We start from the raw sequence: 72,089 nt of genomic DNA on the forward strand, positions 1-72,089 counted from the left end.
TCAGAAATCAGAACGATGCTACAGCCATATCACAATGAACAGAAACAAAGCGTGACAAGTGAAGATCGGGCTGCAGGTGAAGATCATTCTGTCACTAGGGATGATCAAGCTGTTAGTATTAGTGATGATCATGAATCGCAGAAGACTGCTCTAGTAATTGGTGGAGTGGGTGTAGGCTTACTTTTGCTTTATTCTCGTTAGCAGAACACCTGCAATTAAAACTATTAGAGTCCAGAGATGTTCAGCCATGAAACCAACAACTTTACCTGCAAAAGATAACAGCCAGCTAACAATTGAACCAATGATTCCTGGAAGTGCATCCAAAGCTTTTGCTGCTAGTTTCTTTAATAGTTCTGCAATGTGTTTGAGTTGTTTCTTTACCCATCCCGGATCAGATGGAGGTGAAGGTGGAGGTGGAGGTGGAGGTGTGACAGTGCCACCTGTGAGTGTTAACACTAATGTGCTTATTGCAAATCCTAACGCAGTTAGTATACTAGCTATTGTGATTCCCTGCTCTCTGAAAAGCGTTCTAATTCTTTCAGCAAGAGTTGTGTCTTCGTAAAGGATTCTTTGAATTGTATTTTTTATTCTGCTGACCTGTGTTCTCAGTTGTTCTCTATTGTTACTTAGAACTTCTAACCTTATGGCTTTCTCCTCCTGCAAATCTTTTAAACGCTTAGAAATTCTGTTTTTTACTTCTTGTTCTAGGTTCAAATCATCAGCATCAGCAAGTTTTTGTTTCTCTTTGTTTATATCTTCATCCAGCTGACCTAGTTTTGACAGATTATTTGCTATTTCACCTCTGATGGTTTGTAGTGATTGATTAAGGGCTTCTATTTCTCTCATAGGTAATAGTTCATGTGGAGTCTTCAGTGAAGTTTCCTCAGAAAAAGAAGTCTCTATCTCTTGTATAAGTTGATCAGCCTCATCTGCAAGTTTATTAAGATCTTGCAATGGAACAGATTCTATTTGAGTAGCAGTTGGTAGTCCTAGTTCTGCTTGTTGAAGTAAGGAAACAACATGGGAAGATGATGACCGTGTGCTAGGCACAATATCTAATTGCCTAAGTCGATTAGCAGTAAGTTTTTGTTTTAGTGAAACTTTTGATAGAAACTTAGCAGGATTAGATTTATATGTAAGTTGGACTTTTTCTCCTTTATCGCTAGTTGTATATAAATGATTTGCTTCCATTTTGAACTGGTTTGGATCTAAAACATCAGGTTCTTCTCCTAAACTTTTGTAGAAATCTCTAACTTTACCTTCCAGAAGTTCATGTCGTGCCACCTCATAATGCAGTGAATGATGGTAGGGAACCAAAGGGATTGCTTCGCTCATGTCGTCCGCTGGCTCAAATAAATCTTCAAATCCACCTTCTGCCATTTGTAACTTATTTTTTATTTTGAAAATAAAAAAAGATGGCACAATCGTTCGGTTCTGTTCTTGATCCTTACAGAAGGCTGAAAGAACCTCTCGGGGTAAAAGGAATAAGGCAAACAGTTATAGTTACAAATAATCCTTCTACTATTGATCAGAATGAAATACTTACTGTTAGGTTTCCTAATCTAGGTAAGAACGATGTTATTGTACCAGGCACTGTAAGACTATCATTCAAATTAGAATTAGAATCTGGCTCAGATGAAAATAGGACTTTGGCTTATAATGTAGGAAGAGCAATTGTGAGGAAGATTACTGTCAAACTGGAAGGGCGGGAAGTGATGTCATTGAATAATGCAGATGTTTTTTTAGTTTACGCAGATAATTGGTTGACTGACAATGAAAAGAAAAACAGAGTGTTTCAAGGGATTCAGTCAGACAATGGGATAAAAGTTAGAATAGGAGCAGGAGATAAAGCTGACAACAAAAAAGATAACGCTGTCAATGTTGCTTTTGGAAACAAATTTTGTATTCCACTTGACTTTGAACTCATAAATTCACATCCTCCCTTCTATCAAGGAGCATTGCGTGACAGGCTGTCATACGACCTGACTTTCAATAGTTATGATCGTGTTATGCTTTCAGAAGACCCGGAAGCAAAGTATAAGGTGTCTGGAATTTCTTTAGAGTTTGATGTTGTAAACCATCCCGAACTGGCTAGACTTATAGAAAATCAGTACAGTTCTAAGCTGCCTATCTATTATGAAAGAGTGTTGAATCACAGTACACTTTCAAAAAGCCAGGCTGATCCAATCTGGAACATTAACTTGAATACACCAGCTAGGTCAATGAAGGGAATACTTATGTTGTTTGAGGAACCAAAAGATTCATATGAAAGGCAAATAGAAAAGTTTTACAATCCACTAATCAATAGAGTATATTGCACAATTGAAGGGCAGCCAAACCAAATATTTGCATCTGGCATGCTGCCATACCAACACTATGATGAAGCAAGAAAGTACTTTACTGGAGGAAGATTGAAAGACCCAACATCTGATCTTGTGGCTAAAGATCTACATTTACACGGTGTTGGCGTAGAAGATTTCTTAACAAATAAATATGCGTTATGGCTGGATCTCAGAACAACTGACGACAACAAACTGCATGGAAGTGGAAGGCGAATTGAAAACGGATCAGAAGGAATCACAATACAAATTGAAAAGGAAGTAGGGAGTAGTAGTAAATCAGTTAAGATCTACGTGTTTGTTGTGTCAGATGCGCAGTTAAACATCTCTGAAAGCAGATTACAGGATATTGTTTATTGAACGTGTTAAAATGAAGTATCTAGATTTTCTTCCAAAAGATCCACACTGTTCTTTGATTTGTGGGGCAACAGGTTGCGGCAAAACAAGATATGTTTTGGATTTATTACAGACCGTTTACATAAATCACTTTGAACACATAGTCATATTCTGTCCAACCATAAAGCATAACAGAACATACAAGGAGAGAAAATTCATATGGTCTGATCAAAATATATTTATTGTAAATCCTTCTGATCGTCTAAATGTTTGCTTGGAGCATTATTTCGATCTTTTTCAGAACACGCCAACACTGTTTATTATTGATGACTGTGCAGCAGAACGTGACATTGTTAGAAAGAAAAGTGCACTAGCAAAGCTTGCATTCAGTGGACGACATGCATTAATATCAGTTTGGATATTAACACAAAAATACAATGCAGTTCTGAAAGACTTTAGAGAGCAACTCAAAACAATAACATTGTTCTATTCAAAGGACCGTGACAGTTTTGAAGAGTGTCTTCGAGAAAATGATGTCATTGAAAACAAACAGGAGAGAGAAAGAATAAAGAATAATCTGAAATCTTCTAAGCACTCGAAACTGGTTTTAAAAACTGATCAACCAGTTCAGTATGTATGTTTGTAGAAATCCTTGCTAAGTTCTTGTCAAGTTCTTACTCAAGTTCTTGTCAAGTTCTTACTCAAGTTTTTGTCAAGTTCTTACTAAGTTCTTACTAAGTTCTTACTCAAGTTCCTACCTAAGTTCTTGTCAAGTTCTTGTCAAGTTCTTACTCAAGTTCTTGTCAAGTTCTTGTCAAGTTCTTGTCAAGTTCTTACTCAAGTTCTTACTCAAGTTCTTACTCAAGTTCTTGTTAAGTTCCTACCTAAGTTCTTGTTAAGTTCCTACCTAAGTTCTTGTTAAGTTCCTACCTAAGTTCTTGTTAAGTTCCTACCTAAGTTCTTACTCAAGTTTAATTACTAGATTTTAATTTTATTCTGCATCAAAATAAAATGAACTGTGATGAATTGCTGATGCAGACTGCTACAGATATTGAAATCTGTGACAGTAGGACTATACCTAATAAAAAAGAAAGATTGTATTCACTTGCTGTTTGTGGAAAAACAAAACACTACCTTGGGCAGCAGTTAACTGTGGAAGAAGTACAACATCTTTCCTCAGAAGATATAGAAAAGTATCATGGACGGTATGAATCAGTGCTTGGTTCTAAGATGGTTAGAAGTATTGGACAGACTGTTATAGGTTTGTACACAAAGATTTTTGGACATTTTACACCTCTCGACTCGGAGGAAGACTTAACACATGATCTAACTCATGACCCTGTTGTTTCCAAGTCCCTCGAATCTCTTGCCTGTGGCCTGTATTATCGATTTGGTGCTTTATTAGTACCATTTGTTGCTGGATTAATTACTTTCAAACACATTAATTTTCAGAATAAAAAAGATGACAGATCAGTTGAAGCAGACAGTGGAGCAGACGAAAATACCAGAAGTGAACACAGTGACAAAGAAACCTGGTAGAGTAGAAGCAGGAAAAAAACTAGCCGAATGGAACAGACAAAAAAAGTTAAATCAAAAGGCAAAGCAGAACATTATGTCTGAGGTTGAGCAGACACCAAACATTCCTGAAGTGACTAAGGTCACACAAACTGATCAAGAATTAAAATCTTCATTTCTATCATACAGAAAAGTAGCTGTAGCAGCTGTTGTTGGAGGAGGTGGATACTTGCTTTACAAACTTTGGCAAGGCAAATATAAAGTGTCAGAAAAACCAAAATCAGAAACACCAAAACCAACAAACAAAGCAGTACAAACAATAACAAAGCCCACAGTAGTACCTGCAGTGGATTCATTTCATATGGAATAATTTTAATATTTTAATTTTGATAACATAAAAATGAGTTCTGAAAAGACAATAGTTAATCTAGTTTATCACGCTGCAGTGATTGGAGGCTTGAGTGTAGGTTACACAATGCTGGGTAAAAGTCTCCTCAGAATGAAACCAGCCGACTTGGGAAAGTTAGACTTCGAAGACGGTGCTAAACTAATTGGTGTTGTGACAGCTTCCTTTGCAACAAAAGACTTTTTGGTGAAGCAAGGAATTATTCCAGAAAATATAAACATGTAAGACAATAAAATGGCTAGTTTGGTTATGATGGTGGGAGGTGCGATTGTAAATGCGCTTGCATTTTCTGGCAGCAACTATTTGTTTTCTAAACTGCAAAATGGTGAAGAGAGGGAAAGGCACAACAAAGCCATGGAACAACTGGCGAAAGCACAGGATGAATACGAGAAGAAACGAATTGCGCAGTTAGACTTTATGAATGATAAACTCAGGCAGCAAGGACATGCAAACAAAACCTTTGCCAATGTTGATGCAGCCATTCAAGAATACTATCTCGTAACTGGAAAGAAAATGAAGACAAGTGCTCCTCCAAAACTGGGTGACTTTTATCAGCCTTCAGAAGAGCAGAAGGTGGGCGAGATTGTTTTCATTGTTATTGGTATGGCTGTTGTTTACTTTATTGCGCGTGCTGTCAAATCTTAATATTCTGTCATTTAAAAAACCATGAGTGATGCTTTGTTATCTAAAACATATTATTCCCCAAAAGGATACTGGAAAGGAAGAACTGCTATTGACAAGCTCAGTGACGCAGCAGGTGTTTCTCAAGATATAGCAAAGAAATGGTTGTCAAAGCAGGCAGTTTGGCAGATCTATTTACCTGCACCAAGAAACATTACACGACCACACTTTGTTAACATTAAACCGAATGACACTCATCAAATAGACCTGCTGTATTTACCGCATGACACAGTCAGAAGGAAGAAGTATAAGTATGCACTGACTGTAGTTGATGTTGCAACAAGATACAAAGATGCTGAACCGTTGACAGAGAAAAGTGCTATAGCTACAGCTGTTGCCCTGCAAGAAATTTACAGACGTGGACCACTAAAGTATCCCAGAATGATTCAGTGCGATGATGGTAAGGAGTTTAAAGGAGCTGTCAACCAGCTTCTGTTAAAACATCATGTTACAGTGAAGAGAGGTATTCCAGGAAACCACAGGTCACAGGCTATTGTTGAGAGCTTTAACAAACAGTTGGCAGAAAAACTGTTTTCATATCAGTACCATCAGGAATTTTTGGACACAGAAAGTAAATTGCGTAACACTGAATGGGTCAAAAGATTACCATCAGTACTTAGAGCAATGAATCTGGAGGTATTTAAAGCTACAGGGTTAAGACCAGTTGATGCAATCAAACAGAAAACAATACCTGTTGCTCCAAAGTCAACAACACCAGTGGCATTACTACCTTTCAATCAGAAAGTCAGATATTTATATGCACCCGGTGAAGCTGAGGGTGACAGCAGGAAGCGTGCAACGGATCCAATCTGGAGTATTGACATTCATGAAATCAAGAGAGTAGTAGAGACAAATCCACCTATATATTACTTGAGAGAACCAGCACCGCAAAGAGCCTTTGTAAAAGAGGAATTACAATTAGTTCCACGTGGTACAAATGTTAAATGATTTTTTTATTTCAGATTTTATAGTGTTAACAAAAATGGAAGCTCTGAGAAAGAATTCTAAGCAACTTCATTTTTTTGATTTATATTTTTATTTTGAGTTATAAAATCAAACTCACAGCGATGGAAGACTCTGTATTAGAATCTTTATCGACAGTATTTGACACCGTTGAATTACAAGTAACGGATCCTCAAAATGTGCAGTCCAGTGTGCAAGACGCCATTGAACAAATTCCAAACAATTTGTTGATTGAACCTCCAGTAAAAGTGCAGATAGTCAGTTTAATAAAATACAAAACAGTCAGTGATGAGGTGCTAGAAGTTCATGTTTCAACCAGACAACTAGCACTTAATTCTATGGCAGAATTGAATGGAAACTGGGCAGATGAAATGATGAAACGGTTTGAGCAAGCTGCAGAGGATGCAAAGATGAAAGGATCCGGATGGTCAGAAGGTGAAATTCTAAAAATAGAATTGAAGCTAAGTAAATTTGCCCCCATCAGAGGTAGAAGTTACATACCTTTACCTCCTGCTCTTGTCAAAAAACGTGCTGTGCTGAACATAAAGAATGATGATGACAAATGTTTTATGTGGTGTGTTCTGGCAAGACTGTACAGTGTAAAGAAAAATGCAGAAAGAGTGTCTAACTATCATGCATACAGAAATAAACTAAACTTTACTGGTATTGAATTTCCTGTCAGCATTACAAGCATTGACAAATTTGAACAGCAAAACAAACCCATCACCGTAAATGTTTACACGTGGGATGAAGAAGATGAACTGAAACCAGTCAGAATATCAAAGAACTCACCAACGATTGGTGATTGTGATACTAACCATGTTGACATGTTACTAATGACTGATGGTGTAACATATCATTACACTTTGATTCGTACAATGAGTAGACTGATGGCGAGCACAAGCAATCACAATAGTAAACAAGACTTTTGTAGGCGATGTCTCTTGCGTATTCCATCAATTCATGCAGCACTTATACACAAGCAACATTGTAAGAGCGTTGATGATGCGGTTGTGAAGTTAACAACACCACCGCCAGACAGCAAAGTGTATTTTAAGAATGTATGCAAACTACAGAAAAGTCCTTATGTTGTTTATGCTGACTTTGAATCTATCATTGTGCCATATGAAGGACCTTTACCAAAAGACCTACCTAAAACAGTAACTCTAAGTAATCATCAAGTCTGTTCATATGCATTTATTGTTGTTAGTTCAGATGGTAAACATTCTAAACCGCAATTGTACAGAGGACCTAATGCAGCAAAGAACTTCTTACAGCAAATGAACCAAGTGCGAAATGACTGCTCCAAACAACTGAATCTTTCAGACATTGTTATGAAACCTGAAGACCAAGAACAGTTTAACTCTACCACACAGTGTTGGATATGCGAACAAAGTCTAACACCAAACCCAGACAATCCAATAGTAAGAGATCATGATCATGTAAGTGGGCAGTTCCGAGGAGCAGCACACAGCAAATGTAATCTACAATTAAAGTTTGATCCTAAGACTTGGAAGCTTCCAATCTTCTTCCATAACTTGCGCGGTTATGATTCACATCTGATCATGCAGGCAGTAACTGATGAATACAAAGCAAGATGCATTGCGCAGTCTTCAGAAAAGTACATGGCCTTTACTCTGAATAGTTTACACTTCTACGATTCTGCTCAACATCTGATGGGAACACTTGAGTCTTTATCTTCATCACTAACTGCTTTCCCAATCACATGTAAGTACTTTGACAGTGACTTAGTTAGAAAGGGAGTCTATCCATATGAATACATGGATTCGTGGGAGAGGTTTGATGAAGATGAGTTACCACCAAAGGATGCTTACTTCTCACGGCTGAAGGGTAAAGGTATAAGTGACGAAGACTATGAACACGCTAAGACTGCATGGAATAAATTAGGATGTAATACAATGGGTGATTATCATGATCAATATTTGTTGGCTGATGTTTGTTTACTTGCAGATATATTTGAGAATTACAGAAGAACATGTATGAAGCACTACAATCTAGATCCTTCACATTACATATCTGCACCAGGCATGAGCTGGGATGCATTTCTTAGATTTACAGGAGTAAAGATTGACTTGCTATCAGATCTTCCTACACTTCAGATGATTGAAAATGGACTACGTGGAGGAATCAGTATGGCTTCACACAATTACTGCAAAGCCAACAACAAATACTTGGACGACTTTGATCCTATGAAACCTTCTAATTACATCATGTATCTAGATGCAAACAATTTGTATGGTTGGGCAATGTGTCAGACGCTTCCACTTCGGAACTTTAAGATCTATTCAGGGCCATTTTCACAATGTGTTGTGATGACAATATTAAAAGCAGGCCCAGACAGTCGAAAGGGATGGATACTAGAAGTTGACTTAGACTATCCACTATCACTTCATGATCTACATAATGATTATCCTTTAGCGGCTGAGAGGTTAAAAGTAAACCCAAGAGAACCTCCAAAGCTGGTGCCCAATCTGTTTCACAAAAAGAAGTATGTGTGTCACTACAGACTGTTACAGTTTTACATTAGACATGGATTAATTTTGAAGGCTGTTCATCGTATAATTTTATTTGATCAAGAACAGTTTATGAAACCTTACATCATGAAAAACACAGAACTGAGAACCAAAGCCGCTGATGCATCAGAGAAAGACTTTTTTAAACTGATGAACAACAGTTGCTTTGGTAAGACAATGGAAAACCCACACAAGAGAAAGGATGTTAGACTTGTTACAAGAGAAAATGAGGCCATCAAGCTGACATCCAAACCACAGTATCAAGACTTTAAATACTTTCATGAACAGCTGTATGGTATCTTAATGAAAAAACTTGTAGTCAAGCTTGACAAACCAGTATTCATAGGCTTTACTGTGCTAGAGTTGTCAAAACTGTTGATGCTTGAGTTTTTGTATGATTATTTGAAACCAAGATATCCCAAATCGAGAGTACTTTACACAGACACAGATTCATTCTTACTTGACATTCCAGCGAATGACATTTACAAAGATCTAGAAGCTGAAAGTCCTGCAGTAAAAGGAAAAGATTCTTTTTATGACACTTGCGACTACCCTAAAGAATCACCATTGCACTCAAATGTTAACAAGAAGGTTATTGGAAAGATGAAAGATGAAATGAATGGGAAGATAATTAAGGAGTATGTTGGATTGCGTGCAAAGATGTACAGTGTTGCAAGTGAGAAAGGGGTGGTTAAAAAAGCAAAGGGTGTAAGCAAACAGGTTGTAAAGTCGAGCATATCGCATGATAACTACAAGGAAGCACTGTTTCAGAAGCGAGTGTTTCACCATGACAACCCTAAGATCAGTTCCGCGCTTCATCAGATCAACACAACTATTGTAAACAAGAAATCTTTAGATGCTAATGACACAAAGCGCGTTTATTCATCACCAGAATATTCTTATGCAATTGGCCACTGGAGAATAAACGCAAATAGTATGAGTGTGTAATAAGAATTTTTGTCAATCGGGAAAACCCGCTATGACAGCTTTGTTTTGACTGCAGTGGGGTAGAGGACGTCGTTGCTTGTGAAAGGGAAGTGTTTGTGAAAGGGGAGAAGGCTTTGTTGAGTTTCAAAGCAGCCACCAAGTACACTTATCAAAAGCTTGAATAAAATAAACAAGTCAATTGAATAAGTTAACACTCGGCGGCCGCCCGAAGGCAGCCTTTGAAGCGAAGCGAAGCGAAGCGAAGCGAAGCGAAGCAGGGTGTTGACCTATTTTGGCGCAACTGCCAGTTGCGTGACCTGATTGCAGTGTTAGCTCTAACTCTTTTTTCCTACTCTTGTGATTGCTGTTGATGTATATTTGGAACCATTGACGTCACTTTCTCAGCCCAATCGCGAAGCAGGGTGTTGACCTATTTTGGCGCAACTGGCAGTTGCGTGACCTGATTGCAGTGTTAGCTCTAACTCTTTTTTCCTACTCTTGTGATTGCTGTTGATGTATATTTGGAACCATTGACGTCACTTTCTCAGCCCAATAAAGCCTGATATCCTCATTCTTTTCAAACATGGTTTTGAGTTCTTTTCTCATGTTGAAGACTTCATAAAAAGACATCCCAACTGTGCTGAATTTGGCTCTGTATGGAAATAGTAAACGGGCAATCTCCCTCAATCTCCGTGCATACGTAGAAGAAATTTTAACGTTTCTTTCCAACCAGCCATCCCAGGTCTCATTATGAATGCCTTGTTCTGCTTCATAAAACTTAAATGCGATTTCTAGAACCATTCCATATTGCAAATTGAAGCCCATTGAAGTTGCCTCCTGTCTTTGTATGTGTCTATATCCCTCAACTAACTTTTCAATGGCACTTGCTGATGATGTGATATCTTCCGGATTAAAAAAGAACACTTCCTTCCTAACTTTCATGCTTACATCAACAATTTTTGACTTTAAATATTCGTGGAGTTCATTGAACGTCATTGTTGTTTTGGTTTTCTTTGGTTTTCCTCCATACAAATCTGAAAGTTTCCGTTTTGGGCGTGAAGGAAATTTAGGTAGTTTTCCACTCGGAGATGGCCCTTCATTTTTCATTTGCGATAATACTTCAACAAAATTGTTGAGGTAACTGAGGTGCTCTTCAATAGTTAAAAACTGCTCAGAATTCCATTCACTCAATGATTCCGGTATATCCATAGTTGGTGAATGTAAAATTAAAGTTGATGACTGTGTTGAAAAATCTAATAGATTTTGATGAGCAACTTGTGATTCAAGAATTTCTCTCTCTAATTCTTCAGAAATGCTATCTTGAGACATAAATATTTAGCAAATATAGTGACAGTAAAAACACTTCTCTCACAGAAAACACAACCGCACGGCAGGCGAGTCCGGAATGAAATGACAAAATCACCAGGCTATGTTACAATCAATACCAAGTGTTGGGCGGACGTGACGTAACTGTTGCTATCACATGATTTAATCTTGTCTTGCCATTGGAGGAATATAGAAGACAGGCTTGCTGTTTGTTTTTACCAGATCAATACGGTAGTTATGGCTAGCCGACGAAGGGCAGATTGGATCAATACGCACGCTGGCTGCAACTAGTTAATATTTCAATGGAAACTAAATTTAGCGTTGCACAGAGAGAAAGGGAGAATGTACGTTCTGGGTTACTGATTCCGACAGACCCGGCATTGGTTCAAAACAACCTTACTTTACTATATTTTTTTTGTATGGATTTATGCAGTATTTTTCTGATTTTGTCGCATGTTTCATTTTAGTAAAAGTTTAGTCCAGAAGCCTATTTTGCGTTAATATTTAGGGTCTGTCGGAATCGGTGAGCCAGAACGTACATTCTCCCTTTCTCTAATGGTCTACTATGATAATCCTAACTCTCAAATTCGTTGAGATTTTTCCCATCGAAAAATGCAGATTTTTTTCGCGTTACTTTTGTTGCTCGGTATATATATAGACTTCTGCTGTAACGTAATGGCAAAACTTATCTAGAAAGAAGCCTAACATGACAAATACAAGTTGAGCAACAGAAAGCCTAAAAAATACTGACTTAATCAAGGGATATTGTCCGCGCAAATAAAATATTGTGGAATAAGGAAGTTGACCTCCACACAATGTTGGAAACATTTCCATTTTTAGGCGTTTAAATTTATTTATTTCTTAAAGGCAGAGTAAGCCTCCCGTAAACCATCACAGATACGGTCAGGCTTTTACACACAGTACAAACACCATTTCATTTAAACACTCACCAATTGAGAACATCCTAGGTGCCCTCCGTAAAGAGCGAACAATTTTCAAAGAATTTATTTTTGCGTGGTTTATCTTACCCCTGAGCCATCGTGAACCCGTGTGATCCAGTTTTTATATTTAGTCAAGTTTTGACTAAATATTTTAACATCGAGGGGGAATCGAAACGAGGGTCGTGGTGTATGTGCGTGTGTGTGTGCGTGCGTGTGTGCGTGTGTGTGTGTGTGTAGAGCGATTCAGACTAAACTACTGGACCGATCTTTATGAAATTTGACATGAGAGTTCCTGGGTATGAAATCCCCGAACGTTTTTTTCATTTTTTTGATAAATGTCTTTGATGGCGTCATATCCGGCTTTTCGTGAAAGTTGAGGCGGCACTGTCACGCCCTCATTTTTCAACCAAATTGGTTCAAATTTTGGTCAAGTAATCTTCGACGAAGCCCGGGGTTCGGTATTGCATTTCAGCTTGGTGGCTTAAAAATTAATTAATGACTTTGGTCATTAAAAATCTGAAAATTGTAAAAAAAAATAAAAATTTATAAAACGATCCAAATTTACGTTTATCTTATTCTCCATCATTTGCTGATTCCAAAAACATATAAATATGTTATATTCGGATTAAAAACAAGCTCTGAAAATTAAATATATAAAAATTATTATCAAAATTTTTTTCTCGAAATCAATTTAAAAACACTTTCATCTTATTCCTTGTCGGTTCCTGATTCCAAAAATATATAGATATGATATGTTTGGATTAAAAACACGCTCAGAAAGTTAAAACGAAGAGAGGTACAGAAAAGCGTGCTATCCTTCTCAGCGCAACGAAATACCCCGCTCTTCTTGTCAATTCCACGGGCACTGCCTTTGCCACGGGCGGTGGAGTGACGATGCTACGAGTATACGGTCTTGCTGCGTTGCGTTGCGTTCAGTTTCATTCTGTGAGTTCGACAGCTACTTGACTAAATATTGTATTTTCGCCTTACGCGACTTGTTTCTTTTCACAATGCAGTCGTCATAGTTAGTCATTTGAATGCGACTCGACGTGAGCTTATCTACAATAGCACGTTTTTTTTATGCACGAAACAACGGCTGTGGTTCACAAGAACTCTAGCGATGGCTTTTGACTGTTGAGAGGAACGGCGATTTGCACTGATACTGAAACCGGCCGTCGTCTGCTACGACCCTTGCGTGACCCTGCTTCCGGGCTTTTCTTTTTTTTAAACTTTCACAACTTCGAATTGTTCTGATCTTGTCTTGATGAAAAACGAATTCTTTTATGATTAAAGAATGTTTGTGTAACAAGCTGTCAATTTATTATTTAGATTTTAAAAGTTAGGTCTAGCGCAAAAACGAGGCGCCGTTGTTGTTAACGGAACAAGTCTACGAAAATAAATTCTTTGAAAATGTCTCACGCTCGACAGAAAGCAGCCAGGATGTTCCCGTTCGGTGAGCGTTCAAATGGAAGTATGCTTGTACTGTATTTAGACGCTCGGGGAGCTCTGTGATGGTTTACGGGAGGCTTACTGTGCCTTTAAGCTGACTTCAAGGCGGTCTTTGGTTGAGCCTGAGGTTGACTTTGCGAAGGTTTTTTTTCTCTCAGATAACTCAGTATCAACGCTTCATGCGGCGAGGCTTCGTGAGGTACACTTCGCGAAATCGACGTTGCCCAATTATTATCAGGCTTAAGAGTGTTTTATACGGGACAAACAATATATTCTAAATACTCAATTTTCCTAGTTTCCAAACAGCTTTTCCCGCACATATGTTACCCTTCTTTATATAAAAGTATGTGAAAATATTGTGTCTCTGCTTGAGTCCTGTAATAATTAATATGCTCATTACAAACAAAACGGTTTGACAACACATACACACACACACACACGCACACCGTGCACACACACACACACACACACACACACACATACACACCCACCCACCCACATGCATACACACACACACACACACACACACACACACACACTCACACACACACACACACAAACACACACACACACACATACACACACACACACACACACGCACACACACACACACACACACACACATACACACACACACACACACACACACACACACTTGCACTCACATCGGGTTAATCATAATATTTTAAGTGTAATGCAATTATAACGGAGACTGATTCAGGTTGACTGTCAAATGATTTTAGCCTAGCCGACATTACAATTTGCTAATGATTTCCATCACTTGCCAACTAACAACAACCTGTCCATTTTCTTATCTTCATCGATCCAAATCTTATCAGCTTTTTTACACAGCGTCTGCTGCGACTACTGACACTGACTGACGTGAATCAAGTTTACCACTGAAAACAGTTAGAAGTTTTCTTTCTCTCGTGGATTTTAATACATTTTTATAATCTTTTCCAGAAGACTGCAATTTATGCATTTCCGAAAAGCTAGCGGGATTTACGTTCATTGTGGCAAGTTAAACCCGAATTTCCGTTTCAACTCCAATAAAATCAAAAATCGTCCATGCCACTGGGATTTTTTCTGAATTTACGCCACTGTGTAGCCTACAAGTAATTAAGTTGTTCTTGAAAAAGCATAAATATTTTACGGACGCATTTTAACCTTATCAGGTCGGTTTACATGTCAATAGATTGTTAGTCGACAGGAACGTTTCATTTCCCCGGAGGGGAAAACCCACCGGCGTCAATCAATGCAGAACCAGTGTCAGTCGGAAACAGTATAGAGTAGCTTTGCCTGCAGCAAGAAGAAGACCGAGAAACCGAAGACAGCTTCCCATCAACGGCTTATCGGAGCCAGCAAAATACAAAAATCAAGAGCTGCTAGGGGAAGAGAGAAGTTTATCGCTCAGAATCATCGGACGCAGCGATGCATGGCTGACAAAAGCGAAACCGAAAGTTGCCAAGGGCGAATAATTTGTCTTTGAAAGCCATTCACTTCCGGGACATTCTATTTCCAGAACAACAAAATGGCGGAATACTGATTCGTTTCCCGGCTTGAAAGACCGTTGTTTACAGTCTGCTGCAGTGAGAAACGGAGCGCATTGACCTCGTGAAGGGCACGGTTGTTTGAAGCCAGTCGCTTTTCATTCTGTACACTGTGAGTCTTGATTGATGCTTGTCTTTCTGTGCTTCTAAGGCCGTTACGTTGTCATGCAATTTCGTCTGTGTCGAGTAATGGTTGATTGCATCCACATCGGAGATAAGCAGGAAAGGAAGGCGAAAACTCCATGAACTGAATGAATACTTTGAAATAAATCATCGAGATTTATCAGTTAACTAGTTGCAGCTTTACTGTTTGCTGTCGTTGAGTTTAGTAGTCGGATTTTTGAACTGACTGTTGTTGTTTTTCTCGCCAGGGTTTACGTGTAGGCCCTATTTGAGCGTTTTAACACGTGTCGCTTTATGAGCTGAAGCTTTCTCAGCCGTCTCCGCTATGTTTTTGAAAAGAAGTAAGAACCCACTTTTTTTTTTAAAAGAAAACCAACAAATAGCTTATCAATTCTTACTCTTTCATTGCTGTTTCAGTGTTTGGTTACAATTACAATACATCCTCATACTCGGTCATATTCAACTTTCAAGTGCCTGTGGTTTGAGTTGCACAAGTAGCCTTTTTAAAAGTACTCAACAGCAGAAGGGGGTCCTTCATGTCAGAAAGGAATGCATTAAGTTAATCTTAGTACATGGATGTCACTGTCAAGTGTCTTACCAGGTTTCCCAATTGCTTCGTTTCCGACCGATTTATGTGGAGCGCGTGATGCGCACAAAAAATATTGGCGGTTTATAAGTGTCGTCTGCACAATGATCGCGGCGGCATTCTTGACCGCCAAGGACGACCGCGCACGTTGTGAGACGTCATTCGTTAGACCTCAATACATGCAGGTGTGGTTTAACTGGTATTGACAGGCCCTCTGCCCTAGTTTACAAGTACTTCGTCCTTGTTTTCTCAATATTAATTAAGGCTTCAAGTTGACACGCATCTTGCTCCTCTCAATATTCCTGGATGTTCACATACAGCACTGTGAACTGGAGGCCGGTATGCTTATAGTCAAGTTATAGTGCAGTCAGGTGTAGTTTAATAAAGGCACAGTGCAGCTCACAGCCTTCGTTTTGCGTTTTTGTTGCAGCTGAGTGCATTTACAGTTCAAAAATCCTCCTATTGTAGTAAAACAAACCCAAAAGTACCGAACGACGACATCTGTGAAGCTCGGCAGTTTCTTGTTCACGCGAGTGCATAAATTAACCTAGTTATTACGTGGTGTTTGGTCGGAGTTCGATTCAACTGAGTGATTCCGGCCTCCATTTTGTTTTACACAAACTCATGATGACGTCTGACATAGTTTGCTAGTGACTGTCTTTTTGTGCATGATGTGGTGATCTACCTGATCTAAATTTAGATCCAAAAATAGGTCAAGACCAGCCGGGTCCGAGTACGAAATTAATTCGTAAAAAAAATCGCAGTTCTTGACTCTTTGGGTGCAAGTCAATGAAACTTGGTAGTTCTTCTAACGGATAGCTGCCTGAGGTATGACTAAAAGCCCCAGGGGCTCCGTGCACCTGGATTTGACAAGTTCAGTACCTTTAAATCGATCTTTATGAAAGTGTGGAAAATGTGAGACTGGGAGTGGGAGTAAATTTATACAAACCCCTGCAGATGAATTAAAATAGGCTTACTTTGTGTGTTACAAGATTTCTGTTAATTAGTGAACATGTGTACGGTGGAACCCGCCTTTTAAGACCTAGTCCAAAATTCTAAGAAAACAAGGTCTTTAAAAGGAGGGAACCTTAAAATAGAGGTAGATGTAGAGATGTTATGACCAGAAAATCTGAAAAGCAAGGTTTTATAAGGGAGGAAGCCTTAAATTGGGGGGTCTTAAATAGCGCCGGGCTCTACGTACTGTATTGCTCGGTATCTCTTCATGGGTGATATTGTTCATAATATTAATAATGCACTCCCCTTTGCATTATGAGACTGAGAGAAAAACCTCTGAGGAATATCTTACATTAATTGAGTAGTGGATTGTTTTTTTAAGTTGGGCGCCTGTGTTCGTCAAAAATAACAAGGTCATGAACTAAAAGTAACACGCTTGAACATTGCTTTTAAGAAAAAGGGTTACATTTAAGGCCTTATAATTCTTCATCTTTCTTTTTTTTTTTATGTCCTGCAGATAGAATTTTACTTGTTTTTTCCATACACAGATTTTAGGAGTTGGCAAACACAGCGGGACAATAAATTGTCAGCACACGTACACCCACACGTACAGTGATATTAATCTTAGTGGGTTACCTGTACTGAAGTGGCGGACGTTATCTAGACTAGCAAACACGTACGTTTCTTTCGGAATAGCAAGGCCGAGACATATTTTACTTTTACACTCTCTGTCAGTCTGTGTTGTTTGTAAGGTGGGCATAAGACTTCGACACTGTTTGGGGTCCTGGTAGCTCAGTGTGTAAGGTTGTGAGGTTGTTGTGTATAACATTGCATCTATTGTGTCTTTACAATTACATGAACAGCGCCACAGTTTTCTTCTTCAAATGGATGTTATACAAGTGTTATGAAATGAAACCTATGTAACAGCTATCAGCAATCCTTACAGGACAATGTTATACTTATAGCACCAGTGGAACTGTAAGCCACACATACTTGTGGAGCTAAGGCCAGAACAACTGCGTGAGGTTATCTTGGACGGGGATTATACTTTGAACAACATGCACTTGTTGCATAGAAGAGAAAACTTATATTTTTCAGGACACTGTGCTAGTAGAGATGGCTGAGTACATTCGTACTGGGATAGGAAGAAGCCTCACCTTTTCTGTGATAGACTTCAGACTGCTTGTTTTTTAGGGCACAGATAACTGCAGGGTTTTTGATTTTATCAGAGAAAAGGATTATACAGTGGATACCCCACCCCCATTATCACCAACAAAAACCCTTGGAAAAAAAAGGGTGAGAAAATCAGTTCTTAAAAGGAGGATTCTTAAAGCCATATGTACTCGATGACTATACACGCTAATTGCTTTACCCACAGCTGGAGACATGCTAAATTAAGTTCCCTGCAAGATATTGTGGTCTAGGACCCCTTAAATGTTGAGATATTTGAATTTTTATTTTGATCTAGATCGTCCTATTTATAGATTTGCCAACAGAGGGAACGTTGACGCAAGGGAAATAACTCCGCGTCTTTGTTGACATCCTCACTTTTTCAGAGGCTAGAACAAGCTGTAATGCATGTATATGGTCCGCGCATTGCGACATATCGTCATTATATGGCCTTATGATGCATTTGACATCGATTGTGGGCAAACTACACTTTGTAAACACGGGAGCGCGTACATATGCCTTTAAGTTAAATTGGGTGTGAATTTACACAGCTTGAAAGGGAACATTCTGAAGATAATTAAGCAGGGTCGTAAAGGGGGAGGATCGAGGGGGTTACGTCCTTGGGGGGGGGGGGGTTTCACTGTAGTATTCTTTGACCTGCAATATATATATGTACTTTGAGGGTACTATAACTGATAATGATATTTTTCAGTACAGGTTACTGAGAAAGTAAAAAGCTTCGCCTGTTCCTACGTGATAGACTTTAGACTGAGATAGAGAGAGTGGGAGAGTCTGATGCATCTGGGTCAAGGGGTGTACCTGTTTGCCTTCACTGCTTTTAGCTTCACTGCTTTTATGTGAGGTTATCTGTGAGCACGTCTAGGTGAGTCTTAATACTCTTAGCGTAACTTTTTATACTTTGAGGATACGTACTGTGCATTTAAAGATTTTTAATATTTTTTGTTTCCATGGAGAGGGTCATATTTACAAGCAGGTTTTTGTGACTGATGATACTGTTTTGTTTTTCCTTAATTAAGATTTTTACCCTCAGCGCTGTGGCGGTTTCGATGTTCTTTTCTTTTAGTCATATCAGATTTCTTTCTGTCTCATGTCAGACCTCAAGAGATGTTAAAATTCAATTTATTCAAATCAGCACATCAAATTTGGTTTGCAAAAACAATAAATTTACAATTTCAGTGTTATTTTCATGCACCAGAAGTACACTTACTTAAAGTTACTATGTACTTCATGAATCTTGTATGCAGCTCTAGAAAAGCAGTCAGCTCTTTGATGCTAATGTGAAATTGAGACTGAGAGAGACTAAAATTGCTTGTTCTGAATTGCTGATATCTGAAAACAAGACTCATCCAATTTAATTTTATGTGCAGCTTATCTAAATATTGTCCTGTAGCAGACAGCATTAGGGCTCTATAATGCATTATCAATAGCAGGAGATCAATTCTTGTGTAAGTACTGAAGCAGTATAATATTCACTGTGTACATACATTATGCACAATAGAGTTTGCGGAGTTGTTATTTCTTGTTTTTAACTCGGACAGTCATTTTTTGAGTGGACTGGGAAAGGTGGCAGTGTTGTTGCCAGGCCTCGGTCTTCGGTCTCTGACGCATTCCTTTCTCAGGCTTGGGAATGATACGCCTTTCGTCGTAAATACGACCCGAGTCCTTTTCTAAATTTTGTGTAAGAAAAGAGCCTCCGTGTGCCCTTAAAAATGCTTAAAACGCAACATTTTTCAGTCAGTACGCCCAAATCACTTTTATTCATTCCCATGCAGGCCTGCTTTCTGATTTGACGCATTGGACCTATAGCCTTGTCCGGTCGATGGACCGATAGTTTTTACGTTTTGGTGGTCAACTGACCGATACATATTCGTTCGTACAAGGCGGACAAGGTCTGCAATGGATGGAATGGGAATTGCAAAGTCGGAAAATAAACCCAGATCGAAATCCCCTTCCCTCCATCGCGATATAACCAGCTTGAACGGTTGAAAACGACGTAAAACACCAAATAAAGAAAGAAAGAACCCCGATCGAAATGTTCATGTTTGCTATGAGTGAAAATGCACTCGGTGCCGAGTCCGTGTTTGTCGTCATTGACACTCGAGGCTGCGTTTACGGAAATACCCGATCCAGCCGGTATACCTATTTACCGAAAACGGCGCAAACAGCGGAAAGTTCCTAAATATAAAACTACGGCATGGTAATGCGAAGATCAGGCAGGATCCCTACATTCGCACACCGGGCACTGTATTGGAAAGGGTAGGCCAGGAATATGTCAGGCTCTTTCTCCTCGCAAAGTTTATGAACAATTAAAACTAGGAAGCGACATCAAAGCAATGCCAAAGGACTTGAAACAGGTTCAGAATAAGAACGATAGGGAAAAACGCGAAAAACCTGAAAATGCTGAGAGAAAGAAAGTTGCAACAAAGTTGCAACAAAGTTGTAAAAAAACAATTGCAACAAAGGTGCAAACAAACTTGCAAAAAAGTTGCAAACACATATAATCTAAAAATTGTTTCGCTATTTTCGCCGTTTCCGGTAAATAGGTCCACCCGATCCAGGCAAAGGGACGCTACTCTGTTAGACGATTTTTTTTCGTCGATCGCTGATCGATAAACATGCCGTCGAAAAAGAAATTAAAGCCCGTTGAAGGGCAGAAAACACTAGCAGCGTTCAATTTCAAACAGACTCAAGCCAAAACACCTTGGCGGTACAATTTGGACCTATTGTTTTTTTAAAGCCAGGACATTTGGACCTATTGTTTTTTTTGGGAGGTTCAAATGAATTGTCTTCTTAGGCTGGCAACAACACTGAGATGGAACTACACATCCACAAAATAATTGGTCGCTTCTAGAGAAGATTACAGGTTTTTTTGTTAATTTAGTATTAGCTGTTCACGCTTTCTCCCCAGCCACCCCCACCTCTTTCTTGCATGCAGGCATGTGTTATGCAGATATTTTGATGATACAGGCATGCATGACCGCCCAATTACATGGAGACTGTTGCGTTTGTAAAACAAATCTGTGCAATTTCTGCCCAATATAGTGACCAAAGGCAATTGTTATTCAACACATTATCATGCACACAGAATTTTTCATCCAATCCTATGATTTCCCACTTTTTTTAGAAATAGGGGACTTTAAGTAAAGAAACGTCTCTCTCTCTCTCTCACTCTCTAATGCAGGCTCTCTAATTCACACACATGCCCCCCCCCCCCCCCACACACACACACACACCCCAACCCTGATTGCAAAAGAGGATAGTGAAGCAGAGATGGAATTCTTCAATGAGCCATAAATATTCTGCCTGCAGTCTGGCACTGGCAGTGTGCAAAAAATGTGCTTATTACTGCTAACAGACTAGCACTACAGAAACACCATAGGATTCCCATGCCATTATGTGAATCTTTAGGCCTTGTGCTTATCGCTGCAGATTCTTTGGAGAGTGTGAAATACAAGACTGTGAGGGTCAAACAAGTCTGATGTTTCTGTGCTGTTAGCAGCGTGCATGCTTGTCAAAACTTATCTGGAAAGGGTTAGGGTGTGGAACCATGCATGCCTGTCTGACTGGTTTGTTTGAACCTGTCAGAGAGAAAGTGTGGGAAACACAAGTTGTACACTCAGTATACATTACACAGTTTTTCTATTTTGTGAAGTTTTGACTGAATGTTTTAACATAGACAGGGAATCGAGATGTAGGTGGTGGTGTATGTGTGTCTGTCTTACAGTGTGTGTGTGTGTAGCACAATTCAGAGAAAACTACTGGACCGATCTTCATGAAACTTGCATTAGAGTTCCTGCAAATGATATCTCCAGACGTTTTTTCTCTCATTATTTTGGTAATGTTAACATTTGTGTGAATGTCAAGTTACATTTAAAAAAAAAAATAAGGGTAAGGCCTAAAAAAAAAATAGGTGTGGTTACGGTAACCCGACCTACCCTATTTTTAGGGGCCGATCCTATAACTTTTTATTACATTTGTCACCAAAAAAAAACAAAAAAATAACCGAGTGCAAAAAACGCAATGAAAGCGAAAGCGCCCGTGTCGCACACTTATTTCCCTGTCAAGTGCCGTACTTTCCGGGTCATAAGGCGCGACTTTTTTCCTCGAGTTCGACCCCTGCGTCTTGTATAACGAAGCGCCTAATCCGTGTATGAAATACGAAAAAAATCAAAGAGACCGCTTGAGTACCAGTCAAACAACTTGTGATAATGCATGTTTCAGCTACTAGGTACTGCCCTGCCTTTGATCTGGCCGCACACACAGATTTCCACTCTGTTAAACTCGGTCACTGACCGGTCACTGACCCCGATGCAGGAAGTGTTTCCTCTCTCAGATATGACAGGGGAACCACCTCTCATGGCAAAAACTGGGTCATTTTGGTGCGCCCTATTGGCCCCCTGCGTCCAATGGGTGACTGGATTACAATTTTTTTTTTAAAAGAAGGGGGTGCGTCTTAGATAACAAAGCGCCTTGTCACCCGGAAAGTACGGTAGGTTTAATTTGTACACATTAGAAAAAAAAGTTTAAAAAAAAAAAAAGTGATTGCCTACCTACCTACCCTATTTTTTTTGGCTATGTTACCGTAACCACACCTATTTTTTTTTTTGGCCTAAAGTTTGGTGCCACAGAAAGATGACACCCTACATTAAAAAAATAACCGGCCCCCGTAGCGCAGTGGTCAGCGCATCGGGCTGCGGGTCGGGAGGTCGTGGGTTCGAATCCCATCAGGGTCATGTGGGTTTTTCGGGCTACGGTCGGCTCCTACCCAGAGTGGAAGTGCTATGGTTCCTATGGGAAGGCTGGGATCACACAGCCGAGTGTCATTCACTTAACAAATGCGACTTTGAGGGTGCTCAGGTTCTGTATACCTGACCAACACCGCAGGTGCGGCAGTTCTCGGGCCTGGTTGACGCCAGGATATATTATGAGAGTAAGCGTAGACCCTGTGCTGCCCTGTCACATAGTCTCAAACCAAATTGGAAATCCAAAGCATCATCATTATAATCATCCTCATCTCATTAATCATCCAAAATATAAATTGTCCTTGCTCTTGTGGCCCTTCATGCCCGGAGCTCCTCATGGTGACCTTGGTCTCAGTGTTCCTGTTCGATCCTTCCCTGAATAGTAGTTCTGCTGTCAGTCTTCAACGTGTGACGTTCTGGGGGGTCGACGGAGGGACGTGGTGGCGGTCTGCTCTCTGGAGGGGAAGCTCACTCAGTCTGGCTCTGCGACTTAAAAGTCAATGTCGTTTGTAGGGGGCATAGGAGGTAGTGGGCTGCGTCCGTTAGCCCGGGACAGACCCACTACTGAACACCGTCGAAGTGACTCAGCAGAAGTGCAGTGTCATCTTCCGAGGGTAGCCTACCGCAGCGACCCGACATCCCCCCCCCCCCCCCCCCCCCCCCCCGGAGCGTCTGTAAAATCAACAAGTCTGGCAGCGGAACGAAATTCAGAGGTGGTCGGAGCAGCTTGGAGCAGCGAGTGCAGGGATGATTATAATGATGATGCTTTGTGTGAGGGCACAACGGGACAAAGAAACAGGTGTAAAGACGAGAAAAAAAAAAAGATAAAAATAACAGTGGATCGATTTTCTATGATAGTTTTCTTTTCATGACGAGTTGACAACTCACAAGTATGCATGTCTGATGCTGGACTCTGATACGTGATATGACCATGTCGGTGGTGGCTAATTGTCAGATCTCGATGGTTTCAACCCTGTACATCGATCATTTTCCTCTTCCTCTTTAGACATACATGTAGCTTTTTTTTTTACAATGTTTTGCTCACGTTTTTTTTGGTATCAACACTACCATGGCATCATGTTTCCAAATCATGAATTGCTTCTGTTACGTGAATTGGTTCTGGCATCCTGGTGTCAGTACTTTTCCTAATGTCAGCTTTTTAATTTGTTTCCCTCCATTCCATGCTTACAGGTGGCTTGGAGAGGACCGACACAAAATGTCTGAGGTGGTTGTGACAACACTGACGGGTGTGCTGCGAGCCCTGTCGTTGGTTTACGACATCTTTGCCTACATCCCCTACTTCTTCTTGTACAGACCCGGGAACAAACTCCATGCTTCACAACGACTCAAGGTGAGTGCTTGGAACTATATAATATTATATTAAACAGACCCAGGAACAAACTCCATGCTTCACAACGACTCAAGGTGAGTGCTTGGAACTATATATATTAAACAGACCCAGGAACAAACTCCATGCTTCACAACGACTCAAGGTGAGTGTCTGGAACTATATTAAACAGACCCAGGAACAAACTCCATGCTTCACAACGACTCAAGGTGAGTGCTTGGAACTATATAATATTATATTAAACAGACCCAGGAACAAACTCCATGCTTCACAACGACTCAAGGTGAGTGCTTGGAACTCTATATATTAAACAGACCCAGGAACAAACTCCATGCTTCACAACGACTCAAGGTGAGTGTCTGGAACTATATTAAACAGACCCAGGAACAAACTCCATGCTTCACAACGACTCAAGGTGAGTGCTTGGAACTATATAATATTATATTAAACAGACCCAGGAACAAACTCCATGCTTCACAACGACTCAAGGTGAGTGCTTGGAACTATATATATTAAACAGACCCAGGAACAAACTCCATGCTTCACAACGACTCAAGGTGAGTGTCTGGAACTATATTAAACAGACCCAGGAACAAACTCCATGCTTCACAACGACTCAAGGTGAGTGCTTGGAACTATATAATATTATATTAAACAGACCCAGGAACAAACTCCATGCTTCACAACGACTCAAGGTGAGTGCTTGGAACTATATAATATTATATTAAACAGACCCAGGAACAAACTCCATGCTTCACAACGACTCAAGGTGAGTGCTTGGAACTATATATATTAAACAGACCCAGGAACAAACTCCATGCTTCACAACGACTCAAGGTGAGTGTCTGGAACTATATTAAACAGACCCAGGAACAAACTCCATGCTTCACAACGACTCAAGGTGAGTGCTTGGAACTATATAATATTATATTAAACAGACCCAGGAACAAACTCCATGCTTCACAACGACTCAAGGTGAGTGCTTGGAACTATATAATATTATATTAAACAGACCCAGGAACAAACTCCATGCTTCACAACGACTCAAGGTGAGTGCTTGGAACTATATATATTAAACAGACCCAGGAACAAACTCCATGCTTCACAACGACTCAAGGTGAGTGCTTGGAACTATATATATTAAACAGACCCAGGAACAAACTCCATGCTTCACAACGACTCAAGGTGAGTGTCTGGAACTATATTAAACAGACCCAGGAACAAACTCCATGCTTCACAACGACTCAAGGTGAGTGCTTGGAACTATATAATATTATATTAAACAGACCCAGGAACAAACTCCATGCTTCACAACGACTCAAGGTGAGTGCTTGGAACTATATAATATTATATTAAACAGACCCAGGAACAAACTCCATGCTTCACAACGACTCAAGGTGAGTGCTTGGAACTATATTAAACAGACCCAGGAAAAAACTCCATGCTTCACAACGACTCAAGGTGAGTGCTTGGAACTATATTAAACAGACCCAGGAAAAAACTCCATGCTTCACAACGACTCAAGGTGAGTGTTTGGAACTATATTAAACAGACCCAGGAACAAACTCCATGCTTCACAACGACTCAAGGTGAGTGCTTGGAACTATATAATATTATATTAAACAGACCCAGGAACAAACTCCATGCTTCACAACGACTCAAGGTGAGTGTCTGGAACTACATGTATATTAAACAGACCCAGGAACAAACTCCATGCTTCACAACGACTCAAGGTGAGTGCTTGGAACTATATATATTAAACAGGCCCAGGAACAAACTCCATGCTTCACAACGACTCAAGGTGAGTGCTTGGAACTATATAATATTATATTAAACAGACCCAGGAACAAACTCCATGCTTCACAACGCCTCAAGGTGAGTGCTTGGAACTCTATCATATTATATTAAACAGGCCCAGGAACAAACTCCATGCTTCACAACGACTCAAGGTGAGTGCTTGGAACTATATATATTAAACAGACCCAGGAACAAACTCCGTGCTTCACAACGACTCGAGGTGAGTGTTTGGAACTATATTAAACAGACCCAGGAACAAACTCCATGCTTCACAACGACTCAAGGTGAGTGTTTGGAACTATATTAAACAGGCGCAGGAACAAACTCCATGCTTCACAACGACTCAAGGTGAGTGCTTTGAACTATATTAAACAGACCCAGGAACAAACTCCATGCTTCACAATGACTCAAGGTGAGTGTTTGGAACTATATTAAACAGACCCAGGAACAAACTCCATGCTTCACAACGACTCAAGGTGAGTGTTTGGAACTATATTAAACAGGCGCAGGAACAAACTCCATGCTTCACAACGACTCAAGGTGAGTGCTTGGAACTATATTAAACAGGCCCAGGAACAAACTCCATGCTTCACAACGACTCAAGGTGAGTGCTTGGAACTATATATATTAAACAGACCCAGGAACAAACTCCATGCTTCTTACTGTTAAACAGATAGTTTAAGTCTTGACCCTTCAACAAGGTAGCACTTGCTGTATGTCTAGACCCTGTCTAGCCTCCTCAACGCCATTCTGATCAGTCATCGCTCAACGGCTATCGCCAGTTATCTCTCTGACCGGATGCTACAGTCCTATGCGAATCTATCAAAACAAAAATACAGAGTTATCTCCCATATGTTTTTCGCGAGCACTGATCTAAATTTGAGATCGGTGTTCGCGAGTCGAAAATGATTGCAGATTGGCCGACTTCGACAGTGATCTCCGTTCTGTTCTTCACAGTTATGATAAAGACATCGTTCTAAGGTCAAAACAAGTAGAAATTTTGGGACTGCTGCCGGAAGGAGACCGTAATGTCTCTGTCAACTGGTTACAGAAAAAATTGTCTGCTCCAGTGAGCGCCGAAACCAAACGGTTGATTATCACGTGACACTTTTGCCATATTTAGAGTTGTTTGCACAGTAAATACAGCCGCGAAAAATAGCTCGCTTGAAACTGTCTTACATATCAATTCCTTTGTAATTTAAATATTACAAAACACCATGAAAAATCATTATTGACGATCGCGAATCTGCTTATATCAATAATACATTACAAAAAGCTCTAAATATTTTTAAAAAAAAATGGTTTCCTTGCCAGACAAGGAAACTCAAGGCATCCTGTCAGGGAGTGAATGAGCCGAACTCATTTTGACCTGAGGTCAGGATGCCTCAACGCCTCCTTAGATACTAATCGTGATAATGGAGAGAAGCATAAGTCTTTGCTTGTTTATACACATGATGATGGATAATTTTACCATTTTAACCTGGGATCCGAACCCTGAACCTTTCACAGGCGAGGCCGATGTCCTAACCATCTTACTCATTGATAACGGGGATCAAGGGGACTTAATGGCGGAATTCATGTATCTGGATGGAAGCCTCTTCGTATGCGTGTGATACATAGAGAATACTACTAGTCACTACATGGCTTGCTGTGTTGTCCGACATTTTCACAAGATTTTTTTTTTAAATATTGAACTGCGAGCGAAAGCGAGCTTTTCAATATTTGAAAAAGCAACAAGTGTAAATCTGGAAAGATACTGCATTAGCCATGGAGTATTCTGTTTATCCTACATACTGTACTCGCATGTCTTTTGCTCCAGTTTACCTCCCACAGTCGATGCGCCCAAATTGAAGACGCTTCAAATAGAACCTCAATCTCTTCCAAAGCCTTGTGTAATCTTTGACGTCAGAGAAAAGAGACGTCACTCTAGAAAGCATAGCGTGACACATACATTCTCAAAATCCTCACAGGGGAAACCAAGCGTTTCCAGAATGACGTTTGTCTCTGTGACTCAGCATCACGAGCAGTGGAAAATCAAGTCTCTGCCAGATTAGTTTGACACAACCTTATTCACATGAACTGAGGTTTGAACGATATTGTTATCTCATGAGTGGTATCTCTCACGTATATATAAGATAAACTTGTGTATTGTTGGTCTGCATCCATGTGTGTGTGTTATACAATACAGCAGGATCGGCACAGGGCTGGTCACACGATTTGAAATCATGCCAAGAGCTTAGTAGCTGTTAAGGGTCTATATTAGTGTCACTGGCTAAGAATAGGGCACCTTTTGACAGTCTATAATTGACTTGCTATTGATGAAAGCAATCATAGCTGCTTTTACACAGTTAAGTATTTTGATAAAGTAGCAGATGCAGTTCAAGTTGATCAAGTTGTGCGCATTAAGAATTCCTCTTATAGAACCATACTAAAACTTGTGACATGTGTGCAAGTGAGTTTTCCTTTGCGTATAATAATTATATGGTGGTACATATGTAGCTGAGATTTTTGTGTGTATAGGATCAGACTGATTAGAAAAGAGGGAGGGGTCGGCTTAAAAAGCCCTTATACTTGCATTTGAAAATAACATAAAATGTTTTAAAATATGACATTGAATTTAAAACTCGAAGAACTGGACGGGTGCAGACTTGCCTAGTCGATAAGACGCCTGCCTCCCACGCGGAAGTTTGCGAGTTCCAATCCCGGTCGCACCTGGTGGGTTAAGGGTGGGCTTACAGTTGAACTGTTTATTCTTGTTGACCAGCCTATTATAAGGCCTAAAAGAAAAATATGTCTGTTTCCGGTAACACCGCCGAAAAAAATAGGGTCGGTCGGTGTTTTTGTTTTTGTTAAACCTTTTTCTTACGTTTTGTTAACGTGGTTTTTTTTTCCCCGGCGTCATTGGCCGCCATGTTTTTTTCGCGTGACGACGGAAACGGGAGGTAAGTCTCATCGACCAATTACCTCCCTTTTTTTTTCTTTTTTTTTCCCTTTGGTGCGAAAAGCGAAAAAAAACCTTTAGGGTCGGCGCTTAAAAATAGGGTCGGTCGGGTTACCGGAAACAGACATATTTTTCTTTTTGGCCTGAGGAACCTTTGCTCAAACTGACTCTTTACGAAGAATTGTCTCACGACAGAATTGTTTTGTGTGTGGGTTTTTTTAGTAACTGGCAGAGGCCTGGCTTTTCACTAATTGCAATAATATATGATGCACTGACATATCTTGGATAAGATAGGGCTAATTAACATTTAGAGGATGTTGACCCTCACACATCCTGAGTGCTGCCCCAAAAGCGTGGGATGAGGGATTGTTGCTAGATTAGTAGTGTGCATGTACAATGCAAGTCTACATCCTGATCAGCTATTAATAATCTCATTGTGGTTGTCACATTTAAATCTTGCATTGATGGCAGGATTTTACAGACCTTGCAAACAGTCATAAGTCCGGCAGCAATATGGGATGTTTTGAGTTAAGATTAACTGAATCGATAGTGAATAATTCTAAATAATAAGTCTAAAATTAGTCCAGTAATTGTGACAAAGCTGCTGCAGTAACAATCTACGGAACAAAGAGCACTTTGTTGTGTAACAGGAAATGTTTGCCCAGTTACAAAACTGCCTGAAAAATAGACGAGGCTGCATTAATAGACTTCTCAGTGATGTTGATTGTCTGACATTGGCAGTCATAATTGTCACTCGCATGAAACCGTGGTTTTCCAGGATAGTGTTTTTTTGCTGTTCGTATGAGGAAGAAGTCAAGACAGTACTCTTGAGCTCTTGAGACAAGTGGATATTTATTGCGTGATAACTTCAGCCATGTGGAAACGAAGGGTCAGTAACAGTGTTGCAGAGTTTTCGTTAGACCGATGATGACTGGAAAATAATATATGTATGTCTAATATGGCACAGTCTCTGTGGTGGTGTGCACTCTGTAATTGTGCATTACAAATGATACTTCAAGCAATTATGTCTGTGTACTGTACAGGCTTGTGAATTCTCTTTGTGGCCATCTCTGGGTGTTTTAATGTCAGTGTAGGCAGGATAAAAACAATTTGTGCACACAAAAATCAGATTGTGTCAAAATGCTGATCATTTGTTGTGAGTGTATAGAGCAATGCATGCAGGGATGTTGCCTGAGGCTAATTGGACAATCTGGACAAAAATATATATATCAGTTCAAATGTCCTAGATACTAACAATTAGTTTGTGCTGTCAGAAGAGCTCCTACATTTCAAAACTATGGGACAGTTGAACAGCCAGGGGTCAGAGGACAGTTGAACAGCCAGGGGTCAGGTTACGAATGCGTTAGATCAAATATGCATGCATCAGTGGCTGAAGACCATCAAGGCCTGACAACAACATTCTGCACGATTTTGTTAGTTACATTGACAGAACAACTGTCTGCATGGTGCATACATACACTGGCTCGCTGCATGGGTGCTGCAGGAAATTCTCACACTCACACAGGCGCCCACAGATTAAACTTAACAGCAACTTACAGTTTTTGCTGAGTAACTGTGTGGCATAAAAATTTCAGTTTCTTCAAGGACTCAGATTAATCTGCTTTAGTGACATTGGGGGGAATTTTGGGGGAAACACTGACCACCACTCATTTTGACTCTATATTTTTTTTTCTTCTCAGGCCAAGTCAGTGACGGGCGACCCAGCGGGCCCATGGCGGTCAGTGGAGTCGATCGACAAGCTGACCACGACGCTGTTCCCAGAGTGCGCCACAGTGGACGACCTGTTTATACGCGCTGTGGAGCTGTACACAAACAGCAGGTGTCTGGGCACTCGCGAACTGCTGCGGGAGGAGGAGGAGCAACAGCCCAATGGTCGCATCTTCAAAAAGGTTGGTGTCTTATTTTAAAACTTGATACAGTGGAATCCCCCTTCTAAGACACACCCCACCCCACCCCCACCCCCACAAGAGATAACAGCAAAAGATAACAGACATGTTGAGAAAATGGATATTGACATGAGCCGGCATGAGTTGTAAAACTGGATTTCCAAGATGTTCAGAGATTACCATGAACTTATTGGATAGGTGGAGGGAGGGGGCGTGGATGGGGGGTAGAGGAGGAGGGGCTATTAGAAAGACAGTGCTAGCTGAACAGTTTGTTGACTGAAGCAATGTTTCAGGTTGTTCTTGGGGAGTATCTGTGGGAATCGTTTGAAGGTGTGTTCACGCGGATCAGCAACTTCGGCAGCGGCCTGCTTGCCACTGGTCAACGGCCACGCTCCAAGGTGGTCATCTTCGCCGAAACCCGCGCCGAATGGATGATAGCTGCTCAGGCCTGCTTCAAGTACAACTTTCCTTGTGAGTCTTGGTGTGTTTGAATGGGAGAGAGAGTGTGTGTGTGTGGTCATCTTCACCGAGACCCGCGCCGAATGGATGATTGCTGCTCAGGCCTGCTTCAAGTACAACTTTCCTTGTGAGTCTTGGTGTGTTTGAGTGGGAGAGAGAGAGAGAGTGTGTGTGTGGTCATCTTCACCGAGACCCGCGCCGAGTGGATGATTGCTGCTCAGGCCTGCTTCAAGTACAACTTTCCTTGTGAGTCTTGGTGTGGGGAAGTGGGACATAGAGAGAGAATGTGTGTGTATGCACGAGTTTGTGTGTGTTTCAGTGTGTGTGATTGTGTGTGTGTCTCTCTCTCTTTCTACTGTAACTGCACCTCTACCTCTGTTTCAGTGGTGACGCTGTACGCGACCCTAGGCCAGGAAGCCATCATCCACGGTGTGAATGAAACGCAGGTCACACACGTCATCACCAGCAGTGACCTTATCAGTAAATTTGACGTAAGTAACTGCCAACAGCAAGCACACTCTTCACGTTGAGCCAAGGTGTCATGAAGATTGAAATGAGGAGCGTCTTGTGAGTGTGAACGTCAGACATGAAAACAAAGCAAAAGTGTGTTTCTTTCTGTATCTAAAATAAAACAACACAAGAATGTTTCTTAATTGAACGCTTCATTTTTGACAAAACAAATTGTCAAAAATTAAACGTTCAATAAACCAACATTCTTGGGTTTTTTATTCTGGGTTTTGGAATGTTTTATCTGTTTTTGGATTTGTTTCCCCTGTCGCTGCTCATGTGTGTCTGTTTGATCCTATTGATGACGGGCGCAGTGGCGTGGTGGTAAGACGTCGGCCTCCTAATTAGGAGGTCGTGAGTTCGAATCCCGGTCGCTGCCGCCTGGTGGGTTAAGGATGGAGATTTTTCCGATCTCCCAGGTCAACTTATGTGCAGACCTGCTAGTGACTTAATCCCCTTCGTGTGTACACGCAAGCACAAGACCAAGTGCGCACGGAAAAGATCCTGTAATCTATGTCGGAGTTCGGTGGGTTATGGAAAACATGAAAATACCCAGCATGCCTACTCAACGAAAGCGGAGTGAAGCTGACTATGCTCTCAGAGTATAGTTTGGGGAACCCAAATGGGCAAACGAGCTCACGCGTAACCAGACAATTCTGGAACGCTGAAGAAGAAGAAGATCCTATTGAAATATGGTTAGTTATAGCCATCACTGACATCAAAAGTTTCTTCTTCAAGAGAATCTTCCAGGATTTGAAATTCTTTTTTCCGGTTGCGTTTTCATGACAAATTTAACTTCTTCATAAAACTAGAGCCTATGACTTCAGGGTGTGGTTGACAGAATGCCCTTTGTGACCCCTGTGTTGGTGTGTGTCCCGTGCGTGACTGCTTGGGAATTTTCGGGTGTTTTTTTAGTGCAGCTCTCAATTCTTAGTAAATGTGATGTATTTTGTGTCTGTAACCGCCCAACACTTCCTTGTTTTAAAAGGACAGTTACATTTTGAGTTGAGTCAGAGTCAATCATCGACTGTTTTGGGCGTGTTGGAGTAAGAGCCATAATGTTTGAGTGTTGCAGGGCGTGTTAGACAGAATGCCCGCAGTGACCCAATCATCTATTTTAGGGCATGTTGGACAGACCCAATGTTTGACTGTTGCAGGGCATGTTAGACAGAATGCCCACAGTGACCCAATCATCTGTTTTAGGGCGTGTTGGACAGACCCAATGTTTGACTGTTGCAGGGCGTGTTAGACAGAATGCCCACAGTGACCCAATCATCTGTTTTAGGGCGTGTTGGACAGACCCAATGTTTGACTGTTGCAGGGCGTGTTAGACAGAATGCCCACAGTGACCCAATCATCTGTTTTAGGGCGTGTTGGACAGACCCAATGTTTGACTGTTGCAGGGCGTGTTAGACAAAATGCCCACAGTGACCCACCTGGTGGCTATGACAAACGGAGGACGCAAACCCACATTGAAGAATCGCGGAGACGTCACGGTTCTGACCATGGAAGAGGTGGAACTAGAGGGCGCCAAGCCTGACAACAGTAGGTGTTTGTCTGTCTGCCTAGTTGTCTGTCTGTCTGTCTGTCTGTCAAGGTTCTGACCATGAAGGAGGGGGAACTAGAGGGCGCCAAGCCTGACAACAGTAGGTGTTTGTCTGTCTGTCTAGTTGTCTGTCTGTCTGTCTGTCTGTCTGTCAAGGTTCTGACCATGAAGGAGGTGGAACTAGAGGGCGCCAAGCCTGACAACAGTAGGTGTTTGTCTGTCTGTCTAGTTGTCTGTCTGTCTGTCTGTCTGTCTGTCAAGGTCCTGACCATGAAGGAGGTGGAACAAGAGGGCGCCACGCCTGACAACAGTAGGTGTTTGTCTGTCTGTCTAGTTGTCTGTCTGTGTGAGTGCACATGCATTTTTTGGAAAGCAGACCCTACGTCACAGACTCGCTTGCAGGAGGTACAAAAGAATGACTCACGAAAGAACGAAAAAACAAGAAAAGTTATGGTTGTTTATTTGATTAATTACCCAGCCACCGTTTCTATGTTAAATTCATTTCTATAGTCGTGGTAAAAAACTGCAAATACACACAAAAAATACACATATAAGTCACAAAATATAATGTCAATCCTTACAATAAATTAAACCCTGCAATAGAATACATAAACCACAATTCAACTAACGTTCACCTGAAAACAATGAAATAATCTACGACTTAAACATTTAATAACATACAAAATGGCCGACAACCCTTAATCCTAAACGCCAGTCTCCAAAATCGTCAAATAAAGAAACATACAACTGCGACAATCACAATCCCGTTTAGAAAACGTACACATGACTACAATTATCGAAAAGACATAAACGATACCTTCCTAAAACTGTTGAGCTTCAAAAGAGAAAAATAACAACACCTGCCAAAACTACTACTCACTAAACTATCGAAAACTGAGACAAACAAAACAGACAAACAAACAGACAAACATTAGAACACAACAAGTCTTAACTAACAAAAACAATATTTTACCTTTGCGCCATCAGGCAGGGACTGTTCCTCATGAACACACAATCCAAGGAAAACAGGAGTAAAAAAGCACAGCGGGTTCACTACTAAACAAAAAGCGACCTTCTTCCTTCAAACTCAGAGACGTACTAACGAAAAATAAACAGTTGATCCTCAACATCGACTTGATATGCTAAAGAGGCTAAACACCAAAAACTACTCAAAACTAACACTTAAACACACCCAAAACAACGCTGCAATAACAAGTTTGAAAACGTTAAGGCAAAAAGATATAGACAACATACCGAAATAAATACACCCCAAACTACGCCTGATACCTAATAACATGGACTGCACGGATTATGACAAGCCAAAACAGGGTCGCCTGTTCATGACTGCGGAAAATAGCAAGTCATAGCCGCTCAAACACGTGCTAACTACAACTATGCCATGTTGGTCAAAAATACAAGGTGAGTGTTAATCAAGCCTTGTGCCCTTCGTGCATCCAGAAAACATAAAATACGATGCTTCGTCGAGCACACGTCCGTCACGCAAATAGCACGTGGACGAAACCAAAACAACAGTTACACATAAAAAACTGCCGTGAGCAACGGCAGGCACAGTCTGTCTGTCTGTCTGTCTGTCAAGGTCCTGACCATGAAGGAGGTGGAACAAGAGGGCGCCAAGCCTGACAACAGTAGGTGTTTGTCTGTCGATCTGTCTGGCTGTCTGGCTGTCTGTCTGTCTGTCAAGGTTCTGACCATGAAGGAGGTGGAACTATAGGGCGCCATACCTGACAACAGTAGGTGTCGGTCTATTTATCTGTCTGTCCGTCTTTTTGGGAGGCTAAATGTCAAGGTACTTACAGTGGAGGAGGTAGAACAGTGAGTGCTTGTGTGTATGTCTGTTTGTGAGGTGTGTGTGTGTTTGTGTGTGTGTGTGTGAGAGAGTGTGTGTGTGTGTGTGTTTTTAGGGAAAGTGTATGTTCAATCAGAACTACAGTTTGGTGTCCTCTTAACTCATTGTCTCCCAGGTACGGATATATCCGTACCCACCCATATGGCTCTATCTGACCTGGTACGGATATATCCGTACACACAGTCATTTCAGTCGCTTCTTGTAACGTCGATATAACGCCTGCATTCCAGCGTGTTGATACACAGTTACTACACAGTTACTACAATTCTGAGTGACCTGCTGCAGCACAGCTGGTCTCGGCTAAAAAAAACTTGGTCAACATTTGTGGGGTAGAAAGTGCTAAGAAGGATTCTTTATAAGACCTGCCTGTTTGTAAACTAAGTTGTCCTGTACAGTACTGTATGGGAGGTTGAAAGAGAAAAAAACTGCAAGTCTTCAGACATCATACGACTCAGTAGTATTTATGTTTCTGTAAAATGGTTCAGTTTTGTCAGGTTTGAAATGCTCAAGAAAAGTGTTAGCAGTGGGGGCTGATGTTTGTGACTTTCGTTACGGTTGTCCTTAACTGAGCTCATCGTCGACTTTACCGAAAACTTAGTGCCAAAGCTTTGTGGAGCCGGTTTTGTGAAGTAGACTTCGCAAAGACGACTTCACCCAGTTAATGTGAGGCTTTTGTCTTGGTATGTCTGAGGAATGCAGAATGTGTCATCATAGCGTTGAAAATTATGTGTTGTTGCAGTTCGAACGCCAGTAACCAAGCCAAAACGTGAAGACATCGCAGTCATCATGTACACCAGCGGCTCTACTGGTCTGCCTAAAGGTAAGAACTGCTCCCTACCTCTTGCTTCTACGCCTCACATATAACCACATCATGTCCCAAATAGACACTAGTTCTGTGGACAGAAAAACCAAGTCAGCATAGCATTGCTTCTACTGGGGTACGTGTGGGCACTGGGAATAGGTGGGGAGTGTTTGGTGTGTTTGTGGAACTCGATCTTTGCCATGAATTTCTGGTATATTTTTTCGGCTTCTAGGGCGTACAGGACGCAGCGACGCACAGAAGTAGCACTTTTATCAGACAATCCAAATCTCTGCAATTTTGCGGATTACTGCGAAAACCACACAAACAAAACAAACAACGAAAAAAACTAAATACACATGTCAACTGTACATGTGCCTGTAACTAACATGTTTTATAGTTTAACCCAGGTGAGATGGACAAAATAGTGTTTTTCTTTACATGCACAATTCATCTTTTACCAGAGGGGGTTAAATTCATATTTACAAGGCCAAAATGCTTCAGTTTCTGGAGCGTTGCCACTGGACCCCGTCAGAGGACCTACAGGGCCTCCTGGACCCCCGGCGTGATTTATTTCCTTGAAGCTCATTCTTCCTTGAATGGATTGCCTGATAAATAGAAACACCCATTGTCTGCTGTGGATGGAAAATGAGTGGTTTATTTTTTTACAGCCATGCAACGTACAGCCATCTTAGCTGGCTCTGTTGTGAGTGCTAGAATTTGCAGCCATGGCATTGATGCTAATTGTCGTAAGAGGCGACTAACGGTTCTGTTTCTCCTTTTACCCTTGTTAAGTGTTTCTTGTATAGAATATAGTCAATGTTTGTAAAGATTTTAGTCAAGCAGTATGTAAGAAATGTTAAGTCCTTTGTACTGGAAACTTGCATTCTCCCAGTAAGGTCATATATTGTACTACGTTGCAAGCCCTGGAGCAATTTTTTGATTAGTGCTTTTGTGAACAAGAAACAATTAACAAGTGGCTCTATCCCATCTCCCCCTTTCCCCTATCCCATCTCCCCTCTTTCCCCGTCGCGATATAACCTTGAATGGTTGAAAACGACGTTAAACACCAAATAAAGAAAGAAAGATTGATGCTAATAATGATTTTTTTTCCCCAGGAATAATTTACAAAGTGTGAAATGTGTGCATAAGACTGCTGCATGCCATCATTAGGACAATTGTTAACGCATTTAATTAAAGAGTCGATGACTAACTTGAAGTAGACTGTATGAAAAAAAATGTAAAACAATTTTTAAGTGCCCTGTCTGAATGAGAAAGAGCTCTGAGCAGCTGTAAGTCAGCAGTGTAGTAAAAAAATTGCAGAGGCATTCCAGTAACAGATGGCTGTATCTGGTAATGTGGTGATGTGTGTGGCGTGTGTTCCAGGGGTGGTAATCAGCCATGGCAACCTGATGTGCGGCATGTCAGGACAGTGCGAGAGGATTCCACAGCTGGGGTGAGTGACTGACAGTACTGTCGACCTACTGTCTATGATACAGCAGTTATATTTTATGTCAGGAAAGTGTTAGAGGGTGAGTCACATGGTACTGACGTACTGTCTATGATACAGCAGTTATATTGTATGTCAGGAAAGTGTTAGAGGGTGAGTCACATGGTACTGACGTACTGTCTATGATACAGCAGTTATATTGTATGTCAGGAAAGTGTTAGAGGGTGAGTCACATAGTATTGACATACTGTCTGTGATACAGCAGTTATATTGTATGTCAGGAAAGTGTTAGAGAGTGAGTCGCATGGTATTGACGTACTGTCTTTTACAGTGGAACCCCCCCTCCAAAAATCTGACAAAATCAGGTCTTAACAAGTCGCGTAAGGCGAAAATACAATATTTAGTCAAGTAGCTGTCGAACTCACAGAATGAAACTGAACGCAATGCAACGCAGCAAGACCGTATACTCGTGGTCCACCGCTCACAGCATTGGCAGTGAAATTGACAAGAAGAGCGGGGTAGTGGTTACGCTATGCTGCATAGCACGCTTTTCTGTACCTCTGTTCGTTTTAACTTTCTGAGCGTGTTTTTAATCCAAACATATCATATCTATATATTTTTGGAATCAGGAACCGACAAGGAATAAGATGAAAGTGTTTTTAAATTGATTTCGAAAAAAAAATTTGATAATAATTTTTATATATTTAATTTTCAGAGCTTGTTTTTAATCCGAATATAACATATTTATATGTTTTTGGAATCAGCAAATGATGGAAAATAAGATAAACGTAAATTTGGATCGTTTTATAAATTTTTATTTTTTTTTACAATTTTCAGATTTTTAATGACCAAAGTCATTAATTAATTTTTAAGCCACCAAGCTGAAATGCAATACCGAACCCCGGGCTTCGTCGAAGAGTACTTGACCAAAATTTCAACCAATTTGGTTGAAAAATGAGGGCGTGACAGTGCCGCCTCAACTTTCACGAAAAGCCGGATATGACGTCATCAAAGACATTTATCAAAAAAATGAAAAAAACGTTCGGGGATTTCATACCCAGGAACTCTCATGTCAAATTTCATAAAGATCGGTCCAGTAGTTTAGTCTGAATCGCTCTACACACACACACACAGACACACAGACACACACACAGACACACGCACATACACCACGACCCTCGTTTCGATTCCCCCTCGATGTTAAAATATTTAGTCAAAACTTGACTAAATATAAAAAGGAGGGAGTCTTAAAATGGGAGAATAATTACAGAGGTTATGAATAGAAAGTCTCAGAAAACGTGGTCTTAAAAGGGACGAATTCTTAAATAGGGGCATCTTAAAAGGGGGGTTCCACTGTATATAAGTATAGCAGTTATTTTCATGGGTGGGATTCTTCCGGTATATGTCGGAAATCCGGATTTGATTATGGCCCTTTTTTTTTTCTTCTCTTTTTTGTCGTTGTTGGTTTGGTTGAGGTTCAGGATTCATGACATTTTTCAGTACCACCCATGTATATTGTATGTCAAGATATGGACAAAGAATTCCACACCTGGGGCGAGTCTGACAGGTCACATAGTGCCCTGTAGAATGCAGCTACTGTGTAGTCAGATGTTCCTTGCTCTCAAGTTTGTCTGTCAGGTCCTTTCTTTCTGTACGTCTGCCTGGACCGGACGTCTGTCGACTGTCTCTCTGTCCGCCGGTCAGTTTGCCATTCTAACTGTCTCAGTGGGTGGGTTTTTTCCCTCTTTTTCTCATGTCTGTCTCAATGCTCTTACATTTGTTTTGAACTGTCTGTCTTGAATTGGTATAAATCTGCAGCTCAAAGAATTTTGTTTCTTCTGTTTCATATGACAGGAAGCACCAAGATGACATTTACATCGGTTACCTGCCCCTGGCTCATGTTTTGGAACTGACAGCAGGTAGGCAGTGCTCCAAACGCCTGTGTTTTTCACTGCACTGGGTACTTTTGTTATCTTATAATATGCACGGTGTAATGACCTAGCTGGGTACTTTTGTTATCTTATGCTATGCACAGTGTAATGACTTACAACAGACGATTTTCGGAATTATAACTCTGTCGGATTTGTATGGGTTGTGAAACAGTGAATACTTTTGCTTTTAGTGAGTCAAACTTTCCCACGTGACAATATAATTATAGGCCTGTCACTAGCGATGGGGGTGTCTAAAACATATGAATAAGGAACACATGTAGAATTTAGCTTGCCTCACTAAAAGCAAGAGTATTCACAGTCTTTCACAACCATAGACCATTTATCCTGGACCGCCAACTAGCTCTCTCTCCGCTCTTTCTCTCTATTACGAGGTAGCGCCTCTCGCATTTAGGAACCTACACTTACATGGCCTTTCAGAAATCAGGGGGACGTCGTATCCGGTGTCGATTGTAAACATGGACGAAGTTGCCAAGGTAAGTTCTGAAAATGCTAAAATAAACTCAGCAAAAGTGCATATGGAACATGTTTTTCGATGAGTTTTGTTAAGTTTAGTTTGGAGTTTTGGAAAATCCAGTTCATTGTCACCTCCCATTGTCACAAATAACTGGAGCGTGCTTTCTTTTCACTGTCTTCGAATCGCTGGCCTTTCAAACCGGACGTGACGCGCCCCTGAAAGTCGAGAGTCGTAACCTCGAAGGGTCACGTGACGAGTTGGCGGTCCAGGCTATTTGGTCTATGTTCACAACCTATAAAAACCCGACAGTCCGAGTTATTTCCGGAGTTTGTCTATTAGTTTGCACCAATTGAGTTGCTCTGAGAGAAGAGAAGATTCAAGTAAAAAAAACACTCTGTATGTTATTGATTGTCTGGGGAGAGTGTATGAGGTACAGTGAAACCTGTCTTTAACAGCTACTGAAGGGGCTGACCAAAAGTTGTCGTTATACCTATAGACAGATGGTCGTCATAGAAAGGTGAATTATAGAGAGAGAGAAAAACCTTGACAGCTGGGATCCTTTGGGGTGGTTGTTTTGGACAGGTAGTTCTTTCCGAGAGGTGGTCGCCAGGGCAGGTTCAACTGTACTGTGTAATAAATTATACTTGGGGAACATAAATTTGAGCTCTACTGTATATTTGGGTTTTAATGTGTGTGAAAGGTCTCTTTAGAAAACCTTGATGGTTAGGTATGTCATGCTTGGTGATCATTCCCAATCTGTGTGGCCATTGAAATGATGCGCTTCGTGTTTTCAGAAATCTCCTGCCTGTCCCACGGAGTGCCCATCGGATACTCTTCACCCCACACACTGACCGATCAGGTAATTTCATCCTCCGAATTGTGCTTGTTCTCTCCTGTGTGTGTTACTGCATAGTAAACAAGAGAGAGGAGCCCAGGGCCGAGGTGCACCGAGACAAACTGTGTGCCAAATGGGGGGAACGCAGCCGCACAGTCGGATTGCTTGAAGTTGGATGGATGGATGGATGGATAAGATTTACAGTCCAGTGAGGTTACCCTCATGGAAATTCGGGCTGCTTTCTCCCCGGGGAAAGCGAGCTGCCATACATACGGCGCTACCCATATTTTTTTTTTCCTGCATGCGTTTATTCATGTTTCCTGAGACTTAACGCCGTGTGAGATGGAATTTTTTTTTTACTTTATTCCAAGTCCCACGGGTATTTGATGGACATTTTTATCTATGCCTATACAATTTTACCAGGAAAGACCCTTTTGTCAATCGTGGGATCTTTAACGTGCACACCCCAATGTAGTGTACACGAAGGGACCTCGGTTTTTCGTCTCATCCGAAAGACTAGCACTTGAACCCACCACCTAGGTTAGGAAAGGGGGGAGAAAATTGCGGCCTGACCCAGGCCTGAACACGCAACCTCTCGCTTCCGAGCGCAAGTGCGTTACCACTCGGCCACCCAGTTAAGATTTGTTGTAATTTAATTCAAGCAATCGGACCCCAAGGCTTGTTCACACCCAGTTGGGTGGCACCCAGTTTTGTTTCGTGCACCTCAGCTATCACAATACCTTAGCTTTTGTTTTGATAACTCAGCAGCAGTTTGCTGAGATATGTCAATAGCAGATTGTGGTTTGTAGACCTCAATTTCCATCTGCTCAGAGACAATGTGAATGCTTTTGTGCTCCAGACTCAACATTCATTACTTTTGAATCCAGTTTTTGCCCAGAGAAGATGACAGTCTTAGGTAATGGTTCTTCAACATTGCAGATCACAGTTTGTAAGACTGCACTGGGGCAAATTTGTAAAGAGTTTTTTTCAACCTGCAGTAAATATTTTCACATTAAACCTACAGTATTCCTGTGGTGACCTTTGCAGGCATGGGAATTGTCCGCCAAAAGGCAAATTTCCGCCAAATTTTTTTTTTGTTCCGCCGAAAAAGCAAAAGTGTCCGCCAAAAAAATAAATGGGGGAGGCAAAAATGGTTCTAAAAACTGAATTTAATGGCAAACTTGGAGCTTAGATGACACCAAATTGCACCATTTGGGTTCTTTGGAGAAAAAAATTCCGGGGGGGCATGCCCCCGAACTCCCCTAGCAGGGCTAGGCGCTTCGCGCCGTCGACTTTGCCATTACTTACAAATTTTCAGCCTTTTTTACTTTTTTCAATTCCCATGCCTGCGTTGGTGAGACCTGCATTCTTTTTCTCCAAATTTAGAGACAGTGTGGAATGATGTATGTGTATGTAATCCATTAGATGTGTGATGAAAGTGTTGGTGGTTGTGTTTCAGTCCACCAAGATCAAGAAGGGCACCCAGGGGGACATCACTGTGCTCAGACCAACCATGCTGGCTGCAGTGCCGGTAGGTCAATCCTTCATACAGTGGAACCCCCCTCAGACCTGTTTACCCTTACGATTTTGGCGTAATTTATTACGATTTTCTGCAAAAAATACGCCATTCCGCTATCCGTGTCAAAACTACGATTTTCATAAATAAAAAAAATGTAAAAAAAAGATTTTTTTTTTTAATTTTTTTTTTTTTATCAATTCACATGTTTGGTATTGTTTTTTTCAATGGCAAAATGGTGTGAAAAAGCACAGGACTGACCAGAGATCATGTCTGTCTGATGAGACGCTGGAGAGCCTTATTCTAGTGGTGAAGTCTCGCCCTCACTCATTCGGCAAGCGCAAGTACAGTAGAGAAGCGCTTGACACACTGAAAAAGGCCTACTACGAGCAAAAGAAAAAGAATCAGTGATGCATGTGCTTTTGATGTGATCTTCTTTGAAATTATGATGACTACAAAAACTGACTGATGTGTTTTGTTTGTGAATGATGGATATATGTGCATGATTGCGTTTCGCAGACACAGTTGTCATGTGTGTTGTAATTGGCGACGAATGCTGGATGATTACTATTTTTGTGCCTGGATTACTATTTTTGGGGCTGAGCATTACTCCAAAACACTTATGGGGGTAAACAGGTCTGCCCCCTTTTAAGACCTTCAATAATCTGAGAAAATCAGGTCTTAAAAAGGAAGGGGTCTTAAAATGGGGGTACATTTACAGAGGAAGTCTGGACAACTGACCCCAGCCCCGGATAAATCTGTGAGCATGTGTGTGTTTGTTTGTTTTTTGTGCACTGATTAAACTTTTAAGCTTTTGCTTTTGAAGCTGAAAGCAACACTCCTCATGGGTAAATCATTTCCCCTTCTTCTTTTACATCAGGGTTGAGGAAGAGTGACAATTTTTTTTAACTTGTGTGTTCTATAAGATTTGGCAAACCTTATTTCCTTCTTTTTTGACGATTTTCTATTCTCTGATGTCTGAATGGTGAACGCTGTGCTTTTTGCAGGTGATCATGGACCGTCTGTACAAGGGGGTGTGGGACAAGGTCAACTCGGGGGGCGTGGTGGGCAAGGCAGTCTTCCAGTTCTCCTACAACTACAAGCTGCGCCAGATAGAGAACGGCTATGACACTCCCCTACTGAACAAGTGAGTCATGGGGTGGCGATATGGCTTGATGGGGATGGTAGATGGAAAAGCGTTTAAGTTTGTTTGAAGGTAGCAGGCTCCTAACAACGCACCCACCCCCACCTAAACACCCGCCACCCCCACCTATGCACTCCCCACCCCCACCCAACCAGGGAGCCTGGCCGTCTGTTTCTCCTGGTCGCTCAGCTGGAAGAGCACTGGACTTGTGATCCACAGGTCACAGGGTTGAATCCAAGCTGGTACCGACACGCCAGGACTTTGCGTGCACTCATAGATAGTATCCATGCCCCACCCCTGTGTCACCACCACCTGTGGCACAAGACCTCAGATTAATCTGCCAGAAGTGCAGGTGGCTATTTCCACCTAAAAACAACACAACACAACACAACACATTCAACACATAGATAGTATCCATGCCCCACCCCTGTGTCACCACCACCTGTGGCACAAGACCTCAGATTAATCTGCCAGAAGTGCAGGTGGCTATTTCCACCTAAAAACAACACAACACAACACAACACATTCAACACAACACCACACCACACCACACCACACCACACCACACCACACCACACCACACCACACCACACCACACCACACCACACCACACTACACCAAACCACACCACACCACACCACACCACACACACCTGACTCATTGCTGCTAGCTTTGTACTGAGCGGAAGCAGCCTGAATTTCTCAGCAATAAGACAATAACTAAATGAAAACGAAAACTAATTTGGGCCTTTTTCTTTTGCGCAGGGTGATCTTCAAGAAGGTGGCGCAGGCGCTGGGCGGGAACATCCGCGTGATGCTGTGTGGCGGTGCCCCGTTATCAGGGGCGACCCAGCGCTTCATGGCCGTCTGTTTCTCCGCTCCTGTGCTGCAGGGCTACGGGCTGACCGAGACCTGTGGGGCCGGCACTGTGGCAGAGGGTTAGTGGCATCAGATTGCTCAATACAGTGGAGCCCCCCTTTTCAGACCTCCAAAAATCTGAGACAATCAGGTCTTAAAGGTCCTTGTCTACATTTTTATACCGAAATTGCCATTTGACCATTAAAATGCAGAGTCTATTATCTACAAATATCAACAATACACCCCCTTTCGATCAGGAAAGACGAAGCCAGTGTAGCCGTTTGAAAATTCATTGTAGTATTCCAGCGTAGTACTCATAGTAGGATATCCTTATGTGGAAAATGCCAAGCGCAAAACTCCTCTCAAATCCCGTGCATTTTGTGCGTTTAAAAAAAAGCGTGGACAGCGCTCCAGTGTCAAACTGTTGCTGCACTTGTTTGGGCGTGGCTATAAGCACAGCGACATGAATTTGATCGCTCAGTATTTTTAGGCAAAGCACATGTTCTCAGCAAACAGAAAACAAAATATTGGAAGCGTGAGTCACGCTACCCAAAAATAAAATCTTTTTTTACATATTTTTTTTTCTATAACTTTTTTCCCCATGGTTCATTCAATGATTCATCATTTGACATAATTTTGTATCGAAATCTAACCATAAGATTATTGAAAAAAAGCAAAAATGTAGACGACCACCTTTAAGAAGGAGGGAGTCTTATAATGGGGGTAAATTGACAGAGGTTATAAACAAAAAATGTGAAAAAGCAAGGTCTTAAAAAGGAGGGAGTCTTGAATTGGGGGGTCTCAAAGGGGGGGGTTGGGGGGGGGGGGGGGTCCACTGTAGATGATGTTCCATGATAACTATGTTGGAGTTTGTGTTGGCTTAGGAAGAGTTACTCCCCTTCAAAACAGTGAGCCAAACAATCGGGGCTGATAGGCGAACTCAAGCAATCTTCTGTTACTGTCGTGAGCTGTGCCATGACCACCAATGAGTTATGTTACACGTTATGCTTATGGTTCCTCCATTTCTGTGCATTATTTGATGAGCCATAAACCATTGACAAAGTGACCTCAAGTTACTCTCTAATAAAATGCCATACTGATTGGTACTGCTGCTGACAAGGTCAGTATTTGCATTGTAGATTACTCCAAGGTCATAATCCTGAACTCAGGTCAAAATGAGTTCGGCTCATTCTCTCCCTGACAGGATGCCTTGAGTTTCCTTGTCTGGCAAGGAAACCGATTTGTTTACATATTTAGAGCTTTTTGTAATGTATTATTGATATAAGCAGATTCGCGATCGTCGATAATGATTTTTCATGGTGTTTTGTAATTTTTAAATTACAAAGGAATTGATATGTAAGACAGTTTCAAGCGAGCTATTTTTTGTGGCTGTATTTACTGTGCAAACAACTCTAAATATGGCAAAAGTGTCACGTGATAATCAACCGTTTGGTTTCGGCGCTCACTGGAGCAGACGATTTTTTCTGTAACCAGTTGACAGTGATGAAACCATATATTACGGTCTCCTTCTGGCAGCAGTCATAAAATTTCTACTTGTTTTGACCTTAAAACGATGTCTTTATCATAACTGTGAAGAACAGAACGGAGATCACTGTCAAAGTCGGCCAATCTGCAATAATTTTCGTCTCGCGAACACTGATCTCAAATTTATATCAGTGCTCGCGAAAAACATATGGGAGATAACTCTGTATTCTTGTTTTGATAGATTCGCGTAGGACTGTAGCGTCCGGTCAGAGAGACAACTGGCAATAGCCGTGGAGCGATGCTTATCAGAATGCAAGGTCATAGCATGAATTTGACTTTTCAGTAAAGCTGCGTTGGAAACACACCCCCCCCCCCAGAAATCTGAGAAATTAGGTATGAAAAGAGGAGTCTTAAAATAATTGTAAATTGACTGACTCTATAATGAGAACATGTCAGAAAACCAGGTCTTGAAATAAACTTAGCAAAACAATTATTGCAACACATTTCACACCCCAATGAAAGCATTAATTCCTGTGTCATTTCATTCAAACTTTCTATGCCATTTGAGGCCGTCCACTTGACTACCTGGCAAACCTTTCTAATCAAAGATTTTTTTAACAGGGATCATGAAATTTGTTGCAATAGTTTTATTGAGTCACTTGAGAAAAAGTGACTCTATGTAATCGGTCAGTGTTAGTCTGTCCGGCCGGCCGGCCGTCCGTAGACACCACCTTAACGTTGGACTTTTCTCGGAAACTATCAAAGCGATCGGGCTCATATTTTGTTTAGTCGTGACCTCCAATGACCTCTACACTTTAACGATGGTTTCGTTGACCTTTGACCTTTTTCAAGGTCACAGGTCAGCGTCAAAGGAAAAATTAGACATTTTATATCTTTGACAAAGTTCATCGGATGTGATTGAAACTTTGTAGGATTATTCTTTACATCAAAGTATTTACATCTGTAGCCTTTTACGAACGTTATCAGAAAAACAAGGGAGATAACTAGCCTTTTCTGTTCGGCAACACACAACTTAACGTTGGGCTTTTCTCGGAAACTATAAAAGTGACCGGGCTCAAATTTTATGTGAACGTGACTCATTGTGTTGTGAATAGCAATTTCTTCCTGTCCATCTGATGCCTCATATAATATTCAGAACTGCGAAAGTGACTCGATCGAGCGTTTGCTCTTCTTGTTGTTAAGTTTACAGGATGTCTTACTCTTAAATGGGGTGGGGGGGGTGTCTTAAACGGGTGGTTCTACTGTATTAATGCTGGTTGATGTTGGTTACAGCGGCAGACCTGAGCCTGGGTCGAGTGGGTCAGCCCATCACCTGCAGCGAGTTCCGACTGAGAGACTGGCCGGAAGGTCAGTTCATGTGGCATTGCCCTTCCTTAGTGAAATATAGTATTCCACAAGTGAGCTACATATAGAAAATGAAATACATGTATGAATAATTTGTTAGAAAATAACAAAGTCCATTATTAGCACATTTCTAGCACAGAATAAAATCACAAATTTATGAGTAATTCATAATTACTTCACGCTTTACTTTTTTACTGTGCAATACCTGCTCAGTGACTTAACACTTTCTACCCCACCTATGTTGACCAATTTCTTTTAGCCGAGACCAGCTGTGCTGCAGTAGGTCACTCAGAATTGTAGAAACTGTGTATCAACACACTGGAATGCAGGCGTTAGATCGACGTTACAGGAAGCGACTGAAGCTAACAGTCTGAGCGAATATATCCGTACCTGGTCAGATAGAGCCAAATGAGTGGGTACGGATATATCCGTACCTGGGAGACAGTGACTTAAATACTCTACCCTTGTGACGAGATCCTGATGGGTGATGGAAACATCACACAGGGCTACTACACGCTGTATAATTACTACATGCTTTACTTGTTCACTGTGCACTACAGGTGGCTACCTGTCCTCTGACCATCCCTACCCCCGTGGCGAGATCCTGATCGGTGGGGGCAATATCGCCCAGGGTTACTACATGCTTTACTGTTTCACAGTGTACTTCAGGTCCCTTGGCGAGATCCTGATTGGCAGGGGCAACATCACATAAGGCTACTACATGCTGTACTACAAGCTTATGCTTTACTGTTTCACTGTACACTACAGGTGGCTACCTGTCCTCTGACCATCCCTACTCCCGTGGCGAGATCCTGATCGGAGGGGGCAACATCGCCCAGGGTTACTACACGCTTTACTACATGCTATACTTGTTCACTGTACACTACAGGTGGCTACCTGTCCTCTGACCATCCCTACCCCCGTGGCGAGATCCTGATCGGTGGGGGCAACATCGCCCAGGGTTACTACATGCTGGAGCAGCAGACCAAGGAGGATTTCATCACCATCGAAGGCGTGCGCTACTTCTGTTCCGGCGACGTCGGCCAGTTTGAGCAGGACGGGGTGCTCAAGGTCATTGGTGAGAAAACGTCAAATAGTTGATTTGTATGCGTTGTGAAAGACTGAATACTCTTGCTTTTGTTGAGGCAAACTTTCCCATGCCACATTATAGACCAGTCACTAGTGAGGGGTGTTGTATGGCAAAGTTACAAGGGAAAGCTTTTGCATGTGTTACTGTGTTGAAATAACTGGGTGTAGAATATGAAGATAGTACAGTCCGTCAGATTTGCCCTTGAGCCTCAAATTAACTGGTAGATTGTCGACTATGCGACGTGTACTTTGCGAAACTGGCCGTACAAAGCTTTGACACTGAGTTTTTGGTGAAAAGACTTTGCGAACTCTTTGCGAACTCTTTGCAAAATCAACTTGGGTCTCTTAGTTGTGAGGGTCATGTTTCTTTCTCTTTGTCCTTCCTTTATTTTCCAGCATAGTTTTGCAGTGTGTTCCTGTTTGTCATGCACCTTCAGCTTTCAGTTTGCGATTGATGTGTGCATTTCAGATCGCAAGAAGGACCTGGTGAAGCTCCAGATGGGGGAGTACGTGTCCCTCGGCAAGGTGGAGACCGCCATCAAGATGTGCCCGCTGGTCGACCAGGTCAGTTCTCTCAGTCAACTTTGTGCAGATTCTCCTCGGTGTCAGAACACCCCCGTGTGTACACATGCGCACGAGAAAGATCCCAAGTTTACAGAGAAAGTCTCAGGGCTTGGAACACACGAAGACACGCATGCATCATCTCTCGTCTCTGATTATCATGATCGTATCTCGATACTTTCACGAGACAAACCTAATGCTGGCATGTCAAAGAAGACAGCCACAGCGGGCTTGTTCCAGTCCGAGTATCACACCATATCTTCAGCGTATTACCTATGCCTGTCCCAATAGAGGCCAACTGGTCAAAGAGGACGTTAAACCCCAATAGTTAGTCAGTCAGACCAGGTCAGGGCTAGTTCCACACTTAGTCCCTCGCAGCACTAGATTGACAACAGTATATTTAGAATATTTACGTTCCTTTTGTTTCTCAGCTGCGCAAGCAAGATGGGGAACAAAATATTTGGGTGTGAGGGTTCTCTGTGTTTGTGTGCTCTGACATGATGTGAAGAAATTGAGGCCCCCTGCGGGTTAGGGGGAAGAATTTACCCGATGCTCCCCAGCATGTCGTAAGAGGTGACTAACGGATTCTGTTTCTCCTTTTACCCGTGTTAAGTGTTTCTTGTATAGAATATAGTCAATGTTTGTAAAGATTTTAGTCAAGCAGTATGTAAGAAATGTTCCTTTGTACTAGAAACTTGCATTTTCCCAGTAAGGTAATATATTATCCTACGTTGCAAGCCCCTGGAGCAAATTTTTGATTAGTGCTTTTGTGAACAAGAAACAATTGACAAGTGGCTCTATCCCATCTCCCCCCCCCCCCCCCCCCCTTTCCCTGTCGCGATATAACCTTCGTGGTTGAAAACTACGTTAAACACCAAATAAAGAAAGAAAGAAGAAATTGAGTGTTGCAGCTACAGTCGAACCCCCCTTTGGAGACCTCAAACATTTTCAACAAAATCAGGTCCAAAAGAGGAGGGAGTCTTAACCCCTTCACTGCCACAGTATAACAGCATTTTGGTATTGCTGTGCGCCAGGGCAAAATTTCGCTTTCTTCGGTAGGTTCACTAATCTGTTCACTGCTCGATCATTTATTGAGATATCTCTTAGATCTTTGGCATGTGTTTTGCTTATACCCTTGGCTATTATAGGGTGACATGATCATTGGACTTTGTTTTTGATTGTTATAGTAAAAATTGATATTATGACCATTTTTTCAAAAATTACAGTTTCCGGACTTACACACACACATTGCAGCACATAAAACCACACAAAACACTGCTAAAACTGGTGTCAAACATCAGGTACTCACATTACAGCCCATAAAAGTATTCTTCTGTGTGGTAATCCATAAATCACTTCTTGTAGAGCTTCCAGAACACTGTATCGCTTGAAAACAGGTCTACGAGTTGAGGTACGACTTTCGGCCGCCATTGTGAATATTAGATCGGTTCTATGTCTAGGCACAGTGGTGAGTTGTCCACACGTGGTAGTAGCTTATCCAAACGGTCTATGGGAAAGAACTGTGTTTAGAACCCTTACAAGTACTTGGACAGTGGTTACCTCCCATTTTGTTTTCAGAAATGTCCTGAAATGTTGTTGACACAAATCCCACGTACGAGATACGGTTATGGGCGTACGACAAACCAAAAATGACCACGTATTACATACGGGGTGGGCAGTGAAGGGTTGCTTTTTTCAATAATCTTATGGTTAGATTTCGCTAAAAAGTTATGTCAGATGATGAATAAACCATGGGGAAAAAAGTTATAGAAAAAAAAAAATATGTAAAAAAAGATTTTATTTTTGGGTAGCGTGACTCACGCTTCCAATATTTTGTTTTCTGTTTGCTGAGAACATGTGCTTTGCCTAAAAATACTGACCAATCAAATTCATGTCACTATGCTTATAGCCACGCCCAAACAAGTGCAGCAACAGTTTGACACTGGAGCGCTGTCCACGCTTTTTTTTTAAACGCACAAAATGCACGGGATTTGAGAGGAGTTTTGCGCTTGGCATTTTCCAAATAAGGATATCCTACTATGAGTACTACGCTGGAATACTACAATGAATTTTCAAACGGCTACACTGGCTTCGTCTTTCCTGATCGAAAGGGGGTGTATTGTTGATATTTGTAGATAATAGACTCTGCATGTTAATGGTCAAATGGCGATTTCGGTATAAAAATGTAGACAAGGACCTTTAAAATGAAGGTAGATTTACAGAGGTCATGAACAGAAAATGTGAAAAAGCAAGCTTTCATGGGGGAAGTCTTTAATTGGGGGGTCCTACAAGGGTGGTCTTACTGTAGTCATATGGGGGCCGGGTAGCTGACAGGTGCTAGAGCACTAGACTTGTGATCCTTGGATCACAGGTTTGAATCCAGGCAGAGACGGACAATGGTCAACTTTATGTGCAGACTCAGAGACGGTATCCATGCTCCATCCCGTGTCACCACAGTGGCACGTAAAAGACCTCGGTCATTCTGCCATAAGTGCAGGTGGCTGATTACACCTAAACACGCATACACCCATGTGTCTCATCTAAAGTAAAGGTAACACCCGGGAAATGCCCCTAATGAATGAACCGTGAGGGTGTAAAACAACATTATCATGTAGTAATATGTATACTACATTGGGTGTGCACGTTAAAGATCCCACGATTGACAAAAGGGTCTTTCCTGGCAAAATTGCTTAGGCACAATTAATAATTGTCTACCATACCCGTGTGACTTGGAATAAGGCCGTGAAAGGTAAATATGCGCCGACATGGCTGCAATCTACTGGCCGTATAAAATTTCATCTCACACGGCATCACTGCACAGCGCCTAGAACTGTACCCACGGAATATGCGCGATATAAGCCTCATTGATTGATTGAATATTTGTGTGTGCAGGTGTGTGTGTGTGCGGACAGCACTCAGAACTTCACGGTGTGCCTGATGGTGCCCAACGAGAAGCAGCTCAGGGAGCTGATGAAGAAGGCTGGTAACGGCGACATCCCTGACGACTTCGAGGCGCTGTGCAAACACCGCACTACTGTGCAGGCCGTCACCAAGGCTGTGACAGAGCACGCCATCAAATGTGAGTCCTGTGTGTGCTAGTCACTGCTCTGTGAACTTCTTTTTGTTCGTCGGATGGGAACGCCTGTCTCTTCGATGGAGTAGTTTGCCGCAAATCCTCCAGACTGACGTATAGTTTTTTGGCCATGGGGGTGGGGTCTGGCCTGCTCCTCTTTCTGAGCGCCTCGTAGAGTGGGCAGGACTGCAATAGATGTGCTGTTGTCTGGCTGCCAGTCTTGCAGGGGGGCTGCTCTGTATGGCATATGCAGAGTTTTGAGTACTTGTGATGTTTCAGGCGGTTGTGTCCTGGGTCTGTGATCTGACAGGATTGAATGGGCGAAATGCATGTGGGTGCTTTTTGACTCACCGGAGTAATCGGTGAGACTTAGTAATGACCGGTGTCCGTCTGTATGGACGGACGGCCATGATATTGTGACAAGAAGTTTTACGGATTGGTTACTTGGTAGGTTAGTCGGCGCTGTAAAACAACTGATGATGCTTAATGTGTTGTTACTTTCAGCCAAACTGGAGAGGTTTGAGATCCCACAGAAGTTCTCCCTGTGTCTTGAGCCCTGGACGCCTGACACGGGTCTCGTCACGGACGCCTTCAAACTCAAACGCAAAAACATGGACAAGCACTTCAGCAAAGAGATTGCCGCCATGTACTCGAAGTCCTAGGACCAGATCTGAACTCTGAACTCTGAACTCGGCCTTGTGGGAGAGGGAGTTTAAGGCCCACTCCGCCTCATGAAAACAGTGCGCCTCACTGTCTCACATCTGGCAAGTTTTTTTTTACATGAAATAAGACCATCCCTCCACTTGGTCACATACCAAAAATTAACAGCCTGGGTGCTCTCTGTGCAGTGTTATTGCGTATAAGGCACCAGAGAATTAATTCCAACATACCACTGCAAGCAACAATACCACTGCTAGTCTTTCGGATGAGACGAATAATAGGCCGTGAAAAGTAGGATATGCGCCGAAATGGCTGCGATCTGCTGGTCGATGTGAATGCGTGAGTCCGAGTCTGGAGGTACACGCGCGATATAAGACTTCATATAACAAGCAGTCAGGATGTTGATTGTTGGAACGTGACCAAGTACAGGGATGGTCTTGTCCCAAGTAAAAACCTGGCCAGATCGGAGACAGTCAGTGTTTTCATGAGGTGGAGTGGTTTTTTAACCAAGCCTGGGTGCTTATTCCTTGCCGATGATGGAAGGGGGAGGGGGTTGGGAAGGGGAGGGGGGGTGGGGAGAGATTGGTTGATGTGGTGTGTCCAATTGTGAACGTGTGTGCTGATGTATATAACGAAGCTTGCTTGCGGTGGTTTGTCTTGATGGTGACTACATTCACTGGCAGCCCTTTTGGGTGGGGTCAACTTAGTTAAGATGAACAGAGTGTTCAAGACTTGTAACACTGTTGTGTGTACAATGTCAGTTTGAATGTGTTGCCAGTCTTATATCACAGCGACATTTCAGCGGTTCAAAGTCCTTGCCATTTTACATTCCTGTAATATAATCATAAATTAGTTGTTAATGCTAATAAAAGCTACACCCATCACTCAGACTAATGATACAATTCTGTTACTCAGTGCAGGTTAGGAGTCTGAATAGTGAAATATTTGCATTCATTGTAATCTCCTGACTTGACCTGACTGACAGATATGTTTGGTTATGCTTGGAGACAAAAATGTCTGCATAAGATGAGATTAAAGATGTCAGTTTCTCTCATTTTTTTCTGATGTGAGTGCATTGTACTTGTGATCGTTTTGACAGAATAAAGCATTTTTGCAGTCAGAAACTGCATGAGAAAGTTGACATGCAAAATGTATGTATGAAAGAAGAGAATAGCAATAGACTTGGATAGATTTTGTTCTCACTATCCTACTACCTGAGAAATTGAAATGACTGAACTAAAACAGCTTGTGTTTGATTTTCTTTTAGTGACTGGTCGTGATTTGTAAAACAAAGAGTGGATCGAGACACAAAAGAGGAACTCATGTGTGTTTGTGTGTTTGCGCGTGGCTTTATGTATATATGCATACTTGCACTAAAGTGTTGGGCTAGTGATCTAAACTGAGCAAGAAAATGATTGCACCCATTTTTGTACCCCAACTAAAATATCCATTCCCGTGTCATTTTATTCAAACTTTATATGCCATTAAAGGCCCTTCACTTGGCTACCTGGCACACTTTTCGGATCAAAGATTTCTGTTTTAAGTATTACGTGACCGCCACCGAAGTAAGGGTACCCCCAAAATCGACCTGACAAAAACATAATGTACCAATTAAAAAAATCGACATTTACAGTTTGAATGAAATGACGCGGCAATGAATGTTTTAGTTGGGGTACGAAAATGGGTGCAATCATTTTTTTGCTCAGTTTAGTAATGTACTACACTCATAGGACCAAGCGATTTCAGCATATTTACTGATGAGGAATTATTTTGAGGAAAAAATTGAGGCAGGCAGGTAGTATTTTGTTGTTATTGATTTGTTTTTTTGTGTGTGTGTTTTTATTTGTTTAAATTCTTAATGTTTCAATGGAGTTAAATATGCTCTCGCCAGTGTTTTTACTTTGAAGTGGCTACGCATGGGGCGTACAATTAGCTTGGGGAATAGATGTCCACATGTTGTGCAATTTTTTTTTTAAGCTTTTTGATTTGCTCACCCGTTTTTAAATGACGCACACAAAATTAGAAAAGTCAATACCTCTTATTTACTTCTATTGCAAATGGAGAGAAACACCAAGCAAAACATTTCCAAATCTGAATTTATTTTGCTCACTGCATGTGATTTTTGAGTCACTTGAGAAAAAGTGACTCTATGTAATCGGTCAGTGTTAGTCTGTCCGGCCGGCCGGCCGGCCGGCCGGCCGTAGACACCACCTTAACGTTGGACTTTTCTCGGAAACTATCAAAGCGATCGGGCTCATATTTTGTTTAGTCGTGACCTCCAATGACCTCTACACTTTAACGATGGTTTCGTTGACCTTTGACCTTTTTCAAGGTCACAGGTCAGCGTCAAAGGAAAAATTAGACATTTTATATCTTTTCTCGGAAACTATCAAAGCGATCGGGCTCATATTTTGTTTAGTCGTGACCTCCAATGACCTCTACACTTTAACGATGGTTTCGTTGACCTTTGACCTTTTTCAAGGTCACAGGTCAGCGTCAAAGGAAAAATTAGACATTTTATATCTTTGACAAAGTTCATCGGATGTGATTGAAACTTTGTAGGATTATTCTTTACATCAAAGTATTTACATCTGTAGCCTTTTACGAACGTTATCAGAAAAACAAGGGAGATAACTAGCCTTTTCTGTTCGGCAACACACAACTTAACGTTGGGCTTTTCTCGGAAACTATAAAAGTGACCGGGCTCAAATTTTATGTGAACGTGACTCATTGTGTTGTGAATAGCAATTTCTTCCTGTCCATCTGATGCCTCATATAATATTCAGAACTGCGAAAGTGACTCGATCGAGCGTTTGCTCTTCTTGTTAATTATTTTTAATTAAATACATGTACAGAGTAATAATAGGGACAAAACAGCACATTGAAAGAGAGCATACCTCCACATTCAATAACGATAGTCATGTTTTCATACGTCCATGAAATATTATTACATGTGCATGCCTTTGCGTTAATTATAACAAAAACTTATCCCTTTTCATGCTATGATCTAAATAAAAATCTGCTCTAAATAGAGATGACAGAACTGTGCAGCAAGTCAGAGAGCTAAGCCGAACCAGTCTCCTGGCACCTGACAAAATAACAAGCATTGAAATTAACAAGTGACTTTGTCTGGGTGGCCGAGTGGTAACGCACTTGCGCTCGGAAGCGAGAGGTTGCGAGTTCGACCCTGGGTCAGGGCGTTAGCAATTTTCTCCCCCCTTTCCTAACCTAGGTGGTGGGTTCAAGTGCTAGTCTTTCGGATGAGACGAAAAACCGAGGTCCCTTCGTTGTACACTACATTGGGGTGTGCACGTTAAAGATCCCACGATTGACAAAAGGGTCTTTCCTGGCAAAATTGTATAGGCATAGATAAAAATGTCCACCAAAATACCCGTGTGACTTGGAATAATAAGCCGTGGAAAGTAGGATATGCGCCGAAATGGCTGCGATCTGCTGGCCGATGTGAATGCGTGATGTATTGTGTAATAAACATTCCATCTCACACGGCATAAATAAATCCCTGCGCCTTGAATATGTGCGCAATATAAATTGCATAAAATAAAAATAAAAAAGATTTAAAAAAAATCCCTGCGCTTAGAACTGTACCCACGGAATACGCGCGATATAAACCTCATATTGATTGATTGAAGCGTCCCCACACTCGGTCACGGATCGGAGAAAACAAAAAAACAGTTCCAGATTTCGAAACCATGTTCGTCAGCCATTGTTTTTAGCAAGACAAGACCACATGTGCACGAGCTTCGCTGACGTACATCACAAAATGTCATGACGTCACCACAACTTTCGGTTTTGGTTCGATCTGTTCCGTGCACCTCCCGCTGTTAGTTTGTTCAAAGTTCGCTCATCACGCGATGTGCACTTGTGTTTGTGTATTTTTGTCTTTGGAGACAATTATTGACATCAGTTCGTTGTAGCCTTGTGACTTTTAGAGACAAAACGGCTCTGGGGCGATGAAAACGTGTTTGTTAAAAGAGGGGTTCGTTATGCAAATGAGTTCAAAAGGTTCGATGTAGCCGGAAAGTAACAAGTAAGAAATAGAAGGCTGTCTGCCGGGAAATCAATGGCAGTTTGTTAAAAGAGGGATTTCGTTATACCCAGGTTCGTTATAGCTGGACTCCACTGTACATCTATCTGAAGCACATGAAACTACATGTATAGTTGAATTTGTGAGTACCGACCACCCAAGGGACCGACTTAAAGTGGTCTTTGATGAGAGGTGGTCACTTTGGAAAGGTGAACTATATGGAAGAGAAACTCTTCTGGGATCCTTCGAGAGGTGCATGGTCGCAAAGGCAGGTTCAACTGTAATTTTGTTAGGTTATGGTTTGCAAATACTAATAGCATGTATGCTGTGTTTGCTGTCGAACACATGAACTACACACAAATGATACATGTATAATGTAAAAAAATTGTGTGAGGTGCAGTAATTTTGTTAGGTTATGGTTTGCAAATACTAATCACATGTATGTGTTAGCTGTAGTTAACTACACATGAACTACACACAAATGATACATGTATAATGTAAAAAATGGTATGAGATGCAGTAATTACACTATAAGAGCTAGTATAATTAAGATGGGTGTATATTCGCTTGCTATCAGTATCACAAGTAGAATTTAGAGAAAGCATTTCATGTAGCTTATACCCACTGCATAATATTCCATATCTGTATTACAACAAATGTACCTGAGTGCAAAGTATACATTTCTGACTAACACGATTTAGGACATGTGAATGTGACAGTACACGGAAGTTTTCTGTTGATTGTATTAACAGACGCATTGTATGTAATCCTTATGCACATTATTGAGTCAAAACTCAATCAAGTCATATGGGGCATTTGGCTGTGACAAGCATAATTTCCTGATCATCAACAAAATTCTTATAGACTTGCCATGAAGTCGGAGTCATGAAACTGAGCATACTACACCTGTGATATGGCGGAGGAATAGAAAGAGTACAATGTAGGAATACAGCCAACGTAAAGCAAGGCAATAGACGATTTTCGGAAATATCTCTGTGAGGCTTTTTAATGGGTTGTAAAAGAGTGAATACCCTTGCTTTTCCTTTGACAAATAACTTAATTCACACATGCTCGGGCGGGGATGTAGCTCAGTCGGTAGCGCGCTGGATTTGTATCCAGTTGGCCGCTGTCAGCGTGAGTTCTTCCCCACGTTCGGCGAGAGATTTATTTCTCAGAGTCAACTTTGTGTGCAGACTCTCCTCGGTGTCCGAACACCCCCGTGTGTACACGCAAGCACAAGACCAAGTGCGCACGAATAAGATCCTGTAATCCATGTCAGAGTTCGGTGGGTTATAGAAACACGAAAATACCCAGCATGCTTCCTCCGAAAGCGGCGTATGGCTGCCTAAATGGCGGGGTAAAAACGGTCATACACGTAAAAGCCGTGGGAGTTTCAGCCCATGAACGAACAAACAAACAAACAAAAACACATGCTCCTGTCACCGTGTTTCTAACACACCTCTTGCTAGTGATTGGCCCCTCCAATGTTTGTCCTAGTAAAAAACAAGGGTATTCACTCTTTCGCAACCCATACAAACCCGACAAGTGTTATTTTTGGAATTCGTCTATTATACTGAACATTGTAAATCGTGACATATGCAAGGAGTTGTGTTTGTTAAACATTGGGGGGATGGGGTGGGGCGGGGGGACAGTTGTCTACACATACTTGCCACTGACGGTTTATCTCGACCTTTCAACATTTCTTCAGCATCGTTATTATAGTTAACTTAATTATCTTATTCACTGATATCATTATTATTTTGCTCTTTCCTTAACTGAATATAGTCCCAGCGCCACTGGTGTATAACTTGCTAAGATAGCTGGGGACGATTTGTTTTTGGTGTTTTATGTTTGTTGCATTTTTTCTTCTTTGTTGAACCACAGATTATAAGTTTAATACAAAATATATGAATTTATTCATTCACAAATAGCAGAAGATAATGTGAGTCAAGTGAATGTAATGGTGAGTTTGTGTTACCCTGCATTGCTCTGCTTTTGATGACTCGCATGACGGGCGTGGTGGTAAGACGGCCTCCTAATCGGGAGGTCGTGAGTTCGAATCCCGGTCGCTGCCACCTGGTGGGTTAAGAGTGGGGATTTTTCCGATCTCCCAGGTCAACTTACGTGCAGACCTGCTAGTGACTTAACCCCCTTCGTGTGTACACGCAAGCACAAGACCAAATGCGCACGAAAAAGATCCTGTAATCCATGTCAGAGTTCGGTTGGTTATAGAAACACGAAAATACCCAGCATGCCTCCCCCGAAATCGGCGTATGCTGCCTGAATGGCGGGGTAAAAACGGTCATACACGTAACAAAATCCACTCGTGCTAAAAACATGAGTGAACGTGAGCAGTGTCCGTCTGTATGTGCATATTGAACTGTAACATTTCAGTCAATTTAAATGGGTACAAATATAACTCCAATTTATAGTTTTTCTATAATTCTTTGGAATTTTTGGGGCATAATTATGTAGCTTGTGAACTGAATTGCTTTTGGTAGAATAGGGACCACCACGTACCTCTTTATTAGCCCAGTATTTTATCTCACACGAGATTTATTTCCAGCTATTTTCTTTTTTTGTGTGCACAAGGGCAATATGTAACTTAAACCGCATGATGATCAAAATCACGTTTCCATCATTGGTAATATAGTAACTGCTGTTTTGGGGGGCAGTTTTTTATACTGTACATGCAGGTGTGTTTTTTTCTAGCTATAGGTCTCCTGACTTGAAGTGTGGCATCATATCATTATGTTAATTTTTTTCTCTGTTGTTTCTTGTTTGCAAACAGCAGCTAATTTTACAACAAAATTGTAATAATGGCCAAATAATTTTATTCCTTTGTTTTCTTGAGTGGTGCTTTTCCTGTTTCGTTCTACAAATGAATTTGTTTGCCAACATGTATTTGTTGTTATAGTTTGTGTATCAACGAAAATAAAGATACTAATAAGCTCACAATGTGTGTGTGTGTGTGTGTGTGTTTCTGTCGGTCTGGGTGTATTCTGGCATATGTCAATGTGTCAGAAAGACAGCAAAAAGGGTGCAGGCAAATACCCCCCCCCCCCCCCCCCCCAAAAAAAAAAAAAAAAAGTAAACTAGTTTTGTAATACATGTACATGTACTGTTACGTAAACCCTAATAATCTACTGTACGTGCATGTGCAATTTTACAATTGAGATGAGAACGACACGGTGGTAAACTGAATTGTTGATCAAGGCCACACACACACACACTGACATACACACACAGACTGACATACACACACACTGACATACACACACACACAGACGCATTCAGTTGTCAATTTTACAGCCCCATCAGGCACTGAAATTAGGGAAGTATTCTCCACCCTTCATCTGTCTTTTACACCTTGAAATCACCCATGTGTGGCGTGTGTGTTATATGTGCATAATTCATACCCAAAACAGATAGAAAGCATGCACACAGAAAACGAAAATACAGAGTGTTTAATATACTGCTTTTTAAAATTGTTTCCAAATAATGTAACCAGATATGACAATTATTATGCTTGGCCTTTGGTCATGATTAAGCAGACAAATACAAACTACATAAGTATAGATCTAAATTAGAAAAATTGAGGCAGCAAAAGAGCAATTCCTCATCAAGTACAAAGGGTCATAATGAACACATTCATATACACAATAATCATGAGGTAACATGAGCACTTTTTGCTCGGCAGTTTCAGAAAACTGAAAAAATATAAAACATTTTTGGGTGATACATGTATTCTTAAAAGCAAGAACACTCACATGTTGCAGTTACCGTAATTCACTGTATTTCGTAAGTGAAAAAACCAAACCACCCGTACCTAACATCTAAAAGAATGAAAACATCTGGTAAATTCCTTCCAGCTCGTCGGTGAGAAACTAGTTCTCAACAGTTTTTGGCTCACGTAAGTGTAGCCTATGCGATGGTAAACTCTGTCTGTCTGTGCGTGCGTGCGTATGTATGTGTGTATGTCTGTGGTAGAAACTTTAACATTTTTGGCTAAACACCGAAATACTCATTTCACGTGGTTAATTTTCAAGCACCATCTTCAAATTATTGAAGCAATGATCAACATTGTGTCGGCATGTGTGTAGTTAAAGCGTGTATCCAAAGAAAACGGGTGGTGGGGGGTTTTGAAGGGGTACAAGCAGTTGACTGGTTTGTGTCGTGTTTGGCATGCAGACGGCAAGTCAGGTGTCAAGATCAGGTCAGGGGTCGCGCGAAGGATTGTGGTCCAGTTCTCACCTCGCCGATTCGCCAGGGAAGACGATTTCATGTTGTTCGGTTTCTAAGCTCCAGAAAAGTAAATAAAGAAGACACCAAAGGGAGATTTCCTACAATTTGATCTGCACAGCGTGTTTCCAATGTCCACGCGAGGAAGAGCTGTCGAAAGCGCGGCAGTCAGTGTCGATCTTGCAGCCGTATCCCGGTAAGTTCAGAGACAGATCTAGTGTCTCCCACTCTCATAACGTGTCACCTACTGTTAATCCGTTTTGTTTTAATTTCTTTTTATTTCAGCAGACACGGATGTCAAACACAGTGCTAGGCAGTCACCTCTAGTGAAATGAGTTGATCTAAAGTGCCTGTAATGTTTGGATGTCTTTGCTCGTGGTTCGATTTATGTGAATTTCAAGACTTGCAGTAGAGTCTCAAGTTAAGTTTACTCTGCCCGAAAAAAACTGTCCACCATTTACTTGAACATGCAGATATAAGGAAACAGAATGAATCTGTTCTCAAAGTCAAAATGATCACGATTTTTTCCTCAGATTCAAAACATGCACTGTCATGGTTTTGTCTGTACAATTTAGTAAGTCTTAAGTACTTTGCAACAACTTCCTTGAACGTGAAAGACAGTTTTTGAATGCTAGATCTGTATCGCGTTTCATTCCAGACTCGATCCTCTCTTTGATTGTAGATCTACTGTTTGCTGTTTACGCACTATCATATGATTCGCTATGTAACGTTTGGTAAGCTTACCTTGCAACAGCTTTCTTGTCTTTGTTGGCATTTCTGGCTGTGTTGACCGTCAGAATTATTTTAAGAACCAGGCTGCTGCAGTCGACATGTTTCGCATATTGTAGGGTCACCATGCTGCATAGGTAAAGTGGCTTGTATTTATAACCTGACTATTCTGTGTGTGTTACGGAGTGAGTGAGTTTGTGTTATGTTACTGTTTGTTGATTTCTTACGGGAGCCTTGAAGGCTTCGCCTCTTGTTTTCATAACTTTCAAAAAATGTGTGCTTGAAAAAAAACTATCAAGCATTAGTCATTGTGTAAAGGACACATTTTACAAATAGTGGTCCTGCATTGCATCTGATGTATTTGGACTGTGACTTTCAAAATTCACTAAAAAGTTGTGATCTGACAATATCATTTGGTGTGACCAAAAAAACCTAAAAAAATCCAAATTGTTCAAAGGACTCATTTTACAAAATAGTGGTCTTGAATCTCAGGCATTTGCATTGTGACTTTCAATATTCACTAATTATGTGGCTTAAATTGGGTACACTGATGTGGAGGCTGGTTCCAACCATTAGCCGGCACAGCTATAATTAAGTTTCTATGCGCAAACAGCGCTGGGGTTCTCTAGTCTAATTGTTTCTCTGTGAGCCCCCCCCCCCCCCCCCCCCCCCCCCCCCCCCATGCTTTCACTATAACCTTCACATTCCATGCACCAGTACCAAGAAAAACGGTCATCGTGCAATCCAATAATCAAGAGAAAATTCTTTAACATAATCATGTAAAGCCCATGACCTTCACATTACATGCACCAGCTAGTACATTTATGGTCACCGTGCAATCCAATAATCAAAAGAAAAATATTGAACTTAAATCATGGAAGCCCAAGAATTAACAGGGAAAATAGCATGTGTATATGTACAAAGGCAAAAAGTGTACAACTGTTGCATCACAATTCAATGTAAACAACAATGTAAAAAACATACGGCACAATCTTGTTAATAATAATGCAATACATTATGGTCGTGATGCATGAGCAAAAACTATCAACTGCTAAAATGTTCAACTGCACATATACATCCTTGAAAAAAATCATCTTTCAGCATTAATGAATATATTTATGCCAAAGCAGGACATACCTTTCTGTCCAAAATCACATCCAGCTGTGTCTACAACGTGAGGCCATTTTGTGGTGAGAATCGATACCTCCAATTAAGGGCGCTGTGTTATTCCCTGGTCTATCAAATAACCACAGCATTGGGCCTGTTTTATTAAAAGGGACTGGCCATGAAGTTGATTATTGTTTATCATCTCAACGCTTCCTCACATAACAGGTTTCATCATAGTAACCCACTTCAAATTCATACAGGAAAAAAACATTTTCAATTCAGCACCTCCATAGAATTCCCAATCAAACAAAAAGACCCATGTAAAGTCAGAAAGAAAATCAAACATCTAATTTTAAGTACTGGACATGTACACATGCACAGATAAAGTAAAACTTGAAGGATAACTGTGACACTCAGTGTCAGTGACACCATGCAGCTGGAAAGTTATTCTTTCTTTCTTTCTTTCTTTGGTGTTTAACGTCATTTTCAACCACAAAGGTTATATCGCGACGGGGAAAAGGGGGGGGGGGGGGGGGGGGGGGGGGGGGAGATTGGATAAAGCCACTTGTTAATTGTTTCTTGTTCACAAAAGCACCAATCAAAAAATTGCTCCAGGGGACTGCAACGCAGTACAATACATAACCCTACTGGGAGAATGCAAGTTTCCAGTACAAAGGACCCAACATTTCTTACATACTGCTTGACCAAAATCTTTACAAACATTGACCATATTCTATACAAGAAACACTTAACAAGGGTAAAAGGAGAAACAGAATCCGTCAGTCGCCTCTTACGACATGCTGGGGAGCATCGGGTAAATTCTTCCCCCTATTATTAAATAAAAAGACCTTCTTCTTCTTCTTCTTCTTCGTTCGTGGGCTGAAACTCCCACGTACACTGGTGTTTTTTGCACGAGTGGAATTTTACGTGTATGACCGTTTTTTACCCCGCCATTTAGGCAGCCATACGCCGTTTTCGGAGGAAGCATGCTGGGTATTTTCGTGTTTCTATAACCCACCGAACTCTGACATGGATTACAGGCTCTTTTTCGTGCGCACTTGGTCTTGTGCTTGCGTGTACACACGGGGGTGTTCGGACACCGAGGAGAGTCTGCACACAAAGTTGACTCTGAGAAATAAATCTCTCGCCGAACGTGGGGACGAACTCACGCTGACAGCGGCCAACTGGATACAAATCCAGCGCGCTACCGACTGAGCTACGTCCCCGCCCAAATAAAAAGACCAAAAAATGCTGTACTCACGTGATTAACGAAGACAATATGAATAACAAAGCACGCCTTTTGACCACTGGGGTCTTGACCTCAGGCACAAAGATCAGAAAAAAGACAAAGACAGACAACAGAACAGAAAGAAGTACTACAGATTCACAATTCAAATGTTCCATGAATTAAAATTTGTTTTTTGATTCAAAAATGAAAACGTTCAAATCTTATTCAACGACTTGTGACGACAATCTGGAATGGCTTGGGTATGTGAGATAGAAAACTTGCAACCTTTGGGTTTGGATCAAAGACCACACCGGGCGGCAGTGAAATCTTGCATCTCTTCATGATACAGGCAAAGATCATCAGCAACTGGGGCTTGGCAACAAATTCTCCCACACACGCTCGACGACCTGTAGAGAACGGGAGCCAACTTGGCAGCTTGGATCTCAGCTTGCCAGCTTCGTCAATGAAACGCTTGGGGTTGAACTCTTCAGGGTTTTCCCACTGCTCAGGGTCGTTCAGCAATGCCCACTGGTTGACCAGTACCATGGTGCCTGGAAAGTCATAACCAGACTGAAGTTAATTATCGCTTAACCCTTGGGCTGGTTGTCGCGACATATGTCGCGCTACTTTACGTATACTGTCACCTGGTTGTCACGACATATGTCGCGCTACTGGCTCAGTCTGTTTGGTCGGTTCCAATTACCTCCCATGGATGCGAAAACCTATAAATATGACCGTTTTTCTTTATTTTTCTCTCTTGTAATTCACCAGTGGCTATGTAACATGTGTTACAGAATTGCACCAGTGTAAGGGTTAACACCAGAATAAAATACAAATGTTTACAGAAATCAACTGTCCATGGTAAAGAAACGCATCTACTTTCTGAAATATTATATTGTCACAGATTTAACCTTCACCGGATCACGCTTTGGACTACACAGTCCAGATGATGTCGGTCGTGTACGACCCATACTTTCTACAGGATTCAACGTAAAAAGTATTGGTCGTACATGACCCACGCCATCCGAATAGGGATAAACACAGTCAAATGCCTTCTTTAATTCCATATGGGTCGTCCACAACATCCGGACTGTGTGGTTTAAATGACGTCATTGTTTATTTGTTTGTTTACAAAGGTAATCCTTTGAAGATTGGTCGATAGGAAGGTTCTATGGTGTTTACGATTACATGAAAATCCAATCCAAAATTCTCAATAGTTTTAGATATATACAGACACTTTCGTGAGGCAGTCAGTCAGACAGTCCTTCCCGTGTCAACAATCATTTCAGCCATCACAGATCTGTCCAGGCTTCTCCCACTTGAACACATACAACAAATCAGCAGCCTGGCTGCATTCTGTACAGACTGAGACGTGTTTTTGTGAATTTATTTTACACGCTGACCCTGGTGTTATGGGTAGTTACAAAATGAATTCAACAAAAGTGTCGTAAAAGGTTGAGGGGGGAATGGGTCTACTGTATCTTTATATATATATATATATATATATATATATATATATGATGCTGTGCCAGAACCTGCCTCCTTACAATGGGACACTTGAGGCAAAAATAAAACTGTTTATATTTGTTGTTGGATGTTGCAGCATTAAAGACTGAGGTTTCCTGAATGTGTTTCAAGTTTTAAAAAGATAAATGAAAGCAGCGTTTTTTTAGATATTGATCAATAAAGACGGGCACCTGACTGATGTTGGATGTTACACTGGACACAGTACAACTAGCCACAGTATGATAATTACTTGCCAGATATTTCTGAATCTAATCTTTATCATTGACTTAGATGCTGAAATTGACATTCACATCAAATCCAAACCAAAATTCAATTTTATTGTCCCATAAATTCATCTGCTCACTGTGTCCTGTGTAACGTCCGACAGCAAGCAGTACACACACATTTCATTAAAAATGCAACAAACACAGAAATCTTGTCAGAACAAAAATAATCTTATTTAATACATTGTGTACCACATCTAAAACCAGAAACAAAGTGACAAACAGTTTGTAAATATAGTCTGCAGGCTGTTGAGCATGTCAGATGTTACACTTGGTAGATGTAGAACTGAATGGACACAGTTTGTGCTGTGTCCACGTAACGACTGAAAGCCGAGGTCACTCATGCCCGGTACATAGACACGTGTGGACGCAAACACATGGTGTTGCCGCTTCAGTCCGTTTTTGCCGTTGTAGTGTGCATTAAAAAGCTTTAAAAACACTAAAAACTTGCAATTCAGTCGTTATATTATGTCGGACGTTACCAGTACGATGTGCCTGACAAAAAATTATAAACACTCACCTTCTCTCTTCTTTGCCGCCATCTTGGGAAATCAAACACAGAGTGCATTCTGGGTAAAGATGGCTTCCCGAAATAATCTTTCTACCGCGAAAATGTAGAATACCTTTTTTGGAATCTGGATATTTTCGTACGTTACCGTTTGACAAAAAAAAAAGTACTGACCTTTGCAGAGCTGAAAGACTGACTAGCACACGGTCTAATGCTTTTTGTGTGGTAAATTACGTTCAAAGAGTGCAATTTGTAGTCGCCATTAACGTGAATGTTGACGACGGCTCACAGTGGAGTAGCAGACGAACTTTTCGTTCACAGGCACATTTTGACATTATGTGTAACGTCCGAAACCGTTCCTTTTCAATCCTTTTTTTTTTAAGAAATAGTTTGAAATTTTTATTTATTGTGGGACAGATTTGAAGACTTATACTTCATCTACAAACACACACAGTAAGTTATAGGTAAGTCGATGGTAAACAAGCAAACAAGCAAAATCCTGAGTTCCCTTGAAGTGTCCCATTCACACTCACTCGTTTCAACCCACGCATCTCGTTTCTTTCTTTTTTTATTGTCAAACAGAAATGACCATATCTAGCACGGTTATGATTATTATCTCTATGGGTTATGTTTGTCATTAAAAAACATTGGTTTGCCATGAAAGATGCGAACAGATAAAAAAAAATGTAATCAAACTCAGGGGGTGACCGTCAAAGCACGTTTTGGCACAGCGTCATATGTATAAGTGCTACAGTGGAACCCCCCTTTTAAGACCTCCCAATTTAAGACTTCCTCCATTTTCAGACCTAGTTTTTTCAGACCTTGTTTTTTCAGATTTTGTGTTCATAAGCTCTGTAAATTTACCTCCATTATGAGACTCCCTCTTAATCTTAAGACCTGATTTTCTCACATTTTTGAAGGTCTTAAAAGGGGGTTCTACTGTAGTTTCTTAAGGCAAACATATTGTCTCCTTTGCCATTTATGATCCTCCAGCAATGCCACTTCACACTCTTACCTTTGGGAATATCATAGCCACCAACTGATGTGTCAGACAGGGTTTCCCGTGGAAGTCCCAAGGGCACAACACTTGCTATGCGCATGGCCTCGTACAGCGTGGCTTCAGTGTACACCAGTTTGGCGCGGTCAGTTTCGCCTGGCAAATGCGCTCCTGTCACTTCGTCAATTTCAGCCTGAACAAGTGCCTGTTCCTGAAAGTTTTAACAGAAAAATTTCAGGAAGAACATTTTTTTTTTCCAGAAGAAATAGAGAATCAGTATTCACAACACTTAAGATCTATGCTTATGCATTGACCTCAACATAAATCAGATGCATTTTGTTAATGTTAAAAGATGCATCAATGCAATTGCAAGAGGTTACAATTACTTTTGACTAATTTATAATAGCACCACTTGTTACTTGAAATAACTGTCCGCAAAAAAACCACCCACATAATATACACATGTATAGCAATACAGTTTACACCCAAGCTTTATCATATGAGTGGTTTTTTTATTATTATTATTATTATTGTGATCATTTTTATGCGCCTAATCTAGATATAGCCCTAGGCGCTTACATATTAATTTCTGCCGTTTGAAATGGAATTTTTTTACAGACAGACAGACAAACAGACATTTTGTACACACAATATATAACGCATTCACATCGGCCAGTGAAGCTCAGTAGCCTATTAGGCGAGCATTCACCTTTCACGGCCTTTATTCCAAGTCAAACGGGTATTTGGTGGACATTTTTATCTATGCCTATACAATTTTGCCAGGAAAGACCCTTTTGTCAATCGTGGGATCTTTAACGTGCACACCCCAATGTAGTGTACACGGCTTGTATATGGCTTGTATTTCAGTCAAGACCCAGCGGATGAATATCAAGGGACCCAAGTCGATGCATAATGGTGGCTTGGTTGTCCCCGTCAGTTGAATTAGCCTCTTACATGGGTTTGACTGAATACCTAGTGGTTAGGCCTAAAAAAAAAATAGGTGTGGTTACAGTAACCCGACCTACCCTATTTTTAGGGGCCGACCCTATAACTTTTTATTACATTTGTTAAAAAAAAACCCACACAAAAACCAAGAAAACGAGGGCACAAAACGCAATGAAAGCGACAGCGCTCGAGTCGCACACTTATTTCCCTGTCGAGTAGGTTTAATTTGTACACATTAGAAAACAAAGTTTAAACAAAAAAAAGTGATTGCCTACCTTCCTACCCTATTTTTTGGGGCTATGTTACCTTAACCACACCTATTTTTGGCTCACGTAAGTGTAGCCTATGCGATGGTAAACTTTGTCTGTCTGTGCGTGCGTGCGTGCGTATGTATGTATGTATGTGTGTATGTCTGTGGTAGAAACTTTAACATTTTTGGCTAAACACCGAAATACTCATTTCACGTGGTTAATTTTCAAGCACCATCTTCAAATTATTGAAGCAATGATCAACATTGTGTCGGCATGTGTGTAGTTAAAGCGTGTATCCAAAGAAAACGGGTGGTGGGGGGTTTTGAAGGGGTACAAGCAGTTGACTGATTTGTGTCGTGTTTGGCATGTAGACGGCAGGTCAGGTGTCAAGATCAGGTCAGGGGTCGCGCGAAGGATTGTGGTCCAGTTCTCACCTCGCCGATTCGCCGGGGAAGACGATTTCATGTTGTTCGGTTTCTAAGCTCCAGAAAAGTAAATAAAGAAGATACCAAAGGGAGATTTCCTACAATTTGATCTGCACAGCGTGTTTCCAATGTCCACGTGAGGAAGAGCTGTCGAAAGCGCGGCAGTCAGTGTCGATCTTGCAGCCGTATCCCGGTAAGTTCAGAGACAGATCTAGTGTCTCCCACTCTGATAACGTGTCACCTACTGTTAATCCGTTTTGTTTTAATTTCTTTTTATTTCAGCAGACACGGATGTCAAACACAGTGCTAGGCAGTCACCTCTAGTGAAATGAGTTGATCTAAAGTGCCTGTAATGTTTGGATGTCTTTGCTCGTGGTTCGATTTATGTGAATTTCAAGACTTGCAGTAGAGTCTCAAGTTAAGTTTACTCTGCCCGAAAAAAACTGTCCACCATTTACTTGAACATGCAGATATAAGGAAACGGAATGAATCTGTTCTCAAAGTCAAAATGATCACGATTTTTTCCTCAGATTCAAAACATGCACTGTCATGGTTTTGTCTGTACAATTTAGTAAGTCTTAAGTACTTTGCAACAACTTCCTTGAACGTGAAAGACAGTTTTTGAATGCTAGATCTGTATCGCGTTTCATTCCAGACTCGATCCTCTCTTTGATTGTAGATCTACTGTTTGCTGTTTAGGCCAAAAAAAAAAATAGGTGTGGTTAAGGTAACATAGCCAAAAAAAATAGGGTAGGTAGGTAGGCAATCACTTTTTTTTTTTAACTTTTTTTTCTATTGTCTAATGTGTACAAATTAGACCTACTTGACAGGGAAATAAGTGTGCGACTCGGGCGCTTTTGCTTTCATTGCGTTTTTTGCACTCGGTTTTTTGTTTTGTTTTGACAAATGTAATAAAAAGTTATAGGATCAGCCCCTAAAAATAGGGTAGGTCGGGTTACCGTAACCACACCTATTTTTTTTTTAGGCCTTACGCACTATCATATGATTCGCTATGTAACGTTTGGTAAGCTTACCTTGCCACAGCTTTCTTGTCTTTGTTGGCATTTCTGGCTGTGTTGACCGTCAGAATTATTTTAAGAACCAGGCTGCTGCAGTCGACATGTTTCGCATATTGTAGGGTTACCATGCTGCATAGGTAAAGTGGCTTGTATAACCTGACTATTCTGTTTCAAAACACTGTTTATATTTGTGTAGGTTGTAGTCATCATAACTAATCGCATTTTGCCATTTGTTTCAGAAAGGAGGTTAACCTACAACAAGATCGACGCTATGTCAGATATATATATGCCTCAGCCACATGAAGACTTCCGAATTTAGATCTACTCGGCATGGTGACAAGTCTTGATGAAAAGTATAGGACTGAGGACAGCAGTGGAAAAAGTGCCCACATGGCAGGTACCTAACCTATTACCCTAGTCATTTTATCTGTTTGCCTTCTTTTGAAAATTATACATGGAGTTGATATGATGCGTTAGTTTTAACTGTGTGTGTGCGTGTGTGTGTGTGTGTGTGTGTGTGTTTGTGTGTGTGTGTTACGGAGTGAGTGAGTTTGTGTTATGTTACTGTTTGTTGATTTCTTACGGGAGCCTTGAAGGCTTCGCCTCTTGTTTTTTTTGGCCTTACACACGCATCTCCCAAGATCTTGGACACCTTCATCGTCTATAGGGCCTACTGCACCGCAGAAGAGCTAGAAATACTCGCAAAATGCATAAAACAGCTTGTCCAGAGAACAATCGTTGTCGATGATGTACCGATAAGGGTGTGTGTACAGGGCACTCTGTAACTTCACATGAGCATAGCCTGAACATGTGCTGGTCGGACGGACTGGGTTTTTAAGTACACGCATGTATACCTCGCCAGGTTTGTTTATCATTATGTGACAAGTCGACAGACGATGCCATTTGCTTTGTGTGTGTTTTTGTTGTTGCTAATTACTGTACATGACATACATTACGTGTAAAATCCAGTTCTTTAACAGGCAACAAACCTTGCAAATTTCCAGAAGCTGCAATCTGAAGCGACCTATCTCTGATTCTAGCATTGTATAGTGCAATGTTGAAATGAAGTTACCGGTCTGAAACACTGATTTGCCGTAGTCATTTCTTCTGAGACAAACCTTGTTCTCTTATCATCTACAGATTTACCGCAGTCTTCACCACGCAAATTCCCAACAGAAGTCAGACTTTCGAACATACAATCTACGTAGGCTTGCAAGCATGATACGTCATGACGTCATATGATTCCTAGCATATTGACGTAATGCTAAACATCCGGTTATCTCGAGTTTTCTCCGTAAGTATGTCAGTGGGGTTTTTAATGTTCGGTTATTTCCGTGGCTTCATGCGGAAAGGGAACCGTCGTCTGCAATCAACAACATGGACCATTCTGGTACTTGCTGCTGACAAAACACAGAATTTAATAAATTAATGTAAGAATTAAGCTATATAATATAAACGCTATTGTGTTTTCATCGTAGCAATAGGGTCGATATTTAGACTCGAACAAGTATAATGCGACTCATCTTCGACTCGTCGACATTATACTTGTCTCGTCTAAATATCGGGGCCTATTGCTACGCTGAAAACACAATAGCTGTTAATATTGCCCGTACACAGCTCTGAATTCTCACTAACATTTTTATATGATTGTAATTTCTTTAGTTTCAGACTCAAATTTCTGAATAGTGAAATATTCAATATGGAAGGCTTTAAACAACTCAAATCTCTACTTTTAAAAATGCAAACCAAAGCACGACAACAGAAATAAATACCTGTGGATACCCTGCCATGTAACCAAGACACCACTGCAATGTGTGTCGTGAAGTGTCGACTCCTCCTCCAAAGATGTTGCCGACTAATTGCCCTACGTGTGTGTTCGTGAACATGGCCATGACCTCTGCACTCTCCTCTCGCTCAGCCTCCTTTTGAGCCAACAAAATGCTGTCTGTGATGTCACGAATGTTGTTTTCCGAAAATGTCTTCCTGTGTTCGTCAATTCTATCATAGTTGTAATCCAGAAATTCTTGCATTCTTTTTTCAAACTTCCGAAACTTTTCAGTTGGAAAATACTTCAGGAGTGGCAATGCGTCCTCCCAAAATCCAAGACCAAGATCTTCATTGATGACATCCAACAACCAAATCAGTCGAAGGATCTCAGGGTCGTCATAATCCTTCATCTTACCAAAACAGATAGTTTCAATGATGTGGAACATGAGGACGCCGATGTAGCGACTCGGGTCAAAGGCATCGGCCTCCGCCAACATCTTGTCTGTCACCATAGTAACGACATGATGGACGACTTTCTCCAGGTGTTGACCTTTCATGTAGTGTCGCAGAGCCTTGGTGGCGATCTTGCGCTGCAATTTCCACGCTGCGTTCGGACTGGCAAAAAGAATATCATTGTAGCCTTCAGAAAATACTGACATGCTGTGAAACTGGGGTCGCCCTGTAAAATCTACGCCTCTCTCGATGTACGCTTCTGTGACGACATCCAGTCGGTTGAGAGTGACACACCTAAAGGGGCCCAAATAAATCAGGATCACGGGTCCGTACTTCTCGTCAGCCCAGCGTTTCAGTTTCATATAGAATGGCTCTTTCTTGTCGGCTACATCCAATATGTTACCGAGG

The 72,089-nt window shown here is 41.2% G+C and overlaps 2 protein-coding genes across 5 annotated transcripts in view; one reads left to right on the forward strand and one right to left on the reverse strand.

The window, feature by feature from the left end:
• Positions 1-14,919: 14,919 nt before the first annotated feature.
• Positions 14,920-52,368, forward strand: LOC138983875 (fatty acid CoA ligase Acsl3-like). 3 transcript variants are annotated; one of them, XM_070357204.1, is made up of 18 exons: positions 14,920-15,079; positions 23,755-23,914; positions 30,350-30,559; positions 30,850-31,027; positions 31,400-31,506; positions 32,926-33,067; positions 35,675-35,755; positions 37,121-37,190; positions 39,039-39,103; positions 40,385-40,449; positions 41,885-41,956; positions 42,949-43,088; positions 43,850-44,022; positions 46,721-46,795; positions 47,682-47,870; positions 48,351-48,445; positions 51,335-51,521; positions 52,020-52,368. In XM_070357204.1, exons 2-18 carry the CDS (start codon positions 23,780-23,782, stop codon positions 52,175-52,177), a joined length of 2,142 nt encoding a protein of 713 aa, XP_070213305.1. In that variant the 5' UTR covers positions 14,920-15,079; positions 23,755-23,779; the 3' UTR covers positions 52,178-52,368. The 3 variants fall into 3 exon arrangements, with proteins under 3 accessions (XP_070213305.1, XP_070213306.1, XP_070213308.1); XM_070357205.1 differs by lacking the exon at positions 14,920-15,079 and adding an exon at positions 18,584-18,683; XM_070357207.1 differs by lacking the exons at positions 14,920-15,079; positions 23,755-23,914 and adding an exon at positions 29,181-29,538.
• Positions 52,369-62,823: 10,455 nt separating this feature from the next.
• LOC138983879 (cytochrome P450 1A1-like) overlaps positions 62,824-72,089 on the reverse strand; it is a 9,600-nt gene continuing 334 nt past the window's right edge. Inside the window, exons 1-4 of one of the 2 annotated variants that reach the window (XR_011461299.1) lie at positions 71,234-72,089; positions 66,840-67,032; positions 63,541-64,077; positions 62,824-63,146 (exon numbers count right to left, since the gene is read on the reverse strand). The exon at positions 71,234-72,089 is cut by the window's right edge and continues 334 nt beyond it. Coding sequence is in view for 1 of the 2 variants with exons in the window: in XM_070357209.1 (XP_070213310.1) it covers positions 63,752-64,077; positions 66,840-67,032; positions 71,234-72,089 (1,375 nt within the window). In the remaining variant the exon portion in view is untranslated. Of the gene's footprint in view, positions 64,078-66,839; positions 67,033-71,233 lie in introns of both variants that reach the window. The other variant, XM_070357209.1, reaches the window with a different exon arrangement.

The sequence above is a fragment of the Littorina saxatilis genome, linkage group LG13 (genome assembly GCF_037325665.1).
Source record: "Littorina saxatilis isolate snail1 linkage group LG13, US_GU_Lsax_2.0, whole genome shotgun sequence".
NCBI classification, from domain to species: Eukaryota; Metazoa; Mollusca; class Gastropoda; order Littorinimorpha; family Littorinidae; genus Littorina; species Littorina saxatilis.

Bases quoted from the DNA above. Each gene is read 5' to 3' on its own strand.
- LOC138983875 (XM_070357204.1), top strand. From the start codon at position 23,780: ATGTCTGAGGTGGTTGTGACAACACTGACGGGTGTGCTGCGAGCCCTG. The intron at 47,871-48,350 runs GTGAGAAAACGT...TGTGCATTTCAG, and splicing joins CGGGGTGCTCAAGGTCATTG to ATCGCAAGAAGGACCTGGTG. The intron at 51,522-52,019 runs GTGAGTCCTGTG...TGTTACTTTCAG, and splicing joins GACAGAGCACGCCATCAAAT to CCAAACTGGAGAGGTTTGAG.